Below are 72,089 nucleotides of genomic sequence, written 5' to 3'. Positions count from 1 at the left end.
TACTGAGGGAGGTTAATCCATCCCGTTAGGCTTCAGTGGCAGGGAACAATCCCTGTTCCTCTTTTGCTTATGATTGTGTAGAAACAGGCTCACAGTTTAGGCTTTAGCCATCTTAGTTTGTTCATCTAATGCTTCAGTAAATGTCCGCTACTGGAGGGGATGGTTATACAATCCTGACTTACAAATATTTACCTACAGATGTTATAAACCCAGGGACCTGCACTGCAGCCATAAGACTGCAGTCATAAGACTCTCTGCACAAATGAGTACTGTTCAGCAACAGCTGCAGAATTGCAGTGCAGATCTGGAAGCAGCAATACCTCATACATGTTTCTGAACACAAGGTAAAGGCCTTTGAAATCATCATGACAAGAGCAACTTCAGTGACAGTATAAGGCAAAAATTAAAATACTGCAAATTCCAGTGAAAACCACCCTGTGAGTACATTCACAAGGAATAAAAACTGAATATAAATCCTTAGCTGAAACTTGCACATAAAAATGAATAAAAACTTCAATTTCTTAAAGCAAATCTCTCCAAATTATATTTTGAATGTAGACAATCATCGATGGTGCAAAACCCACTCTACAATACTGTGATTGCAGTGGTTTTTTCTGCTAAAACATTGGGGTTTTTGCCATGGGAATAAGTCAAAATATGTGATTAATTAATTTCATCTTTTCTGTGTTCTTTGTTAAAAAGAAAACAAATTCAAGGGCTTATATCTGTGGTTTTGGCAGACTCATAGCAGAACAGATGCCAACAAATGACATTTCTTTAATCACCTTCAGTCCCGTCACTGAAACAAAAAGACAGTCTGATGGAGTTCTGAATAATTGCTATAAATAAGTGTCAGATTGTCCATGCATGAACTAAGCTTATCAATTTTCCAAAACATTTTCCTTATAATATTTTTAATATATAGAGAAAAACATATTAAGCTTATTATACTTTATCAATTTAATATTTGCTTTGGTCAATTGTCTTAACTTCGGAATATCTCCACATTTTAGAGTTTATTCCAAATACTGAAAATACAGGATAAATCTTTTAATGAAAGTGCAGCTCTTCTATTTCAAGATTGCAAATAGATGTATTCTCTGTGACTGGTAGGTACGCACTCCATGGGAGACAGAAGCCTTCAATTTTCACTACCCTAAGCAAAATGCAGAAAATACAGACTGTAGGTCCTGCACTGGCACACTTGTGAGGAACAGGGCATAATTATGGAATAATGAATAATTTCATTATATAGAGAAAGAAAAGTCTTTCGAAAGGTAGGTTCTTCACTTAGCATTCTGACTAGGGAGATGGATCTTATGTGAAGCAATGAAAAAAATAAAAACAGCTCCTAACAGCTGTGAGACAAAAGTAAAAACCAGTGCAAACGAGCAACAGACAACAAAACCTGTAGGGTGACAGCTTGGTAGCTTTGTATCACTTCACTACATTATAGTTTATACACTTTATAAAACACTACGCATTTCCATTTCTACTCAGCCTGGTCCCTGCCCAGGAGAAAGGGCTTAATTACAGAAGAGGAGGCAGATCTACTAACGAGGAAAGAGAAGTGCCTCCGTGTCGCTCAGGTGTCTGAGATCTACAGCTGACTTTCTGTACTGAGAAAACTTTTTGCATTTCCTGGTGTTCCTGCTAGCATGAAATAATGTGCCATAATCTGTTGGCAGGTTGTAACACTGATGTACCATGACTTGCCTTGCCATGATATTTTAGCCTGCCTTTTTGGTTTGGGGTTTTTTTGAAAGATATGCAGTCACTTATGGAAAGATTATGGAGCTGAGGGTCCCTCAATACTAAGGAAAGAGAGTTTTACAAGTGGCTGAGGTCTAGCCTCTGAAGTTAGGCTTCTGTCCTTAAAGCAGAAACTACAAAGCGATTTTTCTTTTTATTTGGTTTTTTTTTTCTTTAAAATGCAGAAGGGAGCCAGACTGATTAGATGATCATAACAGTTTAATAGGCATTAAAAACAGTCTGTCTAGCATTACCTCTTCCTGTTCCATGCATTTTGTGTGTTAGAACAAAAATGACTCACTGAGCTTTCCTTTATTTAAAGTTAACATATTTAGAACGTTCCATCTACTACAACCAGTTAACTGTGCACGTAAGATGCAGTGCTGAGTTATGAACACCACAGACAAAGAGAGCAACTTTTCAGCTTGCTAAAGGCAAGGTTGCCAGCTGAGAGGTCTGCCTGGGAAGGATGGATCTGGATCCCCTCAGGCCAGGTAAAGCGGTCCCCACCTCAAGTCAGCAATCCAGCCATCACACCGCTGAACTGATGGTAAAGCAAGTCATCCACCGCACCCACCAGCGCGCATCTCTTCTTCAAATTCTTGATTTTGTGTTTGAGAGGCAAACAGTGGCTGTGCCGTGTTTGTGCAGCAGCTGAGGTTGTTCAGAGAACAATCTCACAATCTTTTCAAGCAGGAAAGGCAGAAAACTACCTGGTCTGCAGACCTTGCCATGAAGAGGAGTAGAATTTAGTTTTGATGAATTTCATAAAATTTAAGTGTTTTTCCAGCCTTAAATTTCAAGTTTTGTATGTACGTGCTTTAGTCTCTCTTTGATCCCATGGAGGTGTCCAAATGTTTGGGGTTTCTGGCACTCCAGTGACTAACATGTAATGCAGTTGATAAAGAAAAAAAAATCTGCATCTCTTTAAGATCTAGGTTTTCACTCACTAACTTGTATTCATACAAATTTTACCTGCTTTTTCATTTCAAAGTAGAGGTTGCACACTAGATTTAAAACAGCAGTCCATGGATACACTTCTTACTTGAAGAGGGAGTGGTTAGTAAAAGGTGCTTGACAAAGCTGAAGGCACCATCGGTTAAAAAATATTGGATGCGTAATCCTCATTTCGGCATATCACTGAAGTGAATATCTCTAAGCACCTTGCTGAGAGGTACTCCAGCTTCTCTGGTCTGTGATAATGCTCTCCCTATCTGTGTTCATCATCCCTCTAGGTGCAGGACTAAGCTCTCCATTATTTCTCCCCTTCTCTGGTTTCTTTTTGAAGGAAGACCAGATATGAGCCTCAAGAGGGAACCAGGAATCACTTTGAAGAAGTGACAGTTTGGACATTCAGGAGGCAAGGGCCTCAGACCTGCACAGCCTTCACCAAAAATGAGTCTCACCGCAGCCTTAAAGTCAGAGCTGAAGAGGGTTGCACAATGGTAAAGGCAGATTCATAGCCATTTAATCTAAACAAGGCACAGAGGAACCAAAGTATTGATCTTGATCCTGAAAATTAACACATTTTTTTAAATGGGATGTTTTCAGGTTTTGAGAGACTGGTGGCAGTCAACAATTTCAGTCTGTGTGCTGCATAGTACTGGGTCACTAGGACTACAGTAAACACAATTTATAAAAGAATTTGCACACAGGAATTTAAGTATTTCTGTTGACTTCAATAGGTTGGAAACTAGCTCCAAAATGCATGACCTGAACCTAGTAACATGTCAAACTTTGTCCTAAACCTGGGTAATTTTATCCTCTAATTGTGAGTTGCCCAGCATTTCTGCACACATTCAAATAAGCTTTTTACAGAGGTAGAATATTTTTTCTGTATGTTACTTAGTAAGTACTGGGAATTGGCCATGTTTTAGATTATCTATAACATACATATAAGAATTTTTTATCATTATTTGTGGTGGTCAGTGTCTGTTGTGGTTTCCCTAAAAGACACATTCCTTTAAAGGAACTATTCCTGTAAAAATAATTTATAATTTAAAGATTTTAAGTTATAAACTAATTTATACTTAATATATATTATTTACATAAGTTTAAAATAATTCATTTAAAATTATTCCTTTACAAAGCAGAAATTTAAATCCCTTGAGAAAAGGAAAAAGAAATCCTTTTCTTTTTTACTAGGGAATTGTTTCATGTTAAGTAGTATTTCTATGTCAGCTCACTGGGTGATACTCAAAAAAAACAAACCACAGTGTAAGCAGTCATTTCGAGAGTTAAATAGAAATCAAGTGAATTTGGTTATTACTGTGTGAGTAATTCTTAAGAGGTCTCTATGCACTACTTTTTTCTCTTATCCTATAGGTCTTCTAGTTAAAGATGGCTTCACTGAAACGAAGTAGTAAGAAGTTAATATATTCTATGTGAACCTAGTTTCCAGAGTCTTCTTCCATCCAGATTTTAGACTTGTTCATCAGTGTTTCACTATTAAATGAAGAAGAACCCAGATCCCCATAACACGGTGGGAGACAGCTCTCAGTATAAGACATGTAATGAATTATGTGCATTATACACATGCCCTTCGTAAATACTCAGGGAATTCCTGTGTTTTCTTCTGGCCTTTGGCAACATGATATTCTACAGTGATTTCTCAGGGGTCCCATGTTATCAGGCATTAGTGACCCTGTTCGTGTTCTGGCCACCCTATGACTCAGTTCTGTAGTTGCTATGGTTTTACTAGATAAGCAGACTACAATCTATACCCAGAGAGTGAAAGAAATAGCTGCAGTAAATGAGATGAGTAAGGAACTTGTGGCTGCTCTGTCATAAATCTTTGAGGTGCTTTTAAGACATCACACAACAGAGTTTATTTAGTAGGATTCACACATCATGATATTCGCTTGTGCCTGCTGCCATTCAAGGTGAGAAAGCACAAAAGGGAATTTTTTAATGGTCACATACGGCAAAGTCTGTTAGAGGTGTGAAATCCTGGCCAAGGTTCTCAAGGGCTTTTGAAAAAGATACAATAACAGAACTTCTATATTTTAGATTTCATGCCATCTAGATGATTTTCAATATTAAATAGAATTGGAAAAGAACAGGAAAGTGATTAAAAATAGTCACAATACAAGAAGAAACCTGAGAAGTCTTTTATAAAGCTAGTATGCCTTTTCAGAGATCAGCACCATGGGAAGAGAACATAATGTAACCAAGATTCACAGCAACAAGAGTAAATTCAATTGCTGACCTAACAAAAAGACATAGCTAAGTCCTTAAAAGGTTGATGACATCTGAATGCAAACATATTAGCAAATGTCTCAAAAATTACTGTGAATACAGCCAGTGTGTACAAGAAAAATATTCTTACTACTCTTCAAGTCAGGAAAGTGACAGTAGCTGATATATGGATTTTCTATAAAGGGATTTGCAGACCTTCTCTAATGATATCTGTAAGACAAACTTTTCTCATCAGGAGGTAGGAAATATAGAAAGATGTTAGCGAGCCTAGTACAGCCAAATGTCCTGAAAGGTTAACTTTTATGAAGTGGAAGATGAGACAATACAAACAACATTTTTAATACTGTTAGGCATTTTTCAGCAGAAGCATCCAGTTACATTTCCTATTTTCCATGAAAACCACAGGCCATAATGGCTTTGTCTATATTAATATATTAAAGGATGCCCAGGAATGGTCCCAGATACTGGTACCTGTTCAGCTACACTGCCAAGTGGCTGAAATGTTCCCTGGTACGGTTTTAGCACATGCCAACTAGCACTCGCCCTAACAATTCACAGACATGATACTGAAGTAAGGGGTGCTGCAGAGGCCTTTCCCAGAGGGCCTTTTGTATGTGGTCACTCTGATTTGGAGTCTAGGAAAACCTACCTAAGGAGCTCTGCCAACTCCCTGTGGTGCCTGGGAGGCACATGTAACTTGCTGGTGTGAACAGAGTCATGTGTGTCGGCCACTGAAAGTCTATGGGACTGGTTTGCCTTGCAGTATCACTGATGCAAAACAGAATTAACCCAACTGAAAAGAAATTAACTTTTAAATTGGTAAATGTGAGAAATAAGTGAAGCCCCAAATTCAAATAATGATACCCAACAGTGTTTCAAATGAACTCTGTTTTCCAGCAAATGCACACAGTATGGCTGTTATTTGACAGCATCATGAGAAATAGTCAGCAGAGAAACCAAGAGTGCAGGTAGAAGTTATTTTTGCTTGATGCAATCTGCTGGGGAAGACCACCACATTTATAATTATTGATGGCTCATATAATTGATCCTCAATTCACACATTATATATGAAACGTACATACATTATTGTTTTTGTTACTGTTATTGTATGTATCACATATATACTCACATATAATAATGTGTCTTAGAAGCAACGTGTCACCTTTGTCACCTTTGAGGAATACTTGACAGAAAGCTGAAATAATTTAGGGACAAAATATTCCTACAAGTTAATCTAAATGCAGTTTGGAAAGAGAAAACAAACATAACATTGGATTAAGACAATATCTAGAAAAATACTGACAGTTCAGAAAAGGAGCTATGAGTAGAAAGCAGATAACCTTGACGGGGCTCCTAAAGTTGTCTTATCCTACAAGTTAAACCAATAAGGCCTCTGAAAACATTACTATATATCTGCAGGAAGCATGATTTAGCCCTGCAAGAGACCTGCTGCATGCTTCCTATGGATTGTGTATATGAACTATATATAACCATGACCCACAAAGTTTGCTTGGCAATGAATTGGCCCCAGCTTTCTTGCAAGCATATGGGAGTTTATTTTGAAAGGCTGCTTTTATCCAAAGTACTTCTGCTAAGCTCGAGATCATCTTACACCTTCTTACTTACTTGGTCTTCTGGAAGGCTAGGCTGCTCACACATATGAAATAAATGTCAGTCTTGAATTAGTGCCCATTCTCTACCCTCAAGAAAAGTGGCCTGGCATGGCTCACATCCATATGGCTAAACTCTTATCCCCTCAAAATATGAAGGCCATATCTATACTGCCTGTCAAGACGAGTCTGTGGTGCATGCTGTCTCTAGAACTAGGGGGGATACAAAGAACTGAGGTCTGGGATTTGCCTGGGAGGGGCCACATTCACTATATAACTGCAGCAAGCAGTATGCAAGTAACTAAACCCTGTGAATAACTGCGGGGTGGTGTCTGAGCCTGAACTCTGGTCCAGTTCAGTTTCCCAGCACAGGTGGTGGACTCCTACTGTTCTGATGCATTTTGAAACATTTAGGTGTTTCTGGCTTGTCCCTGCCAGCCTTTCTGAACATTAAGAAATGCTGTATCAGCAGACAGGGTTTCAAATAGGATGAAGAAATTTATTTTTGTTTCGTCTAGAAAAGTAGGCATGTAAAGACAGAACAATCATGGCCATGACAGAAGTTAGAAAATATGTTAGAATTAACAGTGTTCTTAATGGAAGGAGAACTCAAAAGTACCAGTCTCAAAGAAACCAGCTGAATAGGAAAAATAATTTAGCCTTTCACATTAATTGCTTTTATTTAAGCCTTTTACCTCAATGACATCAAAGAGAGTATCAAACAATTTATCAGTTCTCAGTCCAGAAAACTATAGGAAAGATTAATCTAGTACAATAACTACAGAGCTGCTTTTGGAGAAACAGAATAATTTCAGAATGTCTAGAAACATCAGACACCTTCCAAATGACCATCAGAATTCTTGCATGCTGAGGGTCAAATCAGTGTTCTTCATGGTGCACAAAAAGCAGATCTCTGTTAGAGCTTAAAGGGTATCAAGACACTGTACGGACAACACTGAAATTATGATCCCAGAGAAACTAAGTTTGGAGACAATTACTGTTTCTTTTTCTTTTATCTCTCTGCTCTCGATTCCATGAAAAACAATGCTTGGATGATTTCATCTGCTTCTGCAGATTAACTGCCTTAGGTTGATCCCTGAGGTTGACCACGTAGGGAATATGCTTTGTAAGTTTTACTTAAAATAGTCCAAAAATTGTCTGCTGTAACACAAGGAATATCAGTTCTATAGGACAGCCATGACAACAAATTTTAGGAAGAAAGCCAGTCTAGAATATTCCTAAAAATTTGGAAAACACATTTTCTTCCCTATTTTATTGCAAATCTGTATTTTGCCACTATAATTGAAGAAAATATAAAAGGTATTTCTAATTAAAAAGATTTTGAGTATTTTTCAACTAATAGAGCCATTTAAATAGACATTTTTTGCCTTCAATCATCAGGCAACAAAGGCAACAGAGCTGAAATTATGATGTCAAGGAGACCCGTGCAGTACATATATCCCTAGTGGACACAATATTTTTGGCAGTTTGTCTGAGGTTTTGTAAAAGCCATCATTTGTGCTATCTGAGTAACTTCTTCAATGAGGCAGCACAAATTATGTCCCATAATTGCCCATTTTTGAAGGTTCAGTTAATCTCTTCCTGCCACACAAGGGTGAATATTCCCAGAAATTATGTGGCTTAATAGTGTTCATACTCTTATTCATGAAATAAATATTAGCTTACCAGCAAATGACTTAATACAGTTATTATATGGACCACAGACTAGTGCTCTGAGTTTGTATGTTTAACTGGGGAAATGAAACATTTTCAGATACTAAACCAAATACTAGTGAAGACATATACTATAACAAACAGAGAATGAAGACATACAATAAATGTTTGAGCACAAACAGACAAACTTACACACTAGCCAGGTGTGAGGAAAGTAACTGAAATGTTCCTCCAGATTGCCAGTACTTGCAAATTTAAACATTTAGATTATCTATTTGTTAGGTATAAGAATTTTTTATGGAGCCCTTCTTGGCATTTAGTCTAAAATTCAGAATCATAATTACCTTGCTTTGCTACATATTTCCAAAATGTATATAATATATCAGATGTTCAGCAGTCTATCTTACTGTACTGAATATGTAGCTCATTTCATACAACTCCATTTTATTTTCCCAGGAATATAATTTCTAGTTAGTTACAATCAAATCTCAGGTAGTTCAAACTTTAAGTAGATTAAGTAGATGCTGCGCTGAGTTTTTGGGGTAGAGTCATTACTATAAAGCATATGGCATTTGATTACAAAGTTTGAATGCTATGTTAAGAGCTGCTTTGTATCCTGATTTAGTCTAATCAACAAAGTAAAAACTGTCCCCAAACATATTTTCCCTTATTACCCTAATTTACAGACTTCACAGTGAGATTTTAAAACATTACACGTTGACTTTTAAATTGTTTATTTCAGTAGACTAAAAAACACCTAAAAAAACACAAAAATATGGAAGGCAGTGTTTGGTTTCATCTAAGGAACAAGTGTTTTAACTGTAATAAAGCTAAGTGTTATTTCCTGTAGCTGAGAACTGGGACAACTAAAATGAATTGCCCCCAAATTTTATACTATTTAAATCTGAACACTTAGGTCAGTTGGCAGAAAGCCCACTTATCACTCTTCACAGATATTTTGTGGATTGTGTTTAGTTTCATATTTAACATAAAGGTCCATTGGCTAACAGTACAATATATTTTTATGTAGGACATCATACTCTGCCATTTTCCTATACTGGAAAAGTACCTCTCTTTTACCTATGAGATGATGACTCCTGCTTATGGCTTACACGAGTCTAAGAAGAGTAATGTGATAAATTAATAAGTCTATATGTGATTGCTCAATTATCTGACTTGACTATATTGGCATAGCTGAGCTATCTCTCTATTTTAGCTGACAGGGATGGTCAAAAGACCTTCATATGCTTTATACGTAAAGTATAAAGTACAAAGTGAACAGATATGCAAACCCAGCTGTGCCAGCAACACTACTTTGGGAATAAGGTTTTTGAGTAAGAGTATTGGGATCCATACAACTATCCCCTCCACCAACAAAAACCAGTCACTATTTACTTTTATTTTTTCATGGACAGAAAACTGAAGAAAATAAAGAACCTATCCTTGGAGGAGAGAAGGAGAAAAACTTCCTGAACTCAGAGTGAGAACACAAATATTCATTGTAATGACAATACCAGCTGAAAAAAAAAAAAAAAAAAGCTGAACAAGTAGAGAATACTATCTTCAGCAAACTGTGGTAATTTATTCCTTTCTTTGAAATTGTATTTTAAAAAGTGACTATAGCTTTTTTCCCCCTAAAAACCAAAGGTAGACGAGTACATATACAGGGTGCTTACACAAGCTGACTTTCTTTGACCTTTCTTTGACCTACTGTGCATGAACACTTATTATGTAGTTATTTCTTTTTTTCTTTTTTTCTTGACAAAACTGAAAAATGAAGAGACTGTGCATGGCAAGAATAACAACCTTAACATGAAAATACTGCCCACTCATCTGGTGCTGCTTCCGGCACCTGTCAGGACACTGCTCAGGCCGTCTCTACAATAATCTGAAACACGTTTGAAGAAGTGTCACCAGTGTTGCTGTCTTTGAATTTCTGTTAAAAGGACTCGAATTTATTGTAGCATTTTTGCTTATTTTTTCTATTGTGAATCATAATTGTCAATTAGTTTTACCAGATTAAGTTTCAATTTATGTCTAATGATAATTTTAATTTTAAAATTTTGTTACTTCTAATTTAAATTATTTATTTTTTTATTTTAATTTTTTCATGGTGAATAAAAAGGATGGGCTTAATAAGGATTTAATCCAAGTTAGGAACTACATTGAGATTTGATTTTTAAAAAACCTATATACTAAAACAATTGGCACAGTTATAAAAGTCGTTACACAGCAAAAGAAATGAAGTTCAGCTATTGCAAATGAGATGAACGGGGCTCCATGATTCTCTGATAAGACGCTGCAGACCAGATTCAGACGCTCTTGCTGCCAAAGGAAATGTCTGCTGTAGCGATAGCGCTGCATTTGACCGGTGCATCAGAATGCTTTATTTAAGGAGCAGCTGTTTCAGATTAAAAATTACTTTTTTCTTTCATGATTTTTTTTTTAAATAAATGCCTTGAAGAAGCCATCCCTTGTAAATATCTGCTAGGGCTATCAAGAAACAATACCACATGAAATAAAAACCTTTGTTCTTGTCCTGTTGCATATATAAATGTCCACTTATATAGGACCACTATATAAATGTCATCAGCCAGGCTGCTTCTGCTCAGCCATTCTGTCCAGCTTTATAACTTTTACTTTTTGTCTACAGAGCACAGATGCACAGCTTCAGCAGTGGGAATGGTGAGTTGCCTCTAATTATTGAGGCATGTGCTTCATGATCGGATTTGTCTCTGAACTAAGGAGTAGGGGATATCAAACCTTCTCAGACTAAGCAGGACCCAGAACCAAGGGCTCCTGCTTCCTTCCCTCTGCCTTGGTGAAAACCCTGAGGTAAGCCTCCATGGGATATGGGTACATCAGCATGACAGACACCCTAGAAGCTGTGATGAGTCTGAATTAAAATCCTAGACCCAAACTCCCTCTAAACATTAAGGATTTCAAAACCAAGGGGAAAAAAACCTATGCGATTATAAAAGTGTTGAAGCTTATTGAATGAATGGGTGCACTATAACAACTAAATAAATGAAATGTCAAATTTAGAAGAAAAATCTGATCAAATTAAGATTACTTTAAAATGAAAAGCCCAGGCCTATCTCAATAATCCTTTGGAGCTGAGTTCACCTGAGAATACAAGTTCTTTTCTTGTATTTCAGACATTAAAATTGTTTTGTAGTGTAATTACAGCAATTGCTTATTCTGTCACAATTCTGTGTGATGCTTTCCCCTCCCTGTATCTTATACTTTTTTCACTGAACAGTTGATCTTCTGCTCATTCAAGCCTTTAATACTTTCTAATACTAATAAGAAAATGAATATAATAACACTTTTCATAGTCAAAATGGTTTCCATTGTTTGCTGCTGAATGCAGCGGCACTTAAGACATAATTTTCTATCAGTCTTGGTGGAGATGCAAATTCCCAACAAACCAGAACGATTTGTCAGAAGTGCTAAAAAAACCACAATGGATGAAATGAATTCTACGTTCAAAAATCACATATTTTCTCATTTGTGCCCAAGAACTCCTGAAGGTAAAGACAGACTTTTCTCCCTAGAAGAAATTACTGGTTTTATGCTGTTATTTATCTTTCTTTAAAAAGGAAGTGATAAGCAGACCACCAAGCAGAACAAGAGCAAGGATGTCATGAAGACAGAGCTCTGGAAGTCCATATACTTCTCAAAATCACTACATGGACTTTTCTCTGGTTATATTCTCTAAATACAGCACAGATTTATCCCTTGTAAGCCATTAGGAAAAATCTTTTTTTTTTTTAATTGCAACCTTAATATTAAGCCTTTTTTTTTTCCGATATCAAGGCTGAATTTTGATGTACTGTGATTTTACAAAAGAGCCTGGCAAGCACAGGAGTGATTATTTTTGGAGAGTCTGTGGTGAGCGAACTGCTCCCACTTTGGCTCTTATATTTCTCTTTCCTTGTGAAAAAGCATCTTCCTGAAATTCACTGAGCTGTAGCACTCTGTAACCGTAGGGGTCTGTGCTAGTTTAAAGACAGCCTTGGATCAGGGACATGCCAGTGGAACTGGAGGTGGCTCCACCTTCATTGCACCTGCTGCACACCCAGCTAAATATTTTGCCTTCCCATTTGTGCATAGGGGTTTCTTCACTTTATTTCCATACTTTCCAGAACAATGTTCCAGAAGACAGAACCCAGAAACACCAAATGGGATTTTTCTACCAAGATTTGAGCATAACCCTTCCTTTTCTCCTCCATTCAGTTTCCTTCAGCCCAACCAGTCTTGCTGTGAGGTAGCAAGAAACCTTCTCCTGACCACATGCTGCCTTCTTGCAACAAGGAAGAAGCAAAGCCTTGTTCACCTTGCTATTAGTTTCTGAGAAGGCAAGTGTGTTCTTCCTGATTTCTGTGCTAAAGGAACAGCAGAATCTATGGGCATTGATTGTGTCTCCTGGTCTGGGGACTCACAGAACTTGTCATACACCTCCAGTATAATTTACAGTAAATCTAATGCAGTTCTATATGCAGTGTAAAGGTCTTTTATAGGGAACTTATAAACTTTTATGAAATTACTTCACCTAAAAGTTCTCTTAACATTTCGGGCCTAATACAATGCACATCAGAAGAATCAAATGAAATTTCTCCTCAAATGGAAGGATAGGATTCACAGTGACAACTGCAAAACTGCACATTTGTCTTTATCAGGAATAGTCCTGCATTTAGATGCAGGTTTGGGGGAAGATGGAGTTGTTTGTTTGCAGATAAACATAACTTCAAAAACGGATAAATAAACCCATGAGTATTAACCAAACTTGTTGTACCAGATTACACCAAATTAAACTGATGAGAAAGAAATTCACATTGGATGAAATGGACAACAACAGTCATGAGCTTTTTTGTGATCCTCTGTGGTGGCCTGCCAGTGCCACCCAGTATAGGTCCTCAAAATCAATTTGCACTAGGATGTGGACAGGGCTTTGAGCCATTGTGCATTGTTATGTACACTGTAACGCAAGAAAAATGTTAAGCGTTTCACGTCAAACAGTTCCACACCTTGTTTAACTATGCCTTCTTGTGGCACATGCTGAGACACATACCTATACATATGGAGAAAAACGTCTGGACATTTTGAGTAAAATTTTTATGCCACTGGGTTTGGCAATATCTCTTGAACAGAATATCTGGCTGAGGTCTGCTTGGAACAGAAGCTGAGAGAGGAGAACAAAGGAAATGTAATCCAGCTTTGTCAACTCTAAACTGGGGAGGAGACCTTAGTCCCTGTCCAAAGACCTATTTTGCCAAAAACCCCATTCAATTCTTGCCATTACTTTGTTAGAGAGTCTCATTTACCCAGCTGCTCTAATTTCCTAAGAGCCCTGCCAAAAGGCTGTATATTTAGAAAGTTATTTTCTGGAGAAAGAAAAAACAAAAAAGAAAAAATAAAACAAAAACTCTTAACTTTTTCACTAGCATTTCTATTACTTATATGAGTAATAAAAGCTCCTATTACTTAAGAGTTATATAGGAGTTACTATGCAATATCTGTGGCTTACCTATGTGCTTTAGTATTGTGATGAATCATAACCTTAGTAAGCTGGGTGAACAGAGACAGGCATAAACAGAAAAAAAAAATGAGTAAAGAAGTGTTTCAACCTGAAATTAGCTTGTATTTTACAAGAAAGGCATTGCTGCATTCACTGACCTGTAAAAAAAAAGTATATGTAAGCATTTTATGACACAGAGCACTAAATTTTGAAGCCTTAGGCAATGATCTTACTTATCACATTATATTACTGCTAAAAATAAGGCATATAGAAAAGCAGCATTAGAAATAAATCTAAAATATGTTTTACAAAGCTAGGAATGTCACTTCTCTGTGAATCTAACCTGAAATATCAATATGAAATTGTTACACATAACAGAAATTTTATAATACAAAATATTATATGCATCAGAATATGCATCAGAAACTCAGATATGCAATATGTTAAAATATAATGGCTTGTCTGCCTCCTGTAATAGGATTAATTACTTGATTTAGAATTTCTATTGAGTTAGCCTTTGCAGTCTCTTATAATAATTGTCAATCTAATAGAAGTGACTTTCACTAAGCTTTAACTGAACCAAGACTTATCACACAATTTACATGAATAATCAAAAGAATTTTAACTATGAAAAGGTACTGCTTTTTCTCACATTGTCTACAATTTCTGTCCTTTAGGTCACCATAAGTAAAACACAACCTTCCAGAATATGTTTTGACTCCAAAGTAGCCAAACCAATGGTAATTTTGCTTCCTTGTAACTAGTTTTAGAATATAATTACACTTTTCTCTCTCTTGAAATCCAGTCATTCTGCAGGGCAAATTATTAGTAATGTTCTGACTTGAACTGGCAAATTTTTTGTTAAAGGGTATTACGAAGCGCTTTTCAGACTCATGTATTTCTTCCTATAACAGTTTTAGCTGCTTTAGGTACTATGCTTTCATGTAATAAAATACATTTCTGGTGAGGTTTGTCCTACAAGACTCCCTGAAACGTGTGGAGGTAAATACAACTTTCCAAAAATATATTTGCATATATCCGTTGTTGAAGTTGTTGCCTTTGTCATTGCTTTGATTTAGAATAATCAAGCCATTCTGCAGCAAAGTCCTGAAAAATCTCCAGTCGCCATGCATGGGTCTGGTGTAAGAAGTAGTTTGTACACATGTGACCAACATTCATTTCATAAGAAACTAAGCAGGAACTCTCCATCACATGCCCTCTAGGCCCAAAGGGGACAGATGGATCTGAACCCGTGACGGCTCCTTTATATATCTTCATACTGCATGCAGCCAGGGGATGTTTGGTTCAGGGAATCAAACTACATCTGGTCAGAAGTAAACACCTTGAGCCACTGGCAATGTAGATGTAGGTGTCTTCTTTCATCTATCATCCCACTCCCGTGGTGCTAAATTATTTGCTAAGGTAGATATAGCTGATCTACAGCCACTGAGGAATGGGGCCTGTATTTTAAAATAAAATTGGTTATTAACTACAAGGAAATAGTAATTTTAAATGATAAATCCACGATCCACATGAGCCCTCAAACAGCAGCTGAATATCTTATGAATGGCATCCTCAGGCTGTTGGGTTTGGTGAGGCTTTTTAAGGACTTTATATATTATAAAAATCCCAAGTCCTTTCTCTGCAGCAAGAATGTCTGGGTGATTTTGGAGGCAAAGGCAGACTAAATGCCTCTAGACAGCTCTAGGTAAGTGTGTAGGTCACAGAGCATTCTGAAAACATAAAGGGACATGTTTAAGTGTACTTTAAAAGTATTCCATTTGGTGAGTAATTTTTAAACCTTCGAAGAGTGGGTTTCAAATTGTAACATGTAGTCCTCTGCTAATTACAGCTTGAAGATATTTGGCTGCAATCCCTCCAGATTAGGTTTTTGGCTATCATTTCTAGCTCAGGAAATGATTTAATGCCACTCATTGGTTCTGCTGTAATATTTAAACCCTCAGTTAAACAATACTCTATTAAGTGAATGCTGATGGTTTTCAGCAAACAGAAAAAGCCACATGCTAAACTACCCTGGTCCTCCCAGGACAGATGGGGGAGCAGATCCCTTGGGGCAGCTCTCATGGTGCACCGTACCTCATGCTTTGACAAGTATGCAGGGGATGCTGCGTGACCGAGGCACTGTGGGTACTCTTGTCCTGTCTCCAGCTGCGTCTCAGGCTCCACAGCTGTGAGTGGAAATTAATTCAAAGCACAGAGAACCTGTGCTGAACATCCAGGCGCTGCTGCTACATCCCAGGAGATGTTGAGGTGTAGTGCTCCACGACAGCCCTTTCACCTCTCCTGCTCCAGGCTGCACCCCTGGGACAAAACACACTCTTTACCATCAAGAAGGAACATAAATATGGTATTCACTTTGGTCTGTTTTCACTGTATATGTATTTCATCTGAATGTAACATCTCTATAGAGACAACTAAGTTAGGTAACCACTAGCTCCCTAAACAAAACAGCACTATGCTAGTGTGAGCGCTGCAGCATTTATCCACTATCAGGTCAGTCCTGATGTGTTCTTAGCCCTTTTCCATCAGCTCAGAGAGTTTCTAACAGAAGTATTGAACACCTTTATTTCTCGCATCAGACCCAGAAAGCTTTACGATGCCTGTTACAGTTCCAACCCTTTTATCCAAAGCAGAGTTATTATCAAGCTTGAAAGGAAATTAAGAAAAAAATTTGCTTGACTGGAACCAGTGGAACAAGGGAAATACTGGGGGGAGGCACAAAAAGTTGCTATGATATTTTGCATCGTCTCTGTGATAACAGTTGTAAGATAAAGTGGTAATACTAACTGAGTCTGCTATGCTGAAATACATTTTGGAAAAAGGGAAAAGAAACCTGCAACCTTTCCTCAGTCTTTTTTATGCAATATTTTCCTAATACTATGTTAAGGTCTGAAAATATGGATAACAACAACAACAACAAAAGATACGGTAACAAGGTCAGCTGGAGCAATAAGTGACTAACCTGTACAACAAGAGACTGTGCAAGTCCTGTGTGAAGGCCAAGATAAATTTGTGGATGTCTGGACTGCATGCAGCAGTATGACACATGCGTAAGGTTAAGTAAGACAATGCATAGAGAGGTTTCATGTAAATTAATTTAAATTGTCCCTGTCCCATTTTCCATCCTTCTTTTCGTCTATAAGGCATTATCAGTGATTCAGTCCACGAAATCACTAGTTAGGAAAGGCAAACCCAGCAAAACCAGAGGCAAACAATTTTTGTTTCATTTATTTTTTGTCTGTTTGGTCATTAATGTAAGGTAAAACTAATCATGTCTCTGCTTTTTTCCACAATCTTTAAGACCTAATCTACTGAGATTCATCCTATATCATTAGGAGTTCTGCCTGAAAATAATACTGCTAAAAGAACAGAAGTTTTAATTCTATCCATAATTTTGGTGACTACACATCCAAGATTACTTTGAAAGTGTAAACTGCTTTAAGACAGGCTAAACTATCATAATAGTATCAAAAAAGACACAGATCATAAAAATCTAATTCACCATTTTTGCTCCTTGTAGTATTCCTCAGACAGGTTATGAGTTTTACCAATTTGTTTGGTACTGAAAATTCATTCAGATATGAATGACCTAGTGAGAATGAAGTTCTGGTTTATCAATACCTTGCAAGCAACCTACCTAAAATGTTGTACTGAGATTGTGACAGTCATTATTCAACACATAAGCTGTACAGGTGGTCAGCTAAATCTCATGGCACTAGTGGCTTGCAATCTCCCATCAAAAATGTTATCATAAAAACTGCTTCCAGCCGAAATGAATTTTTGGTACTGAAAAGAGAGATTTCATTTTCATGATTAAATTAAGTTCATAAGGGCCAAATATTCATCTGACATTACCAAATGTATGAACAAACTCTCTAGCCATTCTAAAGCAGTGGCTGAATTTTCAAAAATGTAGTGTCAAAACCAGACACAGTCCAAAGCAAAGATCTTCAGGTCTGGATGTATTTCTTATCCTCTTTCAGATAAATTCTTTACAGACTTACTAGGGCTGGATCTTTTCTTTCTTCACTTCTATGTACTTTATTCAGGTTTGGTTTTTTTTTTTTGTATGAGTTTCCAAACTGTTAATATGCTTTAGTGTGAGTCAACTGAGAAATAATAACATTTATAGGTTTTCCAGCTTTTACAGGATCAGGCATTTGGAAAACAGCTAGCTAGAGCATCAAATCCAGGTAATCAGACCACTGTCAGGCCAAAACAGCAAGTTTTGTCTACGGGGTTTTTTATCTTGTTTGTTGTTAGTATTTGTATATTTAAATTACCATGCATTTCTGAGAAAGATGTAAAAGAAAAATTTAGCTGTTTAAAAGGCACAAAATCTCAAGGTTCTGGAATTAGAAATACAAAAATTTTGGGGACACCTTGTATACCACAATTTTTTGTAATACTTCTGCAGTGCCACATATTTTCTGTGGTTTTTGTCCAGTTTATTTTCATGATTTGCAAGTGTCAAAAATTCTGTCTCTTCTACAAAGAAATAATGCAAATCCAATTCTAAGGAGATTTCTCTCCTTTCTTTAACAGTAATCCTGTTTCCCCCTCCCTACAGACCCTCAGAAATTTTATCCTCACTCCACTTAACTAGCAATCATGTCTGTCATATCATCCTTGTGACCTGAAAAATTGTCTTTGTCTCCTTCTCCCTGGACACTCAGACAACTGAAAGAGGTGAATGGGTCAGATCAAGAGTGACTATTGTGCATTTTTAGAGAAACTGCTCAAAGATCTAAGGTTAAAAAAGAATTGAACTTGCAGCTGAAAGAGTGGGAAGAAGACTAATACAGAACCAATTAAAGCCTGCACAGAAAAGATAATAACATCAAAAAGTATCTTTCTCCTCAAACTAGCATTTGATGCAATGATGCTTATTTTCAAAGCGGTACACAAACATTAATTATTCCTCACAATACATCAGTAAGATCAACAAGAATCAGTTAATGCTCGCCAATGAAGTATTAAGGAACAGAAAGACTTTTTTTTTGCAAGTGTATTAGGACAAAAGGTCATAGTGAGGGAACGTGCTGGCATTAAGGCTGTTTATGAACAAATAAAAGCAGCAGCGAAACTAGTTGTGATTATAACAACATCAAGATGCTGAATTCTAGTCACTAGAAACTGGATGGCTGATCTAAGCCAGTCAGCCCAGCTTCCATTAAAAGTCCTTGGAAAAAAACAGTGACTTCTAAATGTGGTTCACCCCGCTTGGATTTCTATCTTTGAGCAGTTCTGGAGGTGTCCATAATTCTTTTTGGTTATGAGAAGAACCTAGCTGAGACTAGGTATTTGGTCCTGCCTTCTGCATTATTAAATGAAGAGACACAGCTCCATTCCTTTGCATCTGTCTGCTGCCTTTCTCTTCTTAAACTGGAAGCACTCTAGAAAGGGTTGTGTTTTATCATGTGTTTATTCAGTGTATGTAGTACAGTGTGGCTTTTACCTATGCCTAGGGCTCCCACAAGATGCTGCAATACAAATGCAATTCTGAAAAAGGAATTTTCTTCAGAGAGTGATAAAAACAAATCAGCTTTTCTGAATAAGTGTGAAAAGACAAATACCTTGGGGGAAAGAAAGGTGAATGTGGCAATAACACAGCTATATGGTAGCATAATGGAGTGTAAATGGTAATCTGTATAGTTTGAGGGTTACAGGTGGTCCTTTTGCTGCAACTACCAAACAGTTTTGCCTTTTAAAGTGAATAAAAAGTCCTTTTTGTAGTAACTATAGACACTACTATTACTATGAAAACAAAACCAAAAAACCAAAACCTAGTGAAATCCTGCAAACTGCCCAAATTGTGGTATTAATCCAGATTAATTATTGTTATTGTGATTTCTGATAATTCACATCGCTGTAAACTGACTTTGCTGAAGGACAGCATCTTATATCAAGCAGAGTATTAAAGTCATGGGGTTACTACACTGTATGTCTGGAACTTTATCTCCAGGGAAAATGCAGACTCAGTCTCATACTTTTTTCCCCAGTATATTTGACTTCACTTAGACTACGGAATAGCTTTGTGCAGTAGTCGAAATACACTGTTTAATTCTTTTTGATTAAGCTAGTTAAAGTGTGGCATAACAATAATCTAGTGTATGACTGTCCAACAGTAACATTTTTCATGCCTGTAGATTCTGTACAGAATTGCTGGATATAATTGCAGTGAAGCTCAAGTGCACAATACAAAAAACTCGTTAATTCACTACATTTATGCCTTTTAGAAAAGAGAAAGCCAAGGCCAAGATAGAGTCTGAATACGTAATAAATTAAAATGAACATTAAAACCTAGAGTTTTCACTTCACATTTTCAGATAGGTTTTTTTTTTCTGTTTTGCTACTTATTTATTGAAAACCTCTCCTGAACTCCCATCATTGATGTATCTGAATCGTCAGATTATAACTTGAGTCATTCCATTAATTTGGGCTTGATTATGTTTAGCCAAATCTACAGACAGTAAAACATACTTGTAGGCAAATTACCAGGAATGAAACAAGAAGCTAGTAGAGAAACCCTATTCCTAATGGCTGTAATTAGGCACCCTGTGGTTATATGAATGTGCATTTTGATCCCAGTACAGTTTTTATCAGTGAAAGAATTGGTGTAACACCATTAAGAGACTGATCATTTTCTGAGTTCTTTGTTTTGAAATGATTCTTGTTAAACCCTACACTTTTCAGGAGAGTTTTCTCACAATGTATTGAGACTAAGCGTGACAACAGAAATGCAATGGAGGGTCGAAAAACTTGTCTCTCAAAGAGACATGGCGCTGCAATTCAGCTGATCTGGACCATGCGAGAAGCTGCAGCTCTTGTCTCCAAGTTCAGAGCTCAGCAGCCTTTAATCAGAAGTGATGCTGAACCTTTGCATGAGCTGGAACCTGTTAAGGTACTGCCTTTGCATAGTCTCTCCCCAGGCCAGCCTATCACATACGGGTCAAACTCTGGCTGGATGTGATTTTAAGTGTGCATGCTGGAGGTTACTGAGCTGCACCCTAACAGCATTGCTCTTTGTGAAATGTCATGCCTACACACACCAGCACAGCTCAATACAGAAACACCTGAGGGAACACCAAACACTCTTGTGTCTGCATGGTCCCGTGCAGTGTTAATCGCTGATTGTATGTCAGGTCTCAGAACAGTGAAGCCACATCAACCTGATGCTGAGCTCGAGTTAATCTGTCTCTCTTCCATGCAGAGCTCAGCATGCAGTCCCATGACTGCTAATGAAAAGCTAAACCTGTCCTGCCCAAATCTTCCTCTCGCACACACCTGACCCTCCCCTTCATCAGGCACTAGTGTGCCTCTCTGCAACAGACTGCTCCAGGGAGCAGCTCTGGATGAAAAGAAGTTACTTTTTTCATTTGTTTATGTTTTCTGCAGGGTATATTTTTGGTCTGAATCACTTCTCTTGGATTAATTATTGCATGGGCGATTTAGGCAAGAAGGCAAGGACATGAAACCATAGGTGCAGTTGGGATGTAGTTAGTGATTACAGCCATGCGGACTCTGCTCAGGCTTTCATGGAAATCTGTTGCAGTTAGAGCAGCTGGCTCATAATTCCTGAGCTGGGGTACTCACAGGTGTCATTGGTGTCTCCCACCGGGCTGAATCACAAAGTAAACATGGGAAGAACTGACCTTCTTGTGAGCTTGCTGTATAGATAAGTGACACAAGACAATGAAAATAAAAGCTGCATCTTCATGCACTTGAGGAGGAGGTAAGGGAGTGCAATGATCATAAATATTATTAGACTCTGAGAATTTTCCAGCATAATTTTTCCAGTCTTCTATTCTACAAAGCTGCAATGGATATACCTTCAAAAGCATGCTCTCCACTCAGTTTAGTCAATGTTCTACACACATACACTTTGCAAATTAATGAAGAACTTTTTATGGGGTAGAAATGAGGGGGTGCACTTCTGGCATTCAGATGAGGATGCCCAGAATCTGCACTATTTCAGGGTTTATCTCAAAAAGAGATGGACCAAACACGTTAAAACATAGGATATTATCTTCTCTTTATATGTGAACATTCCCACTTGGTAAATCGGTCCACACCATTACCCTGAGTATTTATGTAATTTACATCTATCACTTGGACAGGGCAATAAACCTCTGTCTTGAAGGCAGAGAGGGTCTTTGGGCAAACAAGACCTTCACAACCATTCTCCCAAACCCAACTGATTTATACATATTACCATTGAAATCATTACTATAATATAGAGTTCTTCATATCAGAAAGAGATCTGAGATAATTTAGTCATGGTTCAGAACTGGTAACCCCTACCATCCTGTGATTCTGTTCAAATAATTCACCATTTACTACTGAAATATATGCATGTTTCCTACTCCACAGTAGAGATTAGGAGTAGTACTGGTTTTGGTTTTTCCTCTCCTTATCTTTTGCTCTGATGTAACATATTTATAGAAATGCTTAGGCCCCTGTGCATTCATGTGTTTTTGTACCTATGCCATAGCTAGTGTCTCTCATGAACTTTTATCAATCTCTTAAGTCGAATGTCTTTTAAAAGTATGTGCAACCTAAAATAATTGTGTTTAACCATGACTTGTGCCTTGTGCCTCCACCTCATTAACATGTGCCTCCACCTCATTAACAAGTATTTATCCTTTGTCATTAATGAAATCACTAATTACAATCTGTTGGAAGATCTGCAGACTGTTTCTGCATCCATGTGGTTGTCAAACTCCCTCCCAAAATTAAACATTTATTTTGATCGCCACATTTTAGACAATCAAATTAAAAATCACTTCTGATCATCAGTCTGCTTCTAGGTACAGTGCAGGTAATTTTTCCTAACTTACCCTTTGAGAATTAATGTACTGGCTTTAACGAAACATTGTCAAAATAACTTTTCCCAGACTACTTCAAAACTAATTATAAATCTAATACCATTTCATTTTGGTGCACCTTAAAACATAACAATTTCCTAATACAAATTTGACTCCAGGATCCACAAAGTAGATGGCTCTTGTCTCAAATTAGTCTTATTATCTTGTTTGGCCTGATAGAGAGGTTACACTGTAGAGAAGCAAGCAAAGCATGCATAAGCAAAGAAGAGCAATCCCATTACTGAAAGAAAAAGAGTAAAAGAAAAAACTGTTATTTCTCATCAACACACAGAAAGCTAGATTAGTCAAAATGAGATATATGTCAATTATCTTAGAAATTAGTTTTCTTCCTACCATTTGGCATCCACAGCATAATTACTAAAACATATTCTCAGAGCAAACCCAGTAAATTTAAAGAGTAAGTAACTGCAAGATATATTTTGCATGCTAATTAGGCTTTTTGTATATCATGAAAACATCTTGAATCCAATCTGCTTGAATAACGAAAAAGAAAATGAAAGTAATTATTTTAAAGATTTCTTTTTCAAAAGGCAGTAGGTATTTAGGGCCAGCGTCTGGTAGCATATTCCTCAGGCACATCTAGTCATGGCTATCTGCAGTGCTGGCACACTCTGGCACAGAATAATGTCTTTTTCCTGTGCTCTCATGACACCCAGACATAATTTCATCCCACGTTTCTAAACAGCTTCTGCTGATTTTGATTCAAACCCACTTATAGAGTAATTTAGCCAGATTCCTCTAAGCCATACTCATTAATAACATGAACAAATCCAGCACCTGGTCTTATCACTAACAGGGTCCAGGAGATTTAATTAGGGGTGGACTTTCTTGGGAGCCAAATGAAGTTAAGTGTTCTTTGTGTCCTGTGGCCATAGAGAGCTTCTGCTGTGCCATGTGCCCTTTGCAGTTGCAGCTGCATTCAGAGGTGACTGAAAAGTTGTGCCCACCTACCAGAGGAAATAGCCCACCCTCACTTAGCTTTAGTGTACGGAGTTGTCCCCAGAGGCACCTCAGGAAGTGGCCCACCACTGCATAACCCAATCTCCCACCCTGCTCTGTCTCCACCCAAGCACCCATCTGAAGTGGCTGTGCTGAAGCCTGGGGCAGCTCAGCATTGCTGACACCCCTGGGGACACTAGCTGTGAAGAGCAGCTCTGAAGCAGCACCACAGACCAAGGGGAGTCACTCCTGCCCCTGCTCCCATACAGGTCTCTGCTTTCCCACTTCAGACAGGCTCCCTGGAGCCCTTCCTCTGCCCTGCTGCTCTCTGCTTACTGCTTTCAGCCTGGGTGATGTAAAGGAAGAGTATTTCCCCAGCAGGAGCCCTTGGTCAGGAGCAGGGTAGGGGCAGGGTCTTGCATCCAAAACCACACTCACCTAAGGTACTGTGGAGATGTCTCTGTCTCCCATGTACGCACACACACACGCACACCTTCCAGTAAGTCAGTCTGATACATACATAACCACAGACATATGACTGCTGATGGACTATCCACCTTCTTTACACACATTGTATTCCTAAGCCATCTCAAACTGCACTGGCATAGAGACAACCAAGACTTGCAGCAGATGATCCTCCCTAAACCCAAGAGGCCGGAGTGAATTAACATCTCTAAACCTGCCTAATGGAAGAATGTCAGGCTTGGCACGCCACAGCCCCTTTTGGGGACTTCTGTCCCGCTGCTCCAGGCGTTGATAAGTACCATATTCACACACTGCAGTTACGGGTCAGGAGGTCTCCGGATCTGAATTCTTCACTTTCAGTTATTACACATTTTTTACAGAATAACATTTTGATGGTTGAAGTATCTGTTACTGGGCTTTAGTGCTGACATAATTTTCTCTGAAGTTAAGGAACGAGGAAAGAATGGACTGCAAGGGAAATGAAGCAAGTACATCAGAGCTGTGTGCCTGAGCACTTTCAGGAATATGGCTCAAAATCCTCATGCATTTATCTCACTTGCATATACAGGTTCCTTGTGTTAAAACTTCATAGGGAGATGCATTTTGTGCTTACTGAGGAATGTGGCCTTTGTCACGTGAGAGGAAATTAATTTTGAAATACCTTTATTACTGTGGTCAGCCTGCGGTGTTGCTAACTCAGCAGAGGAAAGAACAGTAGTGCAGACGATGTATCTGTTCTGGCAGTAATGTAATTTGTATATACTTGTACACCAGACCTGGAACAGAGCTGGTCCCAAACAGCATGAATTTCTCAGGAGAAGCAGCCATGCAGGTAGCGACCCTACTCTCACTTCACACAATAGTAATATCTTGCCTGGAAACTTCTGCTTATCTAATCTAGTGTGTCATGACAGGTGACACACTAAGTCCTTAAACATAGTAAACACCAAAGCAAAGGAGTACAGATTAAATCCAAGCTTTCTTGTGACCAAAGGCGATTTCTGCAGCCTCAGGTACGTATGAATGTGTTTCACAGCCTCAGGCAGTTACCTGAATTTAATATCTAAGTAATCCTTCAAGCACAAAAAACTTGTCCACTAGTGATGCTTGTGCCTGTGCCTTCTGTTGTAGCCAAGGGAGGGTGATGGGCCATGTGGCAATGTAAGATGACACGGGAGCACGTGTTGCATGGTCCAGGTGTTACAGCAGGTAAGGAAGTTTTTAAGTGGACTTGTTTGCCCCATTCTTCCTCAGTATAACTGTTTTCTGACAGAGATCAATTTCCTGTAAAACAGGAGAAAATGAGGTCATGCTGTGCACAAAATGTGAGTCATTGAAGACCCACTACCCTACACTACAAGTGACCTTACATGACGCCAGTTGAACATGTTCCTCCTCTGAGAGTTGTGGCAGAGGGAAGCCAAGGGACATGTGTAAAAGAGTGCACAAATTAGCATGAATGGAGCTGGTAGAAGGGGAGACCTGCTCTCTGGACACTTCATGGCTCCCACATTGAACATCCCAGAGCCTCTCACATCCCAGGCAGGTACTGCACTGTCTCACCTGCAGAGCTCTGCTCACGCCTGCTCTCCCTCTGATACCAGAAGTCAGTTGTTCCCATTCCCTCTGACTCAGCTGAGGCAAAAGCAGGAGCAGTATTTGTATTACCCCTTGACTTTTGCCAATGGCTAACGCATTGCGGAGCATATATGCAGCAGTGCTTGCAGAGTGAAAGCTGTCATCAGGTGCCCAGCTGTTCTGCTAAGGGAGGGATTACGGTGTAGGGGATTAAGGCACAGGAACACTTACCTGGAGTGTTCCAAGTGGATTTAGGGTTGCAGGACGGATGCAGGCACTCAGATGGAGAAAAATTATGTAGGCTGCTAGCTACAGTCTTGGTACTAATGTACTATGGTACTGCGTAGCATGCCTCTACTGCTACCTTCATCCATGCCAGGAAGCAATCCTGGAGAGCAGCTCAGGTGGTATGGAGTGGCTCTTGCCCCCACTGCAGCAAGTGAGACCCTGTAAAATGGCTTAGTTGTTCTCTAGGCAGTTGCTTTGGTGTCTTCCAAATGTTTCTTCATTATTCATGATTAATTACCTGAGAAAACTGGAGAAGAGTCAGAAACAAAATACAGATAAATGCAGCCTTAACAATGGAAAGAAAAACACATGTGACAGTGAATGGCAAGTTCATGAAGAGCTAAGATACTTCTCAGGATAGGTTCTCTTTATCTTGACTGCACTGCTGTTTCAAATCAGCTTTCATAGCACAAATACATATATTTGTATAGATCTAAGTGCACTAACTAGTTATAGTATAATTTTTAATTTTATTTTGAAAAAGAAAAATCTCATTAATCTGTCCCTTGGGAAGCAAAACTCTGATAATGACTTAGCAAAAGTAAATTTGTAAAGTCCATCTTGATCTAAAAATAACCATACTCATAATATCCGAGCCTCCTCAGCCAGCATCCCTATGCTCCCAAGTCAGGAGAGTCATCATTCCTGAGAGGGACCCAACGCTGTTTAAGTATTTTAAATAATGAAACATTATTGATAGCTGGTACAGATGAGGCCATGGCACTTAGCTGACATTTGATCAAGATTTAGACTGGAAAAACTTGTGCTAAGTTGGAAGAAATGTATTTGCTCTAGGTGGGAACCCGGGCTCCTGTGCCAGTGGGGCTGCTTACTGCTCTCAGTCATAAGCGTGTGCCTGTTTGTGGGACTGTGCTGAACACGTTCTCTTTTTAATGGGAGGGTTTCAAAACCTGAATCACTTTGCTGATTTGAAAACTCATCTGTGGTACCACACTCTCAACCTCATACTCACACACATTCAAAGAGAAGGAAATGTTACACCTGAACATGTGAAGATAAATCTACCCCAAAGAGCTGGGACATGGCACGCAGCTGGGAGGTGTCAACCACTGATCCCAGCATCTCATGAGCTCTGTTGTGTCACTGATTCATGTCAGACAATGAGCGAACAGTTCATTTATTTGCTGTTTTATAAATCTAGTTTCATAAATTTGCAGGACTTGTATTTTGATTTTGCATCCAAACTTGACAAGTTAAAGACAAGCAAGAAAGCTGTGCTGGGGAATGGAAGATATTTCACTTCTACTGTGGCATGCCGAAAAGAGCACCTTAAGCCAAGGGCATTCCAAAGCGCCTTTTATCTTGATGCTTCATATACAAAATTGAATAAACTGACCATATCAGTTCTATCTTTACAAGCTTTCTCCTCTACTCCCTTTTAAATGAGGTTTCTTTTTAATTTACCATTTTATTTTTAATCTATACCAGGAATAATTTACTCTCTTTTAAAAGCAGTGCTGAGTCATTTTTCTACTTACTCACTGTCTGAATTAACCACCACCTTTAATCAATAATTTTGAACATCTCTTCCCACCATTTTTCCCTTGAAAAGTACCTCAGTATTTAATAGCCCTAAGGGAGCCTTGTGATTTCTGAGAAAGCAAATCTCAGCTAAATTCACCTGTCTGATCCTGTCAAAGTCAAAACAGGAACAGATTTTTCCAGCAATAATCTGTTTTTGATCACTGAAGATGTTTGCAACTTTGAAAGTCTCATCTTTACACATATCAGAACATTTTTGACTTCTCCTAGGTGTTGCCTTTCAAAGTAATTAATTGCCATTAAACCAGTCCTTTTTAGAACTAATTTTTCTTAATTTTGTATGTTGAAAAAAATCTATTACGGTTCTTTCCATATTACTTTATCTTGAGGGCAGGTTACTTTTTTATGTTGGTGAAAATAAACTGAGAAACAAGAATGGATTTTAAATTGCCATTCTGCTATTATATTACTGAATCATTCTATCTCATAGTAGACACACTCCAGAATTGCAATAGCAATTTACCATATTCATTGCCAGCAATGGATGCAAATATTACTATATATAGAGATAGACATTCTTGAAAATAAATATACTGTGAGAAAGCTCATTGCTGGCAAAAGAAACATATTGGAAGGAAAACAATGGCTGAAGAGTTGCAGAAAAACTTGCACACATTTAAGTACGCCCTACTAGCACAATTTTAATGCTGTGTAAAATGTATGTTTAAAAACCACGCAGATGACAGATCACTATGTGGTCAATGAATGTGAAGTCTTCAAAGTTAGCTAACTCTTTAAAGACTTGCTTTTTTCCTCTGACAGTACTTATTTGTCTGGCACATGGTTATGGATTTACCATTTCATATTAGTTCTCCTACAAAGTGAGAAGCAGAAGGAGAAGGAATGAAAACCTGATCCACTGAAATCACTACCATTTGCACTGACTTCCATAAGGACAGGATCCTATTTATTTTGAAAGCTATATTATTGCAGGTTATCTTTCCTGACACAGTATATTTTTGCCTTGACAGAAAAAGCCTCTGCCTGAGCCTGTCACCACAGGACTAATAGAGAATTTTGCTAGCAGTTATGGTGTTGATTTTCTAGGTAAGCGATGTTTTTGTTTAACTAACATCTGGTGATATACTGGCATGGGAATAGTCTGATTCTAAACCAGGAAAAAGGACGGCTAGGGGAGAAAGAGTCATCCTCACCAGTGAAGCAAATTTTAGTAGATCTCAAAAGTTTCTAGAATTGCCCCTTCCTGGGCAATTTTCAAGCTGACTGGCAGACATCTTTGGTTCTTGGAAGCATCAAGGATACCCAAAACACCCAAAAACCAAAAAGGCAGGGATTTAGCTCCCACTAAGGCTTACTACTCATTATCTTTAACTTTTGGACAGCCCTGAAGTAGTTAGGACTTGATGACTGTTGTATGTCCCTTCCAACTGAACTATTCTATTCTATTCTATTCTATTCTATTCTATTCTATTCTATTCTATTCTATTCTATTCTATTCTATTCTATTCTATTCTATTCTGTCTGTATGCAGTTTCCCAGTCCTGGATGACAACCGCATGCTCAACTCAGTTGCAATGTGGTTGAATAAATGGCAAAGGGAGGAACATGCAAAGTGCCATAAATGTTCCCCGTGACATGACTAAAGCATGAAAGTAGCAGGGGCAGTTCCTTTGGGCCAGGCTGGCACCTAACTTCCTTCCCACTGTCCTTCCCCCACTTCCCATTGTGAATCTGACAAGGTGGGATGATATATTGTGTATAAACACAGAACAAATTCCAGGGGTATTTTCTGGGGTCTCTGCATTGCTTTTGGTTTCAGTTTGCTTTTGCTTTTGTTGTTGTTGTTTTTTTAATGGATAATTCAATATGCTCTTAAAGGATTAAAACAAAACACTTTATCATTCTTTACTGTCTTCCATTTGCCAATTCTTTTAGTGGGAGTTCCTTAACTCTGGTTCTCTTCTCCAATTTTTAATCCTTGACCATTTTTCTGAACTGGTTAATATATGGAATCCTTCATTGCCTCATCAATTTTTATAACATATTACCTGTTTGCAAGTGTTCTAAAATGTCAGCAAACTGCTTTATTTTTCTTGTTGGAAATCTGATCGGAAATAAATGTCTGACATTTTTCTTTTTAAAGACAGCTAACAGACTGGACACACCCCAGGGCAGAAAGGACCACTTTGATCACCCAGTCTGACTTGCAGTGAAGGACAATCACTCAGCCACTCTTGCACAGAAATTTACAGAACCTGTCTATGACACCAATCTTCAGTGCATGGCTCAAGGGATACTGTGCTGCCTGCTAAGCCCTTTAACAAACACAAGACAAGTCTGCTGGCTGCTGACATGAAGTGATAAGAGTGATGCTGCCCATAGCACACTGCTTGCACAGTACAGTACCCATGGGCAAGCAAGGACCTCTTAGTCTAGACCACATACAGACATGGTTTGAGGGTTTACATAAAGCACATACTGTCCGCTTTTGACTCAGCCAAGGAGGGCGTGAAACATAAACTTTGTTTTGGACTGAACAAATAGGCTAAGGAATTAATGCACAGCTTAAAAAAGACTTAAGTCTACTTTAAGCAGGTTCCTAAGCTGACATAGACGCTTCTTGGCTGTCCGGTGTCTGCTGTCTCCCCACATGCACCTGCCCAGAATGTTCTCAGTGCCACTTCTCAGAAGGAAGGATGGTCTTGGGAGGTTTCTCAATGGACTGGACATGGGTGACCTTTTTTGTTTCTCGTTTACTCTTCTGTGTAGTACATAGAAATGGTAATTTCACCTCCATGAGATAAATGTTCAGCCCCGGCCCTGGTATTCCAACAGCCAGCCCTGCCCTTCTAACACATTTTCCTTTTAGATTTTCTAGTATGTTTCCAGCCATTGGATATCAAAGACTTTATATTAGCTTATATAAAGACTGCCTGACTGTGTAGAGCTTCTTGACCACAATCAAATCAACGTTTAACCCGATTCCCAAAAAACTAAATAGACCATGAAAAGTGTTTAGACTTCACATTATACTACCTAATCATTAGGAGCCTTGAAAGCCAAATTAATTTCTTTAATTTCCTCTAAAATGCCTGATGAGTTTTCCCCTTAGATCTCTGATCAAAATACTCAAAAAAATTGGTTCAAAGAGAAATGTTTGCAAGCCCTTAGAAAATTTCACTTTCTCCATTAAATAGGTATATTCTCAGATATGTTCTTTTAAATTTCTAAGTATTTTTCAAAATTTAGTCTTATATAAGATCAGGTGTTGCAAAGAGATTTGGGCTGCTTTATCTGAGAGAGTGGCAAGATTTCACACACACTTTTTTCTTCAGCATTTGCAATTGGCTGGTTTGCACTGCACTGAAGTGCTTAATTTTCTATGTTCAAATGAGACATTTCTGGAATCAGGTATCAAATACTTCCTGTTAAACTAGGACCCAAAGACTATCTAGCCCTATCTAACATGTACCTTCTGTAGCAATATTCATGGCTGCAATACTTGATTAGGGACAAAAAGGTCTTGGTTTTTGTTGTTTTTTTTTAATTTAATTTATGTGCTGGAATGAACCTCAAGGGATGCTTCTTAAATTCCAGCATTTCTCAGAGACAGCTGTACAATGGGTGGAGGAATTCCTGAAGGTTCACTGCACACATGCTGTCTCAGACGAATAAAGAGAAAACGTAACAAAAGAGTTGAATAGCAATAAAATTATATAGCTCATAACTTCAGAGAAATACCCTCAAAGAAGTAAGTGGAAGTTAAACACTCTTTGAGAAATGTTAGCAGACTGTTTCCTGAGTAAGGGAGCTGTACTATCTGGTGAGTAATGACGGTCAATATTTTAAAGTTATGCTATAATATTAAAACAAATTGATGGGAAATGTAATGTAGAAACTCATTTATCTCTTTTCTTCTGTTAACTTCTCCCTAGAAAATTATCTGGAGACCTGTAGGTGAGAACAGATTAATCAATTCAGACCCAACAAATAGGTAGTTGTTTTCAGTCATAAGGGAATCAAAATCAATGGAAAGCTGTTGATAGATGTAGAATAAGGCAACTCTTGACAAGGATCAAGCTATAGCATTTAATTCCCCAACAAACAAATTAGCACCCATCGTAGCTAGGGAGCATAAGCACAGATGAAACTACAGACAGATACATTGATTATGTTTAAGAGTCTTCCTGGCTCTGGTCCCTATTTCAGTTTCCTAAAAAAGACACTTTAAACAAAGAGGACAATACTGCACAGAAAGCAGGAGTCATCCTTTAAAATAGATAATTGCTAGATTCTGAATAAAATAATTCGTTATAGCAATTTTTAAAAAACTTGCTGATTCAGACAAAGAAAAGCAGTCTCAGCAACTCTGAATACTACAGAATCAGGTCCAATACTGCCTAAAGTATAATTTGAAGAAATTGTAACAAAATGCTCTACGTTCAGCTTACATGAAAGGAAACTATTATTGCAATGGTCACTTCTGCCAGGCACCTCTTCCATTACTCTACTTTTCTAAGTATACTACCCTAATTGCATTTATGTAAAAATGGAAAAAAATATTAAAGCAAATATTTGTATAGGAGACGGTGTTGTAGCTCTGTTAAGCGCCCAGAGTACAAGGCTGTCAGCTGTTCCAAGGTGGAGACCAAGTCTCAATTCTGTCTGTCGAATCAAGAGACACTGGGAGAAGCGAAAGGAGAAAGGAGCTAGGAGCATCCATGTGCAGTGCAGTGGTGAGCGCCTTCCGCACCCATGTGCTGCCGCTCACTTTCTCTGTTATTACCCTGACATTTAAGACACTCTTACAGCTGATATGATTCTGAAACATCTCAAGCAGAGAAGAGAACTTGTGTCTCTAGTACCTTCAGTGATTTCTCTAACAAATGAGTTTTTGTAGACAAGGAAGGCATTGCTTCATCACCACATGCATTTTAAACACTGAAATCTCTTGCTGTACACACTGATTATCAAAATGGGGGGGGGGGGGGAAGCTTCAGATGCTACCTCAAGGGATGAATATAAGCTTCAAGTCCTAAGCAGAATGAAGCACCTAGTAGTATAATAAGACACAGCAAACAAAATCAAAGCCAAAATCTATCCTTTTCTTTTTCTGTTGACTCAGATAACTGGGTTCTTTTGATCCTATTTTGGTTCAGCCTAGAAAATCCACAGAATTACAGGATTTGGGGGATGCAGGTGGTGGAGTCTTCCAGGAAAGTTCCCCCTAAGTGGTGTAATGCTGGAGCAAAATACAAATCAAAAAATAAATACACATTAGCAAATAAGGCCAGGCTTGTGAAAAGGGAACCATATAATATTTATTACTTTCCAACAGAGAGGGTTAATATAAATTAATATGACAACACCAAAACGCCACCACAGCTGGAGGCAAAGGTTGCTTTAGCTGTGCTATTGTAGGAACAGTGGAATTCCCTAAGAATTAATTCTTTTCTCTCAAACACTGCATAGATACTTGTAATTCATTTGGTATCAGGCTACCGAAATATGGACAAATTTGGATATTTATTGTTTTTTTCCTGTTTTTCATCTGTCTGATTCGAACAATAGAAAAGTAAACATATGAGTCTCGTGAGGAGTATTTGTAAAGAGGAAATAAGCACTAAAGCACCAAATTACATGTCTTATTTCATTTCCTAATGAATTATCAAACATGAAATAAGTGGTAAAGCACCAAATATACCTTTTATTTAGGAAACTTATTTAATTTCCTAATTATTAATTTTTAAGAGTCATTTTTATTCTCTTGGTCCAAATATTTCCTGGCATCATACAAAGGAAATTGCAATTAACTGTTGAAGCGCTCACAGAATCTTTATTGACAAGCACCCCTTTTGAATCCTCTTAGAACATAACTGAATATTTCTACAAAATCCTTACCTTTTGACCATCTCAAACCTGTCTTATGCTTTAAGATGAGCTGCTACTGAACTAGGATTTACAACATCAAGTAAGTTCATGGCAATGATGTGGCATCAGGACCCTGACAGAAATTCAGCTCTTTGTAACAAGAATCATAATAAAAAGAGTTTAGGAGTCACTTTTCTACAGTGTATATACAACAAATGGTTTTCAAGTAAATCTGGTTTTGTTTTGTTGCTTTTTTTTTTTTTTAATCCTAAACTAAGTTCTCTCATTGTCCTTGTGGAAATCTTTAAATGCAAATAAACTGTTTGAGCTGTTTTGTTTTCACTTTAGTCCTCTTGTTTAAATCTTGAAAGATATTTCTTACTAATGCTTGTGAGGAGTTTCTCTTTCATTAAAAGCATAGTATTCCTGTGTTGCACAGAACTGTATCAGATAATGATAGTACTTTACTTAGTACAGCACATTTAAAGTAAAGCTCTGTTTAATAGCAAATGCATGTTATCTGGTGTGTGAAGCTATTCCTGGGTTTCATTTTAAAATGTGAATGCCTTTTATTTTAAGGAAAAACACACTGAATTAGTGTAAAAAAATACAGGAGATAACGAGGTTTGTCCTTTTACTATCCTGAGGGAAAGGAAGCTTTAAAGGGTATTATCTATTCACTTGATCAACAAAGATGTTTTCCTGACTCTTTGAATACCCATGGTTTCAAAACTCTATTAAAATGCTAACAAATTCAAAACCTGGTTCTCCCTTACTTCAAAGTGAATATCTTAACTACCCATTTCTCCATATACTTAATAGGGGCTGGTCTCATTTTAAAATGTTTGATTTATTCTAGTGCCTCTAGATAAATAGTAGAGCAAGAATATTTAAGTTTCACTGGTCTCAACCTAATATTATGCAGGAAGAAAAAAAATTGAATGGTAAACAACAGGATTCCACAAAATCATAATAAGAAACTTGGAAAGAATGCTGGAAAACTGCAGAGTCCAATAGGGAATGGAATACCAAATATATACTGAATCAAAATATATATTTTACTAAAATTCTATAATGTGTTTCAGAATGAAGACACAATTTAATAGTTTTCTCTGACTATTTGGGCTGATAGTATGCATCATCTAGGGAAGGCAACCAAGCATTGAGCTACTTCAAGATTAGGGCAATTATGGAGAGGTGAAAGAAACACCTGTAAGCAAATGGTAAATGAAAAAGTAAACATCAATCAAACAACAAATATATAAGGCCTTTAAGACATCTAGGCAATTCCAAACTTAGCTGAAATTGTCAGAATTAACATTATGGATGCAGGTAACCAACTTCCACTTAAAAACATTCTCATTATAGAAATCCTTCACTGAATCTCAATTGCAATCTCCAATGTGACTGTACAATAAATCCCTTTTTAATGTTCCTAACACAAGATGGAAAAAGAAACATTAAGTCACATGACAGAAAGTCCTGATTCTTAAAATCTGTGTCTACTCACTCAAATCTGTTCAAAAAAAACAGCGACTGAGAAACTTAACTTCGATGCCAGAACTAGGTATCCTCTGCTTTTTGCAGCTAATACAAAGCAGGCATAAAAACATCACAGTGGTCTGAACTCTACCAATTTATTAAGAATGTAGTTTTGTGCTCAAGACTGATCTGGATTAATTTTGCAGAGTTGCAAAATTAATGGACAGAGGATGGTGGCCTCCGTTTTTCTGATTACACCCATATTTCAGGCTTGAAATACTTTTTGAGATCCTAGGAAAATATACGCCAGAGTGTATCGCAGCTTCATCATAAAGCAAGACTCAAGAGCTCACCAGCTCCTGCTTCCTCAGCTGCTGTGTACCATGATTTTCAGTGAAAGAAAACTCTGAGGTGTAAGATGGAAGACTTGGAAAAATTCAGCATGATCCCAACCTGGACTGTCAAAAGGCCAGTGCCCAGCATGTATTTAGGCAACAGTGATTTTAAACAGAAATCTTGCTTAAAAGGAATATCATAAGGATAACTGAAATAAAGATAGAGAACTGATCAGCTCCACTTATGACAATAAGATACATACTAATGGTACATGCAGTTGCTATCAGAACTGTACTTCTCTAAAAAGGATAAGGGACAAATCTTGTTCTACTACCATGGGCAATTTTTGTCTCCATATTCTTTGAAAAAGTTGTGGATAAGACTAGTACAAATACTTTCATCTTGTTACACACAGCTGCAGCTTGCTTAGCAGACAAGGTATGTAATAATAAGCATAACAGCATGAGAAGTATCCAAGGGTTTGGCATCTTTAAACTCACAGACCAGAACAATGGAAAACATAAACAATTTCATATTCAGATCACACATAAGGCTATGATGGTAACATTACTTGAGGAAACATAATGAATAAATCCTATTCAATAAAGAGTTCTAAAATATACAGAGTCTTCAGAAAGTGGACTATCATATCACCTAATTTGATCCTGTGTACATCACATTATGTCACTTAATTCATTTTGTCCCACAATGAGACCAGTAACTCACATCTGACAAAATTATGTCTGCCAGGAAAGCATAGCATCTTATTTGGAAGGTATTAAAAGATGCCAAATTCACCATTACCATATACAATTTCTTTTAATGCTTAATCATTGTTATGGATGTGTTGCTCTATTTATAATTCAATTTCATTTGTATTCAACTCCTGTCTAGGCCTTAGCTGTAGGATTATCTTCTCTTCACTAAAGCAACATATTAGTTAATAGCCAGCATTTTTCTCTGTGAAGTTACTTATACCTGTAATTAGGTTAATTGTAATTGTTTTCTTTAATAGCTTTACCAGATTAAGCTCTGATAAGAGCTTATTTGCTTTCATTGATCCATTTTCTTGGTATCCACTGTTTTACAAATATCCTTTTAAACATGTATGCACCAGAACTAAATACAGTATTCCAGTATTGCACTTACTAATACGGTGCACACTTCCTCTCTCCTACTCATTAATCCTTTGTAAGTACATACTCATCTTTCTTTTTTTCCACATTAGTTTGTTAATTCAGATCAGGAGTGTACCTCTGAAGTCAATCTCCTGTTTTTCCCCCATTGACTACACTTTCATTTGCATCATGGTGTGGCCATGGATTGCCTAACTGGTATTCCCTTTGGGTGAAACCAGACTGGAAGATGGAAACATTTGGAAGCAACTGGAAGCAATTCTAGGAGCACACCCAATGCCTCTCAGGCAGAAATGGACACCGCCCTGGGGACAAGATTAGAACTAGTTTGAAGGCGGGGAAAAAAAAAACCAAAAACAAAACAAACAAAAAAAAAATTAAAGATATATAGTGTGGATGCCATAACCTCAGCATCAGCTCTGTCCTCTTATAGATCCTGTTCTATTGGTCCACTCTACTTGCTAGGCACAGCTATAAGCCTTGGGTCTTTCTCAGAGTCCTTACAGTTTAGTACAGAACATCTCTTCTAACAGTATGAGCTACAGTCCAGCTTTCTAATGTCCAAATGCATTTAGGTAAAATACATTTTGACTAAAATATCCTAAAGCAGCAAGTGATTCCAGGTCTGTGTGATGTGGTACGCTGTTTTCTTCAATGCTTCCCATACAGTGATGATGTCACTTTTATTAATGTAGAAATCTACCTTAGCTAACTTAGAAATAGAGAAACCAGACATTTTTAGAGACTACATCCATTTAAACCTCATGTAAAAAATATTTCAAGTAGCATCCACTTATTCTTATCAGCTGTTTATCTTTGATGCTTACTGAAAGGAATAGACCTTATTAAAAAATGAAGGATAAGACACAAAGAAGTGATCAGCCAGTACAGGGAGATGGTCCATGAATAAGGGTAGAAATCAAAGGCATAACTGTGATCTTTGAATGTATTATCAAGCTGAGACTGCTGCAATGCAGTAGAGAAACAGGGAAATAAGAACAGGAATTTTGTCGTCACAATAAAGTAAACAGAAGAAAAACAAAATTTGCATCAGACACAGTTGCCATAGCAGATATCTAAAGAACAGTAATTAGCAAGGATTAAACAGAGTAGGTCAACCTTACTATCATCAAATTATTTGCTGTGACAGATTCAGCGTTTGTAACATTAAAGACTTAATTGTAAATAAATTAACTCCAGGGTTGCTTACTGAGCTGTATGAAAATATGTTTAATTGAAATTCAAATTGTCAAAAACATATTCAGATTTTTTTATCTACTTCTGCACTTTTAACTATTTGACTTATAGCAATATTCTGGGATATTGGTGATGCTTGCTTACTATTCCTGCAACATATAATAGCTTTTGTTTACATAAGAGTTTACAATTACTATAGAAGCTAGGAATCATCCTGTAGTATGGTATTTGTGTGGGTTTTGAAAAGCATATACTAGGTAAACCTGGACTAAACATCTATCCTATGGGTATTTGTAGGTTTGTATAATCTGCCTTTTTCCATTTAGCCCTATTTTCTCATATAGTACCCATGGGATTCTGCCATGTGGAACTTCTGCATCATTTTTAGAGTATATAAGAACATAAGAATTACTAACCTGGGTCACACAAAGGTGCATTTTTCTCACTATTCTTTGTTCAAGAGCAGCCAAGGAAAAGTAGCAGCATAAAGAAAAGTGTAAGACTGGAACAAGTACGTATAATGTCCAAGATAACCAGTGAGCTTTGACACTGAAGTTCTGAGATCAGTTTGAGCATTATGGAGAAATTACCTGCAAAATGTTGTATTATCATGGCTAGTTTTGCAGCCTTATTCTCTGGTCTTCATAGATAGACATTAACATCTCCACAGGACAGTAACTATTTTAGATACTTGCTTTTACATTTGACAACTTATACTCTATGAATGTCTCCGATAACTGAATGAAAAAAAATGAACAAAAATGGTGAACAGATGATTAGGTTATGCTAAGCACACCTTTCCCCTGTATACTACCTGTTTGCTCCCCCCCATTCCTAGCAAAAGAAACAGTAAGAGTGAGGAAAAATATTACAACACTTTCTAAATTGTTACAAATATATATTAATTTTTTCTCTTCATCAATGATAATATATTAAAAGGAATATTAACAGGCAGTTACCCCTATGATAGGATTTCTTTTAATTTTTCATCTTGAATTAACCATGACTTGGTCATCCAAGATCCTGTTAATGTTCACTTCATGTTGTGAGGAGAGGAAAATTTGTGGGTTTGTTGCCTTCTTAACATATAAGAGATTTTAAAAATGTATTTTGTAATTACAAAGTAGAACAAGAATGGAGGCTAAAACTCCCAAGTGTCCTGGTGCTTCAGTAGAAAATTCTAAAAGAACCAATCTGTAACTGTTAAATTAGTTTCCTTCCCTTTCCCTTCCCCTTTCCCATTTTATTTCCTTTTTTTTTTTTCTCCTTTTCCCTTCCCTTTGGTTTAGTTACTCATTTTAAAATATTTTATACATTTCTATTAAGCATTTTTCACAGATCACAATCCATACAGCCAATAGAATCATAGAATCATTTAGGTTGGAAAAACCTTTACAGTCATCGAGCCTAACCATTAACCTAGCACTCCAAAATCCACCACTAAACAATGTCCTTAGGCATCATGTCTTTGTGTCTTTTAAATACCTCCAGGGATGGTGACCCCACTACCTCTCTGGGCAGCCTCTTCCAATGTCTGACCACTCTTTCAGTAAAGACATTTTTCCTAATATCCAATCTAAGCCTTTCCGTCTCGTTCTATTGCTAGTAAATTGGCAGAAGAGACCAACACCCACCTCTCTACAACCTCTGCTCAGGTAGATGTAGAGACCGATAAGGTCTCCCCTCAGCCTCCTCTTCTCCAGGCTAAACAACCCCAGCTCCCTCAACCTCTCCTCATAAGACCTGCTCTCCAGACCCTTCACCAGCTTCATTGCCCTTCTCTGGACACACTCCAGCACCTCAATGTCCTTCTTGTAGTGGGGGGCCAAAAACTGAACACAATATTCAAGGTGTGGCCTCACAAGTGCCGAGTACAGGGGCACAATCACCTCCCTGCTCCTGCTGGCCACACTATTCCTGATACAAGCCAGGATGCTGTTGGCCTTCTTGGCCACCTGGGCACGCTGCTGGCTCATGTTCAGGTGGCTGTCAACCAACAGCCCCAGGTCCTTTTCCACTGGGCAGCTTTCCAGCCACCCCTCCCCAAGCTTGTAGCGTTGCATGGGGTTGTTGTGACCCAGGTGCAGGACCTGGCATTTGGCCTTGTTGAACCTCATACCATTGGCCTCAGCCCATTGATCCAGCCTGTCCAGATTGCTCTGCAGACCCTTCCTACCCTCAAGCAGATCAACACTCCCACCCAACTTGGTGTTGTCTCCAAACTTACTGACGGTGCACATGAACTTAGAGGGTGACCTCATATAGAAATTTGTATGTCCCTTATTGTTTGAGTATTCAATACACAGCTGAAAATCAAATACAAATAAAAGTCTGCCTCATGTAAGATACACAAAATATAAGTTGTGAGGAACTAGGAAGTTGGTTAGAGATTCAGTTCTCTCAGAAGAGGACAGAAAGCTTCTAATAACTTCACGTAGCATTGTTTAGCTTCAGAATGTAACACCAGATGTTTTCATGTCTTTAGTGTTGTCACATAAATGTCTTTTGTTAGATCATACTATTTTCCAGTTTAGTCCAGACCTATCTTTCTGTAATACCAAGTACATTTTCAATCTTTTTTACAGGAATAACCCATCTACTTTCTCTAAACCAGACATGGATTCTTTTAAATAAAAAATAAGATTGTTACCATATCGCTTCTTGAGGTACATTAAATTCCACTGAATCAGTAAATAGCTGTTTAAAATATTGACTGGAATCTCATCAAATTTTCAAGGCATCTGTCATTGTCGCTCCCATGATTACACATGGTACATTGTATAACAGATATGCAGCAGGCTGCAATCATGCAGGTACAGGACCAAGAAAGTTTCTGGGTCTGTCTACTGGTTTATAGAACAAAATTAAAGCATTTATTAAAAGGTTTCTTTTATAACATGTAATTGTCATAATCCTGATATATTGGCAGTTAGCTTTCGCATCTACAGTCAAAATGAGAGCAAACAAGGAGATTCTAAGCATATTTAAGAAAACATTCCCTTTATTTCCCTCGCAAGCTCCTTTAGATAAAAATATGCATAAAGTAGTGAAAACAGTCGACCAAGAGAAATAAAAAGAAAAGCAAAGCCTGAGGAAGATGGGATGTTTAGGAGACCATTGTTAGCATAGATACAGAAGTAGGAACTTCCTTCTTGGGCAACAGAGTGGTGTACAACATGAGGAGAGGTCAATGTACAACCAACCAGTGAATGTAACTCACTAAGGAAAAGTAATTCTTCTTGCCATTAACTGCAACTCAAACCTAGTGCCGATAGCCTGAAACCTCATATTTCTAAGTATATTAAAAAATATTTTTTAAATCTAGCAGGTATCTTTAAATCACTACACGATGTCTGAGTGGTGGAAAAGTTTTATTTGGTAATCTGGCCAGAGAAGAGCAGCACACACTGTTTTCCTGACTACGCAGCCAGCTGATCAATGCACATGGGCACTCCAACAGACCAGGCAAGAAAAGGGAAGACAGTACAGCAAAAGTGGAAAAATAGGGGACATGCAGTGGAAGAGGTGTAGGGCAAGAGAGACAGTAGAAGATAAAACATTAGCAAACCAGGGAGCCACTTGAATGGACAGTGGGGCTGAGACTCCAAGGAGGTAACTGGAACTTCGTAATGGGCCAACGCGCACTGAGGTCTGCACTGCATCTTCAGAGACCTTTGGACTGAAAACACTGAAGTTATCTTTCTGAGTAATGAAGTTACCTTCTTGAGTAATGAAGTTACCTTCATTACTGAGATTTGTAACAAGTACACAGAAATCAGTCTTCTCTCATGCATGCAGAACTCCTAAGTTTTGCAGGATGCCAACATGAGGGTTCCATTAAAGGGCAAGGGTAGGCTCCTGGAAATTATTTTTCAGTAATAATAATTTTTAAAACCCCAAACAGATCCATGGCAGTTTTATTAACTCTACCTATCAAATTCTACACTAAGTATTAACTGAAAAAAATGAAATTCATTTCAAGCATATTCAAAGTCTTCGCTAATAAGTTGTTCGAAAGCATTTATGTACACCTAACTTAGTATTACCTTTTATTCTTATGCGACTTCATTTCATTCTTCAAACACCTATTCCTATGCAAGTATAAATCCTATTAGTTATCCTAGACTGCAAAATTCTCTTCATAATTCAAACTTCTAACTTGCATCTGAATTTCAGGCATCACATGAACCAATCTTTCTAATTTATATTCCCATGTTTGTATATAATCAATGGATGGGTCTCCAAGGACGTTTAAGAGAGGGACTCCTCTCGTTAAATTTAACTGCCTAATTAATCCAACACCATGCTGCTCTGCTTCAAACAGTTTTCATCAAATTTAATGTTTATATGGTATTGTGAAAGAAACATATAAAAGGAATGACACCTTTTATGTTTGCTGGTGACACCAAACTGAGCAGGGAAATAGACACTCCAGAAGGGAGAGCTGCTCTGCAGGAACATCTGGATAGGCTGGAGGAGTGGGCTAACAAGAAACTTTATGAAGCTCAAAAAGGACAAGAGTAGGGTCTTGCACCTGGGAAAACCGGGAGTTTTCTGGGACTGCAGCACAGACTGGGATCCGCCTGGCTGGAGAGCAGCTCTGTGGAAAGGGACCTGGGGGTCCTGGTGGACAGGAAGCTCAACATGAGTGAACAGTGTGCTGCTGTGGCCAAGAAGGCCAACAGGATGCTGGGTTGCATCAAAAAGGGCATCACCTGCAGAGAGAAAGAAGACATTATCCCGCTCTACTTAGCGCTTGTCAGGCCACACCTGGAGTACTGGGTACAGTTCTGGTCCCCGCTTTACAAAAAGGATGTGGACAGGCTGGAAGGGGTCCAGAGAAGGGCCACCAAGATGATCAAAGGACTGTGAAGCCTGCCATACGAGGATAGGCTGGGAGAAATGGGTTTGTTCAGCCTTGAGAAAAGGAGGCGCAGAGGGGATCTCATCACCATGTACCAGTACTTAAGGGGTAGCTACAAAGAAGATGGAGACTCCCTTTTTACAAGGAGTCTCATGGAGAGGACAAGGGGGAATGGACACAAGTTGCTCTTGGGGAGATTCCGATTGGACACCAGAGGGAAATTTTTCACAGTGAGGACAGCCACCCCTTGGAATAATCTGCCCAGGGAAGTGGTTGACTTGGACACCTTTAAGAGTCGTCTGGACAGGGTGCTGAGCCATCTTGTCTAGACTGCGCTCTTCCTAGAAATGTTGGACTAGATGATCTCTGAGGTCCCTTCCAACCTGGGATTTTGTGATTCTGTGTGATTCTGTGAAAGGGGAAGTAAGGGACACACAAATGGAAATGGAAGATATTACAGGAAACAAGGTAGAAATAAAGACTACAGCAATGAACAGGGGAGAAACTGTGATGCAACCGGATAAAAAAACTGCCACAGATCATGTTCCTAGGAGCATTTCCCCTCTGAATAAAGTAAAAATGATAAGGAAATAACTGCTTGACCCCATTCACCTGCATATATTTGGGCGGCAGAGATGAAAAAGCATATTTTCCGCTCCTTCTCCACTTTTGCAGGTACATGTTTCAAAGAACTAAGCCTTTAAAAGACAGCACAAGAACAACCTTTCAATATTGATGATGAAGAATATTTATAGCTGACCTGGAAAAAGAAAGCTTAAGGGAGGAATGAAAGCATTGCTTTCTGTTGCATCTTCCACCTTGAGGAGATGACAAGTACAATTTGCTAAGCAATTGCTAAGCTTCATATTTTTTGTTTTGAAACTTTGCTCTGATGCTATTTCAAGAGAAGTTCAAACTATCTCTGACAAATCTTAAAAGAACAGGTTTCTATGACGCCAAAGGTGCTTTCTGAAATTCATTGGGAGGGTAAAAACTACCATGTGATAGCAAGTATCACTGGGAAAAAAGTGGACTGAGGTGCATTTTAGGAGTAGAGGAACTACAATAAAAACAGATGAAAGAGAAACTTTTATAAGAGGATACAGATTCAGCCACAGAAAAGTCTGTGCATTAGTAACCTTATATCAAGAAATCTTATTTGTGGGACAGGTTTTGACAACTTTCAGCCAGGACTGGGACCTGGTGCTCTAGTTAAGAAATTTCTTAAGCAAGAAAGATTTTAAGCTGTCTTCTGTGACGTGAACTTCCACTGTCCCCAAAATCTCTTCTGAATAGTTTGCCTGGGTGGGCTGCCTTCTGAATGAGCCTAGCTGCTCCAGATCTGACTGGCAGAAAGCTCCCCCTTTGCATTCAAGGTATTCTGAGAGACAGTCAGGATTCAAGGAAGCCAGGATCCAGAGGACATTAAATGGTCAAGGAACTTCGATATCTTGTCGGAGAACTACCAGCAATGCCACAGTATTAGACAAAGTGCAAACCCAAAACTAGACATTGTGGTTTTGGATTCGTTTTTTGAAAATTAAAAATTAGTTGTCATAGAGTAGTACCTAACAGGACTATCTGCCTCCAATAAGTTTCTCATGCAGAGGATGATATACTTCAAAAACAGAAAGAAAGATCTTTGAAATCTGTTCTTAATGATGCCACTGAGACAGCAATAGAACTGGAAATACCAGTTGAATATTCTTGCACAAGAAAACAAAAAAAGGGGAAAAGATATTATAGGAATAATAGGCAATTACATGATTTAAAGCTTAAATTTGAAAAGGATTTTTTCCCAATATTTGCTAAATACATTAGACAGAAGAATTCTCCAGATTTCAACTTACATAGAGAGTGCTCATTGATGTCAAATTATGAAGTAATTTTATGTTATTTTCTTTTATTTTATGGATGAATGGACTCATATGAAGTCTAAGAATTACTCCTAAGCAAAAGTATTGATTGTGACTTCCACTTGCTCTTACTTTCCCTAACAAAATTATTAGAACTGTTAGAAATTTATTTTTTTTTTTAATTGCATCCAGCAAAATGGTCAAGACTTAAAACTGAACTTGTAATGTACTGGGGCAAGTGACCAGACCACATTGTTCTCTCAGCAAATCTTGACTTATCAGAGCACAATAGAACAATAGACGATTGTGTTTGAAAAAAATTTAGAAAAGATACCTTTGAAATATTAAGTTCTGTGCAATTTGAAATGATCATTTCAGCCAAATAACCTTATCTATTTATGAAATACGAATGCCTTCTATTATTTCCCTTGTTCAGTGAATGGGGTTTATGTGTTTTTCTAAAAAACATTGCAGTCTGGATTCTTCCCATTTATTTCTGTGTTCCAGATCACTTGATTTTTTCTCTACTTTCCCCCATATTTACTCTGGATTCTCTATACCGCCACATCTAATTGCTGATATAAGCCTTGTTCTGGAGGTATCTCGCACTTTTGACTAACATTGGAGTCAAGTGTAAATCTACTCCTACTCTAAAAATTTAAATTAGAAATTAGGTGGGTTGATTTTACATCAAAACTCTTCCTTATTTTTCTTTATCTTATTACACCTTTGTCACCTAGCAGATAGTCTTGAGTCTTGCAGTTTGTTTTTGTTTGTAGGAATATCTGGTGATAGGTTAGGTATGTCTTTCATGTAGATCTGTTTGCTCATAAATATTGCATGAAGCTGTGTTTTCCAGAAATTTTGGTGAGAATACAGTAGATTTTACAGTAGAGATACAGAAGCAACTGTAGATAGTTCCTTTACTCACAGATCCGTTTCTTTCAGCAGTACTCCACCAAAATACAGGGGGGGTTCTGCTTTTTTTCATGTCACCCTACAAGTGTTTCCCTAGTAATCATCATCATCATCATTATCATCATCATCATCTTTTAGAAGGGAAATTTGTTTCCCTAATGCCAAAGCTCTGTTTTTGCAGACCAGGGCTTTTGTTCAACTTCTAAATTTGATCTGGAATCCAGGTGGCCACCACTGGGCATGAGGTCTCTGAGGATTTTGTTTAACCTATCAACTGTCACTGACATCACCTATGGCAAATTTGGAATTACTGAAACCTAAATGATTTAACAGCTAAACACAGGCACCTCTTTCAGAATGTGGAAGGTTGCAGAAGCTTTTAATATACTTTCCATTAACAGGTTTTAGATTTTCTCCCTTTCTGCATTAATTTCTTCAGGGAAAATTGCTTGAGGAAATGTTGCTATAAAAAGTTATTAATACAACCTTTTATATTTTGAGTAAAGAGGTGGACATCTTTAAAAATAATTCCATAAGGCTTAGTATTTAACTTAGACTTCCCATTTTTTTTTCCTTTATGCTTAGAAACTGGTGTTCTGTTTGAGGCCAGACCACCCAGACATTCTCTCTATTTATGTCTATTTATGACTATTTATCTCTATGTCTATTTATCTCTATTTATCTCTATCTCTCTATTTATTTCCAAATCTTGCGCAGGGAAATTCCAGGGAGAGAGGCTCACCACAATGTTACTGGAAAAACAGATAACTGCTTCTCAAAATGTATTTTATGAACATGAGGTCCATCCTTTGTTCAACACACTATTGGAAAATTATATGCTTATTTTATAAAAGGAAACAAAATCTTTGATGTCTATGAATTGCAAAGTTTTCATCTATTAGAACTTAAAAGTTTATCTGCATTGTAACTGTAAGCTGTACAATATCATTTCTGAATGATCAGATCTGTTCCCAGCCATGACTGAAACAGTCCAGGTTTATGTAGAGTGCACTCTAAAGCAATCTGGACAGGATGCTTTCAGAAGCATTGGCAGGATGTGAGAAGACTAAATGGCTGCCAGCCTGTATTTTTCTTGAAGGGCTGTAGTAACGTCTGATGGTGTTTTGTGATTTGAATTCATCTCCTTTGAAAAGCAAGTCTACAAAAAATGTCATACGCTAAAGAGCTACAGTTTTATGCATCAGCTACACAACTGAATTGGTAACTGCTGGTGTGCGCTTTCCTCCTCCACTGAATTTTGGAATATGATGGCTACGCCTTAATGTTTAATTATGATTTAAGTCACCTCAGTGGCAGTTTAATCTAACCTATCTTTCTTTACTGAGAAAAGATCGCAAAAAAGCTGAAGAGTTGTAAAAAATGATGCTCTAGAATAATGGCCCATGCCATTATAATGGTTGCATATTTGCAAGTCATACTTCTACCTGAAATATAAGGCTTGTGCATTGGAAGCAATGTGTGGTGGGCTGCAGAATGAAGGAGATAAAGGTCCTCACAATATATGTCATAGGGAATCTCCCACCAGATGTGTCTTTAGTCCATAATTTCTGAAAGTTAAAGATCCAGCAAAAATGGTTCCATGAAGAATTACATGTGAAAAGAAATACTCCTCTTGAAGCATGAATACTGTTCCTGACCCTCTTTTTGGAGACCGGTTCCTCATTGTATGCAGATCCTTGGTCTTCCAGGGAGCCTCCACTTGAACTTGAAGTGACCTTGGGGCCTAATTCTTCACGGGTGGCACGGTCTTCCCAGCAATGATGTGGATTAGCAGGGATGCGTTGTCAATTTATTTGTTCATTGCAGGCCTTGATGACCTCTTTTTCTCAAACGCTGCTTGAGATATTGTCATTAAATCAAATGGGTCAGTATAACTGGAAACACATTGAGTAGAAAGATGTAGTAATGTACAGAATTTGTTTGGTTTTTTCTCAATGTTATGCAATAGGAAATTATTTTGCTTTATAGTCAGACAAACCCAAATATAATCTTAAAATGTTATATGTATCAGTATGTTAATAGTAAAGTACATCCTGAAACTTAAAGTAATTGGAATGAATGAAATTTTTTAAAATAATTAGATTGAATATATATCTGACATAATTTTATAATGGCAGATTCATATAAGTTTAGCAAAGCAATTTCTAGTCATTAGACATATCTTAGAAATAACTACATTCTTAACATAAATATTTTATATAAAGTCTTCTCTGCAAATACATTTTTAAAAATTTAATATTAAAAATACTTTAATGATATGAAATTTAGAAATACCAAAAAGATTTAAGAATAATTTTCCTTGCTAAGATAATGCTGCCAAAGCTCATTTGTGATTTTAAAAAGAAAGTTAATTTGTGCATTTATTGGGGTGGGAGGAAGAAGTCTTCAGTAGTTTTACTCAGAAACAAAGCAGAGGCTCCTTGTTCTGTGCACCATAATCTTTTTGAAGGACTGTGTAGGTATCAGAGTTGGCTTAGACCCACAGCATCTTAGGCAGCAAAGATGTTCAAAGGTATAGCACAAGAAAGCATGAAAAACATTTTGCCTAAGGGAAATCAAATTCACCATAGAATATGAGGAACAGGCCTACCATAACACACCTACATGAGCTGTCATGCCGTGCGTATCGTTATTTGGACATTGTCATGAGACTTACGTATATAGCTGTCTCATCTGTCCCTCTTCTTCCCAATGCAAGGCCCACGCGTCACATATCTTCAGAACAGGTCGACTGACTTTCTCCCATTCTGTTCACCAATTTCCTACATATAGCTGCTCAGTATTTATTTTTCAATATGGCATGTCTAAACACTGGAAAAAAGTGTTTACTGTTAAACCTTTCTTTCCCTATTATTGCAGTATTCGGATTGCTAAAGAAATACCACTTTGTCAGAAGTGTTGCCACTGATTCCCAAAATGAAAAATGATTGGTAGTGGGGATCCAATGTTACTGCTGGACTATAATTCCACCCCACACAGACCATGGCAGACTACAAATCCGCAGAGGTCATGCCCTCAACACAGAAAGGAAGTCTGACTAAACAAGCACCTTCCCTGAATTAAGGATAACCCCACCTCATCTTTCACAGTTTTGGTTTTGAAATTTAACTAGCCTTTCAATCCTTTCAGGTGGCATGGCTTAATCACGCTGCCTCTGGGTTGCCTGTTATAACTTTCTTCTCCCTTTCCATCTTCTTGTTTCTTCCACATTGTGTCTTCTTTCCAAAGATCTTAAGTACTTCAGGGCAGAAACCGATGCTCCTGTGAGACACAGGGTCTACTTAGCTGACCTACTTAGTACAATCGTCGTTAAGCAAGTGATTGTTCTTCCCCTGAAAGATCCAGTGTTGAACAATGCTGAAAACTATCAAAGCAGATTTATTTCCTTTCTTATAATAGACCCACATGTTCCTAACATGCCTGGTATCTTACAGATGGCATGTGTGTCAAGTTTAATGTACTTTAAAAGGCATTTTTTTTCTGTGCAACCCTTAGGGTGCAATTAAATAAAGCCAATACACTCAAGACTAGCGTATGCAGGCAAGGCATAAGCACTTTGTACCCCAAGGCTGTACTACATATGGATCCTTCTTCTCAAAATTCTTAAGATTTTGTCATAAATACAAGTGGTTTTGACAGGAAGTAAATGCTTACGCCTGCCCTTTTTTTGACCTGAGTGTCTCTTGTAGGTCTCAATATTCTTGCTGCACATAAATAAAGATAACTAATGATGCACAGGAGAAAAGATGAATTCTAGAAAAGTGTTCTCTATACAAATCAGGGGAAACCAAAATCAAGGTTGATTTACCTGTCTCAAAGTCATAAGTACTTATCCTTGAACATATTCATTGTTTGATCTTCTTTTCTTCTGCTTTTCTTCCATTTGAGCTTGGGAGATTCTGCATGTCATCAACTCCATACATATCTTATAATTGTCAATCAAGAGGGGAAAAAATAATCTCTCCATGTTCTGGTTGTTGCCTCAGAGATCTAATTGACAAGGTATCAAATGTGTATATTTCCCAAAAGTTGCGGAGACAGAATATTTTTTAATAGTGAGGCAATAATGAGGATGGCTGGTAAAAGCAGATATGGTTTGGACACATATTTTGTTTGGAAATTTTCTTAAGTATTATCTAGTCTGATAGTATCATCACTCAAAAAGTTACATCTTCCTTACATTCTTTGACTACTGGGACTATGCCACCAGAGTAATAAATCTTACAATGTCGGCATTTAAGTTAAAATCTAAGATGTAGATTGGTGTTGAACAACTCAAACTGCATTGGCACCTAGAAGTAACACTGTCCCTGGGTAACATCCCTCCGGCTCTATTCTCTGTCATTTAACATTGGCATCTGCTCTGCAGTGCCCAGCATAGACCCCTGGATGTATTACTGTGACCTTCCTGCCTCCCAGCTTACCTGCGCGCTCTAGGTAGCACAGGAATAGGCAAGAAGTGAGATGGCCAAGGTTTTCTTCCAGGTAGCTATTGCAAGCACATGAACCTTATTTATCCTTTCAGAGGTGTCAAGGTTTTAGCTGGGATAGAGTTAATTTTCTTCACTGCAGCTGGCCTAGTGCTGTGCTTTGGACTTAGTATGAAAACAATGTTGATAACACACCAAAGTCTTAGTTGTTGCTGGGTAGCGCTTGTACTAGTCAAGGACATTTCCAGCTTCCCATGCTCTGCTGGGTGCATAAGAAGCCGGGAGGGGAGGGGGCACAGCTAAGAGAGCAGATTAAAACTGGCCAAAGGGATATTCCATATCATGTAATGTCATGCCCAGTATGTTAACTGGGAGGGGCTGGCCGGGGGAGGGAGGCAGCAATCATGGCTCAGGGACCAGCAGCATTGATCAGCAGGTGGTGAGTGGCTGTATCATTTGTGTTTCTGGTTTTTTTCCATTTTTCCCTTTTCCTTTTTATTATATTATCATTATTGGTATTATCATTATCATTATTACAATTATTTTTTTATTTTAATTATCAAACTGTTCTTATCTCAACCCACAAGTCTTTTTTTGATTTTGCTCTTCCAATTCTCTCCCCCATCCCACAGGGGTGGGGGGAGTGAGCGAGCAGCTGCGTGGTGTTTAGTTGCCGACTGGCACTGAACCATGACAAGCGGGTAGGGTGAGAAAGACGCTAAAAGACTACAGAAACTAAGTGATGTTACCCAGTGTCCTCTCCTAGGAAGATGCCTGATTTGAAGGGCATTTGCCTTAGCAACTAGGTGAAAAAATCTCAAAAATCTGTGTCAACCTTTTTGCCTCAGTGAAAGACAGAGGAAGAATGGTATTGGGCAAAGCCTGAGTGAAAATTAGAGTTAAGTTTACAATACCAATATAATCTAAGTGCTAAATTGAAAGACTTCAGTGAGGCACCAAATGGTTCCAGCTCAACAGGCTGCTTCACGTTTAAAACTGAAAGTCCATGAGTAGTCCAATTAAACCCCAAATAAATACTTCTCCAGTTGACCTGATTCACTTTAATGGAGGAAAGAAAGGCTGTCAGGTCTGAAATTAGTCCTGCTCTGCTTTGTATGCCTTTGGTGCAGAAAATAGTCAGCCCTGGCTGAGCCAATTGCATGAGCCAACTTTTCACATTTCATTACAACATGAAAGCAATGCTTGACCCGAATTTTTCTGAGGTTTTCTAAAAAGTCAGTTTTCATTTTGAAAACATGGAACACACTATATATATCCAGTAGTCTTCACCCAAAATCTTATGGAAAAAATGAATCCTCTATAGTGTGTTCAGCAAAAGAACAAGAAGTTATACCTTTGACATGTTGTCCTTCAAGGTAAAACAGAGACCACGCTTTGTGTTATTCTGAGGCTATGCCTGATAGCTACCAGAAGATCAGATGACTTATTAAGACCATATGGAAAAAAACAGAGTGATTATGTGGAAGATGACTACGGTATTGCTAAGCAAATGTGCAACTTAGCATAATAATCTTCGATATAGCAAAGCCGGTTCCAGCCCCCTTCCTGAGTTCATCTGCTATTTGTTGTATATAGTTCTGTGTTTCACATCTTGTTCATTGGCTTTGAATTTTCTGATAGAGAAATAAATCTGCTGCATCTATTCACCACATATACTTATTTTTCTTTATGGGAAATCCTTCTGTTTGCAGAGTAAAAATAAGGATGATTTTTTTTTCTTGCTTGCTTCTTTTTCCTGTTCAATAGTTCATTAATTTTCAGACAAAATCAAAAGCTTCCTCAGCCTTCTGAAATAAACTGATGGGTGCTGTCAAAACATCCATGAAATCACATATTTTTTCATATTAATATAAAAAGAGCTTATCATGTCTAAATATGAAGAAAACCAGATCTGCCATTTACTCTAAGGTAATGTATCTTGCAACTGCCTTTTCTAAAGGTGAAGAACACAAAATGCTGCTCTATAGACATAATATTATGAACAGCAAAATTAGCACCAGACTGTCCAAGACTTCTGACACAAAACAAATCTGTTCAGGTCATATATGACTTCAGGAATTATTGAAGAAATGCATGACTAAACTTGTAAAAGAATGAGAAATGAAAATTACCACATGCATTTTATGTTTTTGTTATAAGTAGGTGGACTTATTTGACTCTCCTGTTGATTGCCATAACTGTGTAGCACACATCATCTGAACTGGCCTTCGCTTTTATGGACACTTTGTCCCTTTTTAGGTTGTCACAAGAAAAAGCAAAGAGGTGACACAACCACAGTTTAGCTGGGTGCAATTCACCTCACTTAATTTTAGATATTGCTGACATATATGTTTACATCTCTGCTACTAACAGGAGGCTCGATTTCTAATCAACAGAAAGTGGAGAGAGCTCTTAAGGTGCTGTTCATTTGTGTTGCCAGACTGTGCCCTTCAGCTACCTGCCATGCCAGCAGACATCTCTTTGAGTTCAGAGGACTGGCCACCATACAGACAGCTCTACCACAAGCATGAAGACACATAGTAAAGATAACTAGCAAACCTTCAGCTAGTCTTTGAGAGTAGTCAGTTAAATACTCATTTTCATCACCTGTTTCACAGCCACAGGGAACCACGTGATTGCTAATATTTAGCTACCTGCTAACACTTCAAATAAAACTCTTTGGAGTTGCTCTTAAGTAGTGCATGTGTTGCAGAGAAAAATAGTGTCTTTTATTACGCTGGGTTATATTGGCTGCTAAACAGATTAGCTTTCAGGCAAGTAAGGCATATCTTCAGCTTCATGCACAAGAAACAAATTCCAAGCACAGTGTAAGTGAAAAACAATTGCTCCAAGTTTAACTTAATTATGTCAAATTTGTATTCATATTTTAGCACTTGACAGGTTGTGAGATGGTAGGTGAGTGCAGAGGAGGCTGAGAAACAGGAATTACCTTTAAACATGTTAGCAGGAGAGCTGAGAAAAATCACAGTCAAAACAGACTTAAGGGTTCCAAAATATGGGTGTACGGTGTAAAGTAGCCTTTGGCTACTGCACTGGAGTTTGCTTTACATGTCAAACCCAGGTAGACCCAGATGCCAAGCTCAGCTCATGGTAGAGATTACAAGTTCTAAACTCTGACTGAGGAGGTATTTGAATCTGGGCTCAGGTGAACAGTTTTAATAGCAACTGTGTTAGGCTTCAGCCTAGGCTTCTGATCAACACAAATTCACCAAACACTACACTTGCCTCTCAGCAAAGGCTGAGTGTATATACATACACAGACAGTGAAAGAGATAGGATTTACACTTTTAAACACAGCAGTATATTTACAGAAATTAGATCAAACAGAAGTGTGATCCATTTTATCCAGGACAGTTTGACATTTCAATTAGACATGGATAATTTACTTCCCCAAATAATTAAGTACTTTCATGTATCTAACTCTAGAGTATTTGAAGCATACAGTTCCATCAGTGAAATGTAGTAGCTATTTATTCTGAACTGGCATAACATAAATAGATAATAACTAGTGACCTACTTAAATATATGGGTGAAAACTAATCAAGAAATAATATTCAGCTCCAAAAAGGCAAAGTACATGCAAAATCATGCTTCTGCTCTGCTATATCACTGCTAATTTAAAATATAATTACTAATAGCCTTTCCTGATAAGCTTATCTGGAGGTAATATGGATAGGAGGGTTGATTGCCTCATATCTCCAATTTCTCCATCACTGACCTTTTGATCCTGTTGCAAGGGGCCTCCCTAAGTTTTCTATTAATGTCTTAATTCTCAAAATATTCTTATGGTTTGTCCTCCCTATGTCCCCCTCTCACTCTGGAAGAATTGCTGCTGAAAATCAGGAATGATGACCCATTGACACAGTTCATACCTCTACAAATCCTTGGTTGTTGCTCGAGTGATCACATCATAAGTGTTTATACCTACCTCAATGATAGTTGACCTGCTGGGTAGGGGCGACTGTTCTAGATGCCTTTACCTCCTACAACATTTAATGGCCCTGTAAAAATGCATAATTGATCTACAAACCAACACTGTTACTGAAGTTCATGGGGCTCTCTTTGCTTTTGAAAATTAGAGGAGTTACTGCTGTAGCAAGGTTGTATACCCTCTGCTCCTGATACTGGTAGTGCTTGATCCACACATCACAGGTTATTACTTTGAAATACTCCTAAAGGTTACCACTATAAATCAACTAATTGCCATTTCATGGTTATTGCCATTTCATGGGCTTTACAAAAGGTGTACATATTCTGTGCAACATAACAGCGTATGTACCAGGGAGAGTTACCCAAGGACTGGGGAGTAGCCAGTGTCACTCCAGTCTTCAAAAAGGGCAAGAAGGAGGACCTGGGAAACTACAGGCATGTGGAAAAAATTGAAATAAAAAGGGAAAGGGGAAGAGAAACAGAAGGAAGCTAATTTAACAGTTACAGTTTGGTTCTTTTAGAATTTTCTGCTGAAGCACCAGGACACTTGGGAGTTTTAGCCTCCATTCTTGTTCTACTTTGTAATTACAAAATACATTTTTAAAAATCTCTTATATGTTAAGGAGGCAATCAATCCACAAATTTTCCTTTCCTCACAACATGAAATGAACATTAACAGGATCTTGGATGACCAAGTCATGGTTAATTCAAGATGAAAAATTAAGAGAAATCCTATCATAGGGGTGATTGCCTGTTAATATTCCTTTTAATATATATTTTTATTATTTATGAAGAGAAAAAATTAATATATACTTGTAACAATTTAGAAAGTGTTGTAATATTTTTCCTCACTCTTATTGTTTCTTTTGCTAGGAAGGGGGCGGGAGCAAACAGGTAGTATACAGGGGAAAGACTAATTTTAACCATCAGAAAGGTGTGCTTAACATATCCTAATCATCTGTTGTGCAAGTGCAAGGTCCTGCCCCTGGGGAGGAACAACACCATGCACCAGTACAGGCTGGGGGCTGAACTACTGGAAAGTGGCTCTGCTGAGAAGGACCTGGGAGTGCTGGTGGACAGCAAGCTGACCATGAGCCAACAGTGTGCCCTTGTGGCCAAGAAGGCCAACGGTATCCTGGGGTGCATCAAAAGGAGTGTGGCCAGCAGGTCGAAAGACATTATTCTCCCCCTCTACTCTGCCCTAGTGAGACCACTAGTGAGTGGAGTACTGTGTCCAGTTTTGGGCCCCCCAGTTTAAGAACTGCTTGAGCAAGTCCAGCGGAGAGCTACAAAGATGATCAGGGGACTGAAGCATCTCCCTTATGAGGAAAGGCTGAGAGACTTGGGTTTGTTTAGCCTGGAGAAGACTGAGGGGGATCTCATCAATACCTGTAAATACCTCAAGGGTGGGTGTCAGGATGATGGGACTAGGCTCTTTTCAATAGCGCCCAAAGACAGGACGGGGCAATGGGCACAAGTTGGAACACAGGAAACTCCACCTCAATATGAGAAAAAACTTCTTTCCTGTGAGGGTGACAGAGCAGTGGAACAGGCTGCCCAGGCAGGTTGTGAAGTCTCCTTCCCTGGCAATATTCAAAACCCACCCGGATGCATTCCTGTGCCCCCTGCTCTGGGTGTACTTGCCTGAAGTAGGGAGGATGGATGAGGTGATCTCCAGAGGTCCCTTCCAACGCCTACCATCCTGTGGTTCTGCATCTGGGCCTGCTTTGGGGTTCTCCATCACGAATGCAGATCTGATGACTTTTGGTGGTAATCAGACATTGTTCCAAAGCTGTATCATCTAATGATAAAGTTTTCCACAGAGCTTCACTATAAGGATTCAGGGTTTATGATGCATACAGGTGCTTGCATACATTTTAGTGTTTCGTACATATTCAGTGGTCCAATTCAGCTTTCTCTGTTGACAGAAATAGTAGCTGACCCTGGAAATGCATGCATTTGCATAGTAGTCCTTTGTTTATTGACAAAAATGGATTTTACAAAGTTCACAAATTCAAAATTTAACCTTTGAAAATTATAAATGCCAGGGAGAAAAAAGGTACGATAGATCACAGTCGCCACACTTCAACAAGAAGTGCATGTTTTCAAGTAGTCAAAGGAGTCCAGATAATTCTTAGAACTTAATCACTCAGGAATGTAATCATAAATACACCACTCTACAGCAGAAAGCATTAAAAAGACAAACCACCTTCTGGGTAAGTGTTATGAGATAGTGGAAGAAAGCCACAATATTCCTAATTGATACTGGAATGGAAAAGCTTTTAAGAAATGTAATTACCCCAGTACTGATCACATTTTTCTTGTCATTATGGATTTTCTAAAACATGTTCTTCAAAGCTATGTCTTTCTATAAAGATAGTCAGCAGCATTCAAAAAGGATTGCACAGAAAACCAATAGCTTAGTTTTAATACATTAAATCAAAGAAAAATATTGCTACATAGGCATGTTCAGCACTAATAAATATTTACTACAGCTAAGTTATTGTTAAGTTCAAAAACAAATATCTCACTTGCACATCTAGAGTAATTGTCACTGAGAAATAACCCATACCTACACTTTTATGATTGATTTATTTTCAAAGATTTCAGCTGAAGAACAGAAATGGTGAGGATCAATATGTTAGCTTAGAAATGAGCAAGAGTATCTGCACTACTTAGAGACTCAGTGTGAATGCGTATTATCAGGTGGCTGCTTCTCCTTTAAAAAAAAAATCGAGACCGTACAATGCAAAAGATTCAACTTATTTGTGAGAGATGTGTCCCCCACACATACCGCATTAAGATTTTGGTTCTATTAAAGCCAAATATATCACCAGTTCCAAATTGTCTCTGTTTAGAACTGGTAGTAAGTTTCATTCCTTCAACAATATGGATCTTATAACTGATTGTCCATTATGCATTTTAAAAGATTATGCACTAAAGTAAAACACCTGTAACAATTCAGAGGTTTTTTCTATACTTGCTGAACATTTTCAATGAAAAGTCACCTTTCGTGTTCCTTTCTTACCAGCGGCCAAGGCAATTAATCTGCCTCAAGCTGTCTAGCAAGGGGATTGTAGAGCCGTTTCCAAAGCTTACACTGTCATAGACAGCATCTCATTAATGGAGTAAGTACATTTTTACGGCTTGTCTGAAATTAAGGTGTCTGCAAAGACAATGTCCAAGGATGCCTGGGAAGTCAGTAGCATCCCCACGCCCGGTAAGCAGAAGATTCATAAAGAAAAGATATTACCACATATTACTGCTTCTTTCAAATGACTGTCTTTGAGGTGAGATTTCAGCTGAGTTAACCTTTAACTGCCAGACAAGAGGAAAGACAAAGCCCACTGAAGCTGTTCAGCCTTAAAGCGCTGATATGCATGAGAGCTCTGTCCAGGAGACAGTCTAGGCCAGCAAACTGCAGCACCTCTGATGAAGCATTTGCTGTTGGGCTTTTGCAGCGCAGTGTTGAGAGATTTCACTGTGGTCCAGAAATAAATGATGAACTCATCAAGTATAACTAACTGCCAGGTAAGCCAATGGTCTACAGTTCCCAAAGACTTTGTCAAATTCTCTTCCTTTAAACACTAAAGGCATAGCTGTAGGCTGTTAACACAAAGGATGAGACCATCCTGTAGACCTCCACACCTGAGGTATCATCAAGGATCCCTCTTATAGACAGGAGAGAGAAATAACCTTTTTAAATGGCATAGCTTATTTTAATATGACCTTCTGAAACAGGCCAGATTTGGCTTAGAAAATTGTTGTTATTCTCCTTTGACAATAATTAGAGTTTGAGGTGGTAGCTCAGATGATGGCCTCTAGTCTGTAGACATGATTGGATGAGATGTGTGACATCGCAAATTTAAGTGAAAAAAATTCAGAGAAGTCAAAGGTTTTAAAAAGCAATAGAAGAGAGAGCTCAGTATTTGAGGATTTATAGGGACCCGGATAAAGGTACGATAAGGAGACAATTTGAAAAAAACCCTGCAGTCTGAATCCTTTATTCTGAGAATCTCCTTTTTCTCATATACACATTTTCCTCTAGATAAAATGTAAAGAATGGCATGACAGGTTACTTCCACTGACCATCATGTGAATGTGTACAAAGCTAAGAAAAATAAAATTGAGTTTACCAACATGAGGCAGAAATGTGCGGTTACTGAAGTGGAGAATTTCTGTTTTCTCGATTTCATAGTACTGGTTGGAAAAAAGATAGCTGTGCCTCTAGTAATTCCCATAGCCAGTCCACCAAAATAAGATTTGGATCAATATATGAGTTTTACAGCCTTTGCTATTAGGAACACGCTAAATTGTATTAAAAACTCAATACACGTACTCAGTAAATGCATGACTGGGAGCTACTAGAAACTATTTAATCAATATCAAAGGGAGAATATCTTAAAATCAGACCAGTTTAAAACCTTAACATTGTGTAGATTAAGTTATAGCAGGAGAGAACAACCAGCTTTAGATCCCTGATACAAAGGCAGACAGCATTTTAATATCATTTCTTGGTCAGAATGACCAGGGCCAGGAATTCATAAATCCAAGAATGTGGTTTAACCCAGTACAACTTATTTTATTTTTAGATTTAGTTAAATCCAAGCAAGTGTTTTCAGGGTGACACAGTGAGAATCAAAGAAGGTATTGATGGACCTCACAAGGTGACCTCTGTTCCAGTATCTTGGTGTTAGAGTGGCAAATAAAATTCAAGTAGCAGATGTAGCAAATGCACCTAAAGGATTGGTGTCAGAATTCCTATTCCAGCTTCTTGCTGAAGCCTGATGAAACGTGAAAGAAAGGTGAAGATATTTTGAGATGGACCACAGAGGCAAGCCACTAGCAGTGTGAAGACAGAAAATTCTGGCTTGTTTAAAAACCTGCTGTATGTCAACAGAAGGCTATCTTATTAAGAATAAGCATTGTAACTTTGCCTTTTTCACATCAAGAAAGGAAAATCGGATTTTGGGGGTACTTCCTCAAGTATGGTGTTAGGGGCCTTTAAAATCAGTCAGTCTAACTAATAAGACTAAAACTACTGAAAAGGCAGAGAGAAACACAATTGATTTTTCTGAAATCTCACTTTTCCACTACTGTCTTGGTGGGTTAGCAGTAACATATTTCTTTGACATCATAAATATTATTTATACTTACTATGCTTGAGGCTTAAAATGGGCGTTACATTTCAGTCTGCCTGCATCTGTCTCTCCAAAGTAAAAAAAACAAGTCAGCTTGTTTGATGAATAAACTCAGGGAGTATGTCAACAATATTTGACCTGCTTTGGGGCCACGCCAGTAGCAATAATGAAGAGCAAAAGAGTCAGCTTGTTTACATCCTTATTATAAATCCTCTGAATGACAACTTTACTAAGAAGAAAGATTTTTCCTTTTTCCATGGAGAGAGAAAATTGAAAAAACTTTTAGTCACTTAAATTTTTGTCACCTAAATTTTATTCAGCACACTGTATGTCTATTTAGTTACAGATAGTCAATTAAACTGCAATCCTGGATTTCTTTTTCAAAGTGTAAATGGATCATACTATTTCAAATACTTTGATGGTACCATAGGATCGTTATAAGATTTTGAAGGAATTACGTTAACTAGACTTCTACACTCTCATATTTAGTAGTATCATTTGTGTTGGTATGTAATCGGAATAACCACTGCATGGATGGAAATCCCTCATAGAGATTGAAGAGCCATGTTGATAGTTACGAAATGTATGACGAACAGCAACTCAAGAGGTCTGAGAACTTCAGACGGTTGGTGTAATTACATAATTACTAATAATTACAGTTTCTCAGAAAGATAGTGATCTGCTTTGCACACTAGCCAGCCTTTTTGGGGCTGCAATTGTTTGCAATTCTTTTAGCAATAGTAACAGGAAAATAACTCTTCCCTTGGTTGTTGTACTAAAAACATTCCAGGGAGGCACATGCAGTCTCTGACATACTGTGGGGAAAGAGTTTCAAAAACAGCCTGTTCATGCTTTGCAGTATCATACAGTTCTGCTGCCTCAGCTTCAGTCTGTTGTGCACAGAGAAAGGGAGGGAATAAGGGGTTAAAACCAGAAACACTGACAGTTCTTAGATCGCCTTTTAAAGTTCCAAACATCTTGAGACAGATAGTGAACAAGCTGGTTGCTCAAAAAAAAAAAAAAAAAAAAAAGAGGAGTCTTCTGTGAGCTGACAAAATCCAGTAACTCTTCACCTCCAGAAGTGCAAGTGGGCACACTGGAGGTGTTAGAGCAGCAGTTGTTTCAGGAGAAAAAATGAACTGATACTCAAATTCTGTGTCACAGCTTAAGGGAGCAATTTCACTGAGAAGTGGCAAGCATCAGTCTTCTCAGGCATAAAATTATAAATCCTTCTGCCACCAATGGTGCTAACTGTCCTTCAGCTGTCAGTATGACTTGCTTGGGTAAGGAGTCGAGTGCCTCCAGATCACTAACACTAGTGGATCAGTAACTGCAATATTCAGTTCACCATTGCTGCATGTGATCATAGGACTCTGTGCATGATGCTTGAACTCCTTATAGTTCTTAACTGCTTGTTTACCCCTCTGTCATCTTCAATCTTCTTTTCTACATTGCCTGAATAGTTTGTTTCCAAAAATGGCAGCATGTGGGAACTTACAACATTATTTTTTGCTGTATCAAAACGTAGGGAAAATGCCAACAGCAAACTTGGAAAGTCATTTCCTTTAGGGCCTCAAGCACAGAGATAGTTCTATGGCTTTCTAAGAACTTTAGTTGATGAAAGATTAATTTCAGTGATGAACAATTGCAGAAATGATCAATCTCAGATCAAGGATCAAGTTCAAGATTTCAATATTGATTTTCTCCTGGGTTAAGAATACTTTCTAAGTGTTTGAGACACAATGCTAATTTTCTGTTACTTATGGTAATGACTCTGAATTTAGAATTTGGTTGCCAAAGGCATGTTGCTTATTTTCTTCTTTCTAATCCCTTGTACATATTTCGCTAAGCCATGCTTGGCATAGAGATGATTATAGATGTCCCCTGCTCACTTAAAATGATGTTGCTCTTCCACCACCCATGGGAAAATAATCTTTCTGAATAATAAAATTAAAAAGGCAAGATATTTTTCAGGCAACTTTTCCTAGCAGATGGCAAACAATTATATGTCTTTGATATGGACTTGAGAATGCTGTTATGTACTCAAGATTGTGTTTCACATTTGTGGAAAGAGATCTGCTGCAGAGTGATGTCAAAATTAGATGTCTTATATATGGTGTTTGCAGTCTAGTTAAAATGCCATTTTCTTTCTCGTTATGATTCGGCGGGGCCCACAGTTTATTATTCACTGTGTTGATTACCATATGGATTCCTTTGTTCCTCAAATTTAAAATCGAGGAATGTCTCTAAAGTAGGTTAATATTGTATTTATGAAAACTTTGTGTATCTGGCCAACAAATTTGCATATTTGTAGGAAGAATGAGATCATTCTCCACAATGTGAACATATATTTTTCTCCAACTGCCATGAAAAGAATGAGTTATCTGCCACTCTGGGTCCAGAGAGAGACTGTGAGGGGCAAGTACTAAGGGCAGTTGTTTTCCCTCTGCAGATCCAGCTGGGCAAATGTCTCAGCAGGCAAAAAAGCGTGACTTCTGCCTTAGATAAAAGATGCAAACAGATAAAATGAGGGACAAAAGTAATGGGCTATACCAGACATGAGGGTAGTTTAGAGAACAGTTCCCTGGTATGTTTTCCTTGGTAGCAAACATGGCTTAAGAAGTTCTCAGCCATCTTGTCTGGCTTCGACTGCACACCAAACAGCAACATGGGGGCAGAGAAGCCTTTTCCTTTTTTAATGGAAGATGGAATAGTGCACATAACACAAAAGAGAAAAGAGACTGAGTTTGTTTACTACTAATACAAGATGACCGACTGGGCTTTGAAGCTGAAATCAATTTGGTGAGATGTTTTTGTCTTTAGTATTCATATCCTGTTCTTTATCCTTGGATGTGTTGGCATATGTGAAATCTATAATAATGAAGTTTTCAACCATATGGAAACAGGACTAAAGGTAACTGAAAAGCTCACCTCTCTCTATTGCATAAACTGCATAAACTGCATAGATTGCAATCAATTGTTCCATAAACTACATCAATAAACTGTTCAATAAATTGCATTGCAATCATTAAAAAATTGCATATATTTTTCAGCTGAGATACAACCTTTGACAATGACTTTTCCTCCAGTTTTCTTGATCTGCAAGACTACAGCAATATTCCAAAGTTTTCAATCTGAAAAAAACCAAACTTCAGGCACATTGTTAAGGATCTTAGGGAAGAGCCTAAATCTGAAGGTTTTTCTTGTCACCAGCCTTCTAGAACAAATCACTTCATTTCCTTCTCACATTGTGGTTTACCTAACAGTAAGGAGAGACCGGTGAAAGAAGGCACCATGTTCAATTACCTTGGGTTGTCTGCAGTTCTCAAAGGTGCGTTGTGAGAGCTGGGATTATGTACTGGTTTCAGCTGGGAAGGAGTTAAATTTCTTTGTGGTGCCTTGTATGGGGCTATGCTTTGGATTTGTGATGAGAGCAGTGTTTATGGCAGGGGGGTGTTTCAGTTGTTGCTGAGCAGTGTCTGCACAGCATTTGGGCTGATTTTCTGATTCTTGCGCTGTCCTGCCAGCGGGTGGGCTGGGGGACACGGGAGGTTGGGGGGAGCACAGCTGGGTGGCTGGCCTTGGCTGACAGAGGGACATCCCATACTGTATGATGTCATGCTCAGCAATAAAAGACAAGGGGAAGAGGAAAGAAGTGGGGGACGTTTGCGGTGATGGCATTTATCATCCCATGTAACTGTTACACATGATGGACCGCTGCTTTCCTGGAGCTGGTTAAACGAGACGCTCCTTACCAACAAACAATATGAAATTTATACATGGGGTTTTTTGTCCCTGGAATAATGCACACAGCTTTACAGATTCAAATATGTAATGGTCATCATGACAGAGTGCAGGATGAACCCGATTCAAGTTGCAGATCATTCACTTCTGATCAGCACCCAGATTTTGTATGCCAAAAGGCTCTTTTGCTGAAAATCTGTTATAAGCACTGAGTTTCTCAGATTTCTTGTCTACTCAGCTTCTAAGTAAGATGGAAAAAATAATACAGTAGCAACTTTTTGGTGGTGGTTTAGCAGATTCTGTTTCTTTGATTTACTTAAGTACTAGGAAATTCAGAGAATGTAGAGACCTGCAGCACTGGAAGAAACCAATCATTAGCTGAACACTATTAGATCTGCAAAATCATGACTAGTTTGAGCTTGGATGGCAACTTAGGTCAGAACTATTTCTTATTTTGAGTAGGAAGTTCTCTTGAACAGAAACTGCTCAATAACTAACAAATTTAATAACTGTGAAGAGTTTTAATAATAACTAAATGTCTCCTTTAAAAATTATTTAACTACATTAAAGAAACATATATTGATACTGGTCTTTGTCTTTCAGAAAATGAAAGCATGAATAAATAATAATGAATAATGAATAAATAATTTATCCTAAAGTAACTGGACAATTCCACAGAATCTCTTTCTGTGATTCAGGTTTTCACCTCATTTCATGGTATAAGTAACTGTGAGGTGCTCAGGATAGATTTTATTTTGATAAGTTATTCTGTAAATTATACAATAGTAACCAACTCTATAATTTAGCTAGTGATAGAGCATCACTTGCTGTGTTGTATTTAAATAGCCAGTCACGGTATACTCTATCCTATGAATGTATTCCTTCTTCTTTGAGTATGCACATACATTTGACATACAAAAAATGTATACTAACTGAATTACATTAATTAAAATACATCCAGACTGATTCTTACATGCCACCTTGTGGAAAAACAATGAAATTTTCTTATCCAGCAGCTGATACTAGAAATTCTGAACTCACAAAGAACTGTTGGAAATTATAAAAATAGCTATTACAAAGAAGAATAAAACATTGCTGCAAGAAGATATAGCTGCTGATAATACATTTGTACAGCATCTGTTAGCTACAACAAATAACCAAATAGAAAAAAGAGTACATACTTCTGTCTGGGGCTTCCTCCCAGCATATTTTCACAATGGATTTCTTTAAATGTGGCCAAAATACACTTCAGAGCTGGAAAAGTTAAAAGGTGTAATTCTTAACCAATGGCCATAGAGGAAAATGTGTTTATCTAGTTAATCACAGAATCATAGAATCATTAAGGTTGGAAAAGACCTCTGGGATCATCAAGTCCAACCATCAACCCAACACCACCATGCCTCCTAAACTATGTCCCTGAGTGCCACGTCTACACGTCTTTTAAATACCTCCAGGGATGGTGACTCCACCACCTCTCTGGGCAGCCTCTTCCAATGTCTGACCACTCTTTCAGTAAAGAATTTTTCCTAATATCCAATCTAAACGTCCCTTGATGCAGCTTGAAGCTGTTTCCTCTCATTCTATCGCTAGTGACCTGGGAGAAGAGACCGATCCCTGCCTCGCTGCAACCTCCTTTCAGGTAGTTGTAGAGAGCAATAAGGTCTCCCCTCAGCCTCCTCTTCTCCAGGCTAAACAACCCCAGCTCCCTCAGCCTCTCCTCATAAGACCTGCTCTCCAGACCCTTCACCAGCTTCGTTGCCCTTCTTTGGACACTGTCCAGCAACAAAATGTCCTTCTTGTAGTGAGGGGCCCAAATAAGAGGTGGCTTTCAAGCAAAAATACAGCTTTGAATACAATATTTTAAAACCATAATTATGGTACCAGTGTTCTAATGTCACTCAGATATCCTTTATTATATTTGTATAGCTCCTCTGCAAAGTCCTATTAGTTCTCAACATAATCTGCTGGTGAAATATGAACATACATAGTTTACATATTAAGCAATGCAAGATCTCAGTATTAAATTTAAAAAGTATTGACTGTATGAAAATCCAAGTTCCACAAGAGAAATCAAAATTTTTTCAGGAGAGGCACAATCTCAGCTATTAGATATAAAACTGAAAATGTCTCCAGTTTTACTTTCTCCACAAATTTGCTGCACCTTCTCCAAGTGAACTGTACGGCCTTCAAAGAGGTAGCTGGAAGGGAGTATTTAATAAAAAAAAATGCCAGTGGGATTATTATGCTTTCTTCTTTGCTTAGATTAATGCACAGAAAGGGGAGTGGATATATTTAATATAATTCCTTAATTTCAAAGTATCTATGGGATAACGCTGACATTTAAAAAAGTCTACAAAAAATGCAGGAAAAATTATTCTCCACTTTTCAAAGAGGTTTTGACCAGAGGCATTAGAACTTCGTGTTTCAAGCACTGTTCAAACTACTCTTCGTACAATATTGATGGTATTTTTTGTCACATGGTTAATCACAAGCACCCAGGTGTCATCCCAGACAAGAGTTAAAAAGATAGGTAATACAATGGGCATCTTGAAGGTCCTTTAAAAGACCTAAGGCAAGTGATGTAGCACATCATAGCAGTGACTCAGGCTGAAACTGGAAAACTATGTGCTACCCTGTCAACTGGAATGACCGGCAAGTTCTTGTATTACACCCCAGATGCCTCCAATGAAATTAACGGAATAGTTCTGTGATAAATCAGAAGAATTTACTGGTTCAATAAGTGTTTAATCCTGTTTATTTTTCTGACTACCTTTGAAACTAAATCTGCATTATTTCTCCAAACCTATAAGTACTTTTTTCCTAATTACACATATTTGAAAGACTTTGTGTTTGCCTTATATACTGAGTACTAAGTAGGCAAATTATGGTAAATTATGGGTGATTTTTTTATTTCTTCACAAAAATCATGTAAATATAGAGTGAAACATATCTGATGTGCATGTAATTTCACACACTTCTTGGTATGGCCAGAGAAAAGATTTGAATTTCCCTATGACACCTTCATTTACTGGAGAGGGGACAGTTATGTGGGTTTTTTACTTGTATTTTTCATAACAATACATTGCCAAAAATATTCCAGTCTCCCAAGGGCTCTAATGAAAGGCTATGTGTAGGTTAATGGATTATATTGAAAATCCAGTGTGTTCATATGTGAAAGAAGGGGGTGTGTTTTTTCTTTTTCAATTTCTTTACATCTTTTATTCTCTCCAAACCAAATGCCTCACTAATGCATTTAGAGCTCTCTCCTGTTGAAAACAGCTGTGGCTCTAGCTGTGAAACAGCCCAACCTACTCAACACAACAGTTGCCCTTTTCCCACCTCTTACACTTGCCACCTTTCCTTCCCAGAGAACCTCTATCACCCAGCTGGCTGCACACAGAACCCTGAAAGAGTTTGGGGCCCTTTTCTGGCCTTCTTGGCTGGAAAGATAAATAATAATCTACAGCCTCCCCGAAGTCTGAACGTGCAGAGGAACAAACCTTCCTCTCTTCTGTTTACTGTGTTACTTAGCACAGATGCAGGAAAAAGCAAAACCTCCCGCAAGTTGGAAGGATTTCTGAGGAAACTGAGGAGGGAAAAGACAACATTTTTAATGCCAGCAAAATACAGACGAAGACACAGAAATCCTTTTCTGGAGGACTAGTGCACCAGTCCAAACGCACACAGCCTCCCCGGTTCAGCTGCTGGACCTACTGCAGAGGGAAATAATTTCTTCCAAAGCAGCTACACAATACTTTAGCATTTCTGTGCAAGTTGTTTTAAGTAGGCTCAGCCCCAATGCTCCTGAGGGGTCTTTTTTGAGGAGGTAGCTGAAGATACAAACTACAGAGATAATATATTCTTAAAAGGCTGTCTAAGAAATTTGGAAATCTCTTCTCAAGGCTACATCTTGAGATGCCCAGTGAGATTTGTCTGGAGAAAAACAGAAAAAATAATGTTTGAAAGACACTGGCTACATTTGTATATACCAATGATCAAAGCAGGAACTGTAGGAGGAAAAAAACTTTATGTATCTTAATTAATATGCCCATTAAATAAAATTATTATTTTCTAAGTGATGTGGAATCTTCAACCTAATAATTTGAAGTATAATGTACCTATATATTCCTCATCCTCTGTGGCTTTGTGTCCAGAATTTACAGCATTTAGTTATCAAAACAGAGACTAAATTCTCACAAACACCCACTCTAAACCTTTCCCTGGGAAGCTTTTTAAAGAGATTGACAAACACTGTATTTGCATTCCAAAACTTGGTTAAAACTGATCATCACTAAAATGTTTCTCAGTTGCTGCCTTCAGTAATTTATCCTTCTCAGAGAACCACCTAATGAAGAAACTGTCTGACCGTTGTCCTGCACATATTCCTTTCTAAATGCAAGCTTTTTCAAAGGGCTGTTATGTACCAGGGACCTGCGATCAGATCTGAAAAAGTGCTTAACCATTGCAACAGAAAAGCATGTAAATTATAATGCTATCCAGACAGTGACCTCCTTCCTGACATGTGCCAGATTATTTGCCCTGAAGTATTCTCCCATTGCAAAATCACAGAGTTGGAAGAGCTGCGCTATAGCATAAAAAGATACATTTCATTATGAAAGGCATTGCAGGTTTGTGAACAACAGCATGCCAGAATGGTTTCAATAAATCCCCTGACAATCATGGAATTGGGAAGGTGATAATATTCAAAACACAAAGCAGTCTCTTTACAAGGTTCAAGAGAGAAAATCCTGGACAGATATGAAACGATAGATAATGTCCTATTCAGCTGCCCTCTCTTCTCCCCACAATCGCTTACAAAGAAATAAAATGTAGTTGAAAAGTTTTGAGCCTGGATGTCTGTATATTGGGTAGATATTGAACTGACCACTAATAATAGCTTACTAAAGCGCACTCTACTTGCACATACTTTAGATGCTGAGTAATTAATTGCTATTTGAAATTCCACCGTCATGTTTAACAGCAGCAGGAAAGCTGGACATTAAATCACTTAAGTAAAGTCACTGCAGTGATTCCATACAGGACTGTAAAAAAATGGAAAATAATTTGAAAATAATTAAAATGGGTTGGTAAAATTATTTTCAAGGCCTGACCATGGGAAGAGTGCTATACTTTCTGATGAAATTCGGTAACAGTTTGGCGTGCTCGGATGAACCCTATATATATGTGAGCTTTCTGATTATAGTTTCTAGTACTACAGGGAACCTAGCAGGACTTTTCAATATGCTGAGCTGTTATAGATAGGTCTGCTGAAATGCCAGCTATCATTTGAATATTAGGGCTATTTTCCCCCACTAACTGTATGATTGATCATTCCTGTGCTCTTTTTTTCACATAAAATATTTTTAATGCAATGATCTTCAAGAAAACAAAACAAAACCAAACCACGTTCCTTGTATAAAATGATTACATTTATATGTAAGCTTTATTGCACTATAAACAGCAATTTTATAACAATCATACTGGGTGTTATTATTCTTACTCTTAAATCTAGCTACCTTACAAATTTTCACTTTCACTTGGATAAGCACCTCTAGTGTCTGTTAGATAAGTAATATTCCCCACAGAATATACTCAGAGGGGCTAAATGCCTTCCCAGGTCCTAGCAACACAGAAAGATTAACAGGCAAGGGAGGAAATTTGCTGTCCCTTGAAATACGACTTTGGATGCATTCCCTCAGTTATTAATAGGTTTGCCCATCCTACCTTCATCAGTGTGTTTTAGAAGATAACATTTTAACAGAACACTTTTTTTTTTAGCAATTCTGTCCTTCACAAACTTTCCCACTATAGTCTGGCTCTTTGAAACAAGTGATTTGAATCTTCTGTCATTAAAAAAAAGGCTTTTAAGTACTCACAACTCACTGCTCCTTTGATTCAGTCTGATGTTTCTCCCCTAAAAATCATGGTTGCTAAGATATGTCTGTCTGAAACACACACACTCAAGCCGCTCTCCCTTAGTCTATATTTACTGCAGTAGTTTCCAGGAAGCCAGACAGAATCTCAAAAACCCATTTTGCTGCACAGGCAGTTTTATTTTCTTCCTTGTTCACTCTAATCCCCAAGTCTTTTATTGCCTTCTGCCACTCAGCTGTAACTCCAGTCTGCATAATATGTTCTATGGTATTGTTGTTATATGCAACATTGTGAATTTATCACAATGAATCTTATATTTTACAGTTTACTAACTTCGGATTTTCTTGATTTTTAGAAAAGGTTGTCTATGGCTTAGTGACATTCTTGTGAATATTTGCTGAATATTCATTCATTGTGACATTCATAGAGAAAATACTCCTATTAATTCCATAGTTGGTTCCTTGTGTTGTGAATCCCAGTGGCAAAAACAAGGTCTGTGGGTCTCTCTATTACAATTTTTTTTCATGATGACTCATTAATTTGCATTAAAACAAAACTATTCCAACCATGTTTGGAAGTTTTTGCCCTAAGCAAACTTTTTCAAAGAGTTCAGTTCATGAGATCAAAGGCTTTCTCTGAAATAAGAGAAACAGCGCTTGGTTCCTTTGAACAGAGAGATTTTAATTTTTTTCTGTTCTACTTTCTGTGGGATAAATCTAGTGGATTAGGTCAGAGAGAACTGGACCCCTCTTAGCAGAGGCGAAGATATAAACAGGTAATACCTTGGAGATGTTTAACAATGAAGACAAGAAGCTTGAATTTCAAGCTGGAAAAAAGCACAAGAGTTGTGTATAAATTTTAGGTATGTTATTTTGACTAGACTAGAAAAGCAACATCAAAACCAAAATGATAGGGCAGATAAGCCAGTAAAGAAAAGCTTATAGGTTTAGCTTAGCCTTTGATTAGTCACTCCACAGAATCACAGAACAACTGAAGTTGGAAAGGACCCTGGAGGTCATCTGGTACAAAGCCAACTCAGAGCTGGGTCAACTAGCTCAGAATGCTCAGGGCCTTGCCTCAATGAGTTTTGAGCATCTCCAATGATGATTTCTCAGCCTCTCCAGATAATCTGTTCCAGTGCCCAATCACTCTCATGGTGATTTCTTTTTTTCTAATATCTAGTCAGAACTTCCCTTGTTGCAACGTGTGGCTATTACCTGCTGTCCTGTAGCCACGATCTTCCTAGAAGGCTGGGTCCACCTCCCCTACACCTTACCATTAGGTAGTCATAGGAAGCCACAAGGTTTCCCTTTCACCTTCTTTCCTCATGGCTGAACAAAACCAGTTCTCTCAGCCTCTCCTTGCACATCAAGTACTCCAGCCCCCAGCCATCTTGGCAGGTCTCCATTGGACTTGCTCCAGTGGTCAGTATTTCCTTCTGCTAGGGAGCCAAAAAGCAAAATATTGCCACCTCGCACATGTTGAACACAGGGAAATAATCACTCCTCTCAACCTGCTGGCTATACTATTGCTCATACAGCCCTAACACTTCCTTCTGCCCTTTCTATAAAATTGGTTTAATGATTATTCATTCCCAAATCTCCTAAAAATGTTCTAAGTAACAGTTGTCTCATTTGTTAAGAATGGGATATACTTTTATTATTGAAATACCTGGACATGATAAGCGAGTGGCCCATGTGTGTCTGCAGAAGAAAATGAAGTGTTTGATGGCAATATTAAAGTCTTTGTAATGAGCTATACATTTCAAAACATAAAACTCAGAAAAGACAGAGAAGAAACAGAATGGGAGAAACAATATCTCAGAGCTGATATGTTCAAGAAGGATTTGGACTAGCTTAATTTATACCTTACCTTTTTGATATAAGAAGAGATATTGGAGAAATGAAACTGAGAGGATGCTAATGGAAGAGGAGCTTTGGTGGACAGAGTGCCAAATCAAAGAGTTTTCATTGTAACATTTTTGTAATAGCACACAATTTGAAAACAGAGTTCCAGTGGCAAAATCATCAAGTGAATGAGAAGAATAATGGAAGTAACAGTGTTCATGCTTATTCCTACTAGGAATGTGACTTTTAATGTAAACGGATTTATGAAATTGAAATACCTCAGACAAAGTGGTTGTAACACAGATTATAGTTACATTGCATCGCGGAGACACCGTGTTTACATACACCCTCCACAATGCAACAAAAGAATAATCTCTGATATAAGTGATCATTTAGGACATATTCAGCCTGGTTTGATAATACTTATGAACTTAAGGAAAAAAAGATATGATAGCAGTGTGAAACCTTGCAACCAGCGTAACATGTTCTAGCAAAAAGTTTTACTTTCTACATTCAAAAATTCTTACCAAAAAGATTAATTATGTATTGTCCAGCACAACTAGTTTCAAAATGTAGCATCTTACATGTAACTTCAGGTGTGGTATCACCAAAACAAATATGGTAATTTTAATTTCAATAATGTAATAGACTACCTTTGTTCTCAGCTCATAACCCTGTCAATTGCTACTCAGATGATGAATAAATAATATTTCTAATTTGAATGTCCCCTGAATTCTTCACTTCTATTAAACAAATATTTCAATAGGAATGCAGGATTTAAATGCAGTTATATTAATTATTATGCATTTATATTCAGTCACAACAATATATATAAACACATGAATGTGTTGCTGCAGGTTTGAAAGAAATCATATCCCCCGTTATGCAAGTAACTTGGAAAAAATAAGTCACTACAAAAAAATGAGGCTTTTCATTTAACCTAACACATTCAGCATTGCCAGTGGGAATGAAGAAATCAAAAATGAGCAAGGAGTCTCTGCAATTTGCAAATGTGGAGATTTTTTTTAAAAAAAAGCTCTGCAGAGAATGATATACCACTCAGCTTAGAGTTTTCCTTGGAATTATCTATGCTTAAAGCATCTAGATTAAAATAAGGCAAGGGGACACAAGCTGGGAAGGTCTTTTCTGACTTTTAATCTATGAGAACAGAGCCTGGAGACCCTCATCAGAACTAATTAGCTGGACAACTCCAGCTTTAGGAGGTTCAATGGGGGACATGCTTAACTATCCAAATGTAATCCGCAGAGTCGCTGAACTGGCAGCACCCAGAGGCTGCAGGGTTCTGTGCCTCAGCCAGCTCTGCACATGCCTGGCTAGATCTGCAGGCAAGTTCTCCTTTCGTCTTCCCATCACAGAATCCCACTCAAGAGCAGGGCAGCTGGTATTTCATCACATGCTTTCTATGTCAAACTAGAGTAACAAGTTGAATTCAAATGTGCTTCAAATTTTTCTGCCATCAAAAAGGAAATAATTTTTAAAAGGCCATAGAAAACTACCACTTTCAGGACTGCCAGTCTCAGACTTCTGGAGCAAATCTAAGTCTTGGCTCAGAGTAATTTTCCAATTCCTAATGAGCAGCTATGGTATTGGTGTCAATTTTATTCGTTAAGTGACTTTGCTTAGAATGACAGCAGATATAAAATAATAAATTAATTTTAGTAAAACTAAGCTTTTCATGTGGATTTCTTATACCCCACTGCCATATCTTAGTTTCTGTCTTCCACCTTCGTTCTGTATTAGTATTCCCTAGCTCAGGGAAATATCACAAAAAAGATTATTGAATTTTGTGGTACTAAAATGTTGTATCTTGCTCTCTGTTTTGACGTTTTCTTGATCAATAAATTGTCAATGCAAAAAAAGACACAGCTATTTAACTTTCTGTATGCAAAGAAAGACTATGAGCTGTTGTGGGATTTCTCAAAGGCCAAGCAGTGAGACATGA

At 38.0% G+C, this 72,089-nt stretch overlaps 1 long non-coding RNA gene across 1 annotated transcript; it reads right to left on the bottom strand.

Annotated features, from left to right (window-relative positions):
• Positions 1-22,472: 22,472 nt before the first annotated feature.
• LOC135310157 (uncharacterized) lies at positions 22,473-63,657 on the bottom strand. Its single transcript, XR_010370379.1, has 3 exons — positions 63,587-63,657; positions 25,878-26,181; positions 22,473-25,352 (listed from the first exon to the last, which is right to left on the bottom strand). It is a non-coding gene; the product is annotated as an uncharacterized LOC135310157 (long non-coding RNA).
• Between the last annotated feature and the right edge of the window lie 8,432 nt (positions 63,658-72,089).

This window comes from Phalacrocorax carbo, chromosome 1, assembly GCF_963921805.1.
Source record: "Phalacrocorax carbo chromosome 1, bPhaCar2.1, whole genome shotgun sequence".
Lineage (NCBI taxonomy): Eukaryota > Metazoa > Chordata > Aves > Suliformes > Phalacrocoracidae > Phalacrocorax > Phalacrocorax carbo.
The sequence above is the reverse complement of the archived record's forward strand: the minus strand, read 5'-3'. Positions and strand labels throughout refer to the sequence as shown.